This window comes from Lagenorhynchus albirostris, chromosome X (assembly GCF_949774975.1).
Source record: "Lagenorhynchus albirostris chromosome X, mLagAlb1.1, whole genome shotgun sequence".
NCBI classification, from domain to species: Eukaryota; Metazoa; Chordata; class Mammalia; order Artiodactyla; family Delphinidae; genus Lagenorhynchus; species Lagenorhynchus albirostris.
The window spans coordinates 69175994-69248082 of NC_083116.1; the positions used below are offsets into that span (position 1 = coordinate 69175994).

General features: G+C 36.1%; 1 protein-coding gene across 1 annotated transcript; it reads right to left on the reverse strand.

Annotated features, from left to right (window-relative positions):
- Positions 1 to 10019: 10019 nt before the first annotated feature.
- Positions 10020 to 45915, reverse strand: CHIC1 (cysteine rich hydrophobic domain 1). Its single transcript, XM_060138199.1, has 6 exons — positions 45543 to 45915; positions 34727 to 34781; positions 28809 to 28964; positions 11967 to 12023; positions 11652 to 11711; positions 10020 to 10329 (listed from the first exon to the last, which is right to left on the reverse strand). The coding sequence occupies exons 1-6, from the start codon at positions 45827 to 45829 to the stop codon at positions 10279 to 10281; spliced, it is 666 nt and encodes a 221-aa protein (XP_059994182.1). The 5' UTR covers positions 45830 to 45915; the 3' UTR covers positions 10020 to 10278.
- Between the last annotated feature and the right edge of the window lie 26174 nt (positions 45916 to 72089).

Below are 72089 nucleotides of genomic sequence, written 5' to 3' on the forward strand. Positions count from 1 at the left end.
TCAAGTGTCCATTATCACCAGGTAACATCAATGAATGCAGTAGGTGTCAATGGAAAAAAAATGCACAACCTAAAAGTTGAGAATTATGTTTTATTTGGTGGACAAAACTGAGGTCTTAAACCCAGAAGACAGCCTCTTAGAGAGCTCTGAGGGACTGATCTGAAGAGGTAAGGGAGGAGCCAGGATATATAGGAGTTTTGCAATAAAAACCAGGTAGTCAGAACATCAAAAGATTACAGTTAATTAAAGAAAGCTGGACATCTCAATGAATTTAGCTTTTTTTTCTATATGGGTAGACGCAAGAGTCTGGGCTCATTGAAATCATTCTTTTGATAAGCAGTATCCTGCTTTTCTCCATCTTGAATCCCCTCAGGGTGCACAGTTGGGGGTGGCTGCAGTGGTTGCTGGTTTGATGACTGCAACATCCTCTGTTTACTGTTATGGCAGGCAACAGTTTTCAACCGCATAGGTCATTTGTAAGAAAACACTTCCTTTCCACAAAAAAGGCACTCTCTCCATCCCCCATCCCACCAAATATTAAAAAATAATACACGTAGCTATCATAGTCTGTATTTTTCCCATAATTTTGAAAGAGATATGGGTTCAGGAAATATATTGCTTCCTTTCTAACTATACCATAAGACAAACAAAATAACCTGAGTTTCAGGGAGACAAGAGGGAATAGTAATGATATTGGAAAAACAGAAAATAAATGCTCCAACCTCACACAAGTCAGAATGGCCATCATCAAAAAGAATAGATGCTGGGCTTCCCTGGTGGTGCAGTTGTTGAGAGTCTGCCTGCTGATGCAGGGGACACGGGTTTGTGCCCCGGTCCGGGAAGATCCCACTTGCCGCAGAGTGGCTGGGCCCGTTAGCCATGGCTGCTGAGCCTGCGCGTCCGGAGCCTGTGCTCCGCAATGGGAGAGGCCACAACAGTGAGAGGCCCACATACCGCCAAAAAAAAAAAAAAAAAAAGAACAGATGCTGGAGAGGGTGTGGAGAAAAGGGAACCCTCCTACACTGTTGGCAGGAATGTAAATTGGTGCAGCCACTATGGAAAACAGTATGGAGGTTCCCTAAAAAACTAAAAATAGACTTACCATATGATCCATCAATCCCACTTCTGGGGATATATCCAGAGAAAACTCTAATTCGAAAAGAAACATGCACTCCAGTGTTCATTGCAGCACTATTTACAATAGACAAGACATGGAAGAAATTTAAGTGTCCATCAACAGATGAATGGATAAAGATGTGGTATATATATATATATATATATATATATATATATATATATATATAGGAATATTAGCCATAAAAAGAATGAAATAATGCCATTTGCAGCAACATGGATGGACCTAGAGATTATCACACTAAGTGAAGTCAAATATATCACTTATATGTGGAATCTAAAAAAAAACGATATAAATGAACTTACTTATAAAACAGAAAGACTCACAGACATAGAAAACAAACTTATGGTTACCGAAGGGGAAAGCGGGAAAGGGATAAATTAGGAGCTTGGGATTAACAGATACACACACAATATATATAAAATAGAAAAACACCAAGGTCCTACTGTATAGCACAGGGAACTATATTCAATATCTTGTAATAACCTATAATGGAAAAGAATCAGAAAAAGAATATATATATAATAAAATAAAAAGAACATATATATATATATTTATATAAAACGGACTCACTTTGCTTACACCAGAAACTAATACCACATTGTAAATCAACTATACTTTAATTTAAAAAAAAGAAAAAAATAAACCAAAACACAAATTGATAGCATTGCATTGTGTGACTGTACAGAAATTTACTTACCTGGTACCTCTTAATGGCTATATTTTCCAAATGTTCTGTTATTATAATGAGTAATGCTGATGTCAATATTCTTATTACACATGTATTTGCACAAATGTTCTCCACACCCATTTGTTGGCATTGTCTTTGTTGGTGGCATGTGTAAAGATCAATTTTGCTTCAACTCTACGTGGTCAAGTTTATCAATCATTTCCCCCGGCACCCCCCGCTACAAAAAAAGTAAGAAAATGAATGCTCCATCAAAAAGGGGCAGGTTGCTATTCAGCTCTTGCTGATTGTTCACATGTGGAATTTCTCAAGGGAAGCCAGAAATCTGGATTTCTTTTTTTTTTTTTTTTTTTTTTTGTGGTACACAGGCCTCTTACTGTTGTGGCCTCTCCCGTTGCGGAGCACAGGCTCCAGACGCGCAGGCTCAGCGGCCATGGCTCACGGGCCTAGCCGCTCTGCGGCATATGGGATCTTCCTGGACCGGGGCACGAACCCCTGTCCCCTGCATCGGCAGGCGGACTCTCAACCACTGCGCCACCAGGGAAGCCCAGAAATCTTGATTTCTATGTGAAGTCTCTTAAATGCTGGCAACTAATTCAAAATGTGTGAAAAAAAATTCTGCAGGTCAAAAAGACACGTGTGTCTGAGGACTGGTTATAGCTTAGTTTGCAACCTTGATCTAACCCAACCTCTTACCTTGGAGATGATGGATAAAATCAGGCTCACTGAGTGTCCTGATTTTTGCTAGAGGTCACTCAGGTGATAGAACAGTGATTACAACTCAGATTTATGGTAATTACAACTGAAGAATTCTCTATCTCCCAGAGAATTTCCTACATTTAGGTAAGTGAAGCATCCCATAAAGTGGTAAATGTTATTTAATGACAGATTTAAAGGCATGTGGCTTCTGCCCTCAATACTATTAAATGCAATGTAAAAGTATTTCCTACATAGCATATCCTACTCCACATCCAAGAAGTTATCAACGAAAAGTATAGATTTTTATCCATCCACATAGTAAAGTTTCAAAAAATAATTTTTTTTTTTTTGCGGTACATGGGCCTCTCACTGTTGTGGCCTCTCCTGTTGCGGAGCACGGGCTCCGGACGCGCAGGCTCAGTGGCCATGGCTCACGGGCCCAGCCGTTCCGCGGCATGTGGGATCTTCCCGGACCGGGGCATGAACCCGTGTCCCCTGCATCAGCAGGCGGACTCTCAACCACTGCGCCACCAGGGAAGCCCCAAAAAAGAATTTTAAAACAAAACATGAAACCTCTCTGTAGGTTTAAGTGTGTCATCTCTGCTTTAACATTTTAAAATTTATAGTCTTTTTGAAATATTCAGTACAATTACCAAAGATACTGGGAAACTTCATACAGTTTTTCTTATTATGTTACATTTGCTGTTTTGCTAAATTTGCAAAAGTTTGGGATAAGTTTTTTAAAAATCTAATATTATTGCATGTTAATCACCTTGAGTAATAATAACTCAAGTAGAATGTTAACACTTGAGTGTCTTATATAGTCTGCTAACAAGAGTCAAAACTTTTGCCCCAAGTAGCTTCACATTTCAACATTTCTTGCACTAAAACATTATGCTTGGTAAGGTGGAACTCCACTTGTACTTTTATTATTTTTTTTTTTGGCGGTACGCGGGCCTGTCAGTGTTGTGGCCTCTCCCGTTGCGGAGCACAGGCTACGGACGCGCAGGCTCAGCGGCCATGGCCCACGGGCCTAGCCGCTCCGTGGCATGTGGGATCTTCCCGGACCGGGTCACGAACCCGTGTGCCCTGCATCGGCAGGCGGACTCTCAACCACTGTGCCACCAGGGAAGCCCTGTACTTTTATTTTTATAGTTCACAAGTAGGCATGCAGGGTGAACGCAAAGTTGTTTAGAAACAAATTCCTACTTAGCCAAATGCCAAACGCCGGGCACAACAAAGGCCCCCAAAGCCAACAGATAGCATGAATTACTTACAGGGTTAGACATAACACTAGCAAATGTGGGAAGGGGCAATATGCAAAACAAACATTTTAAAAGGAATCCTTAATTACTTTATAATGATGAAAGCAGGAAATGGAAGGAAGAAAGGAAGATGCACCAAAGAACACACAATTCATTAATACAGATTTGCACTTTATTGTAATTTTGCATCCTGAGATAATAAAATTTAATATCTGACAAGTGAACAACGACAGAAGCAGCAGTGAAAGTTTCAGAGAGGCAGGTATCCTTCATTTTGGCACAGCTGTATATAGGTTGAGTTCTTCCAGGGGAGTCACTCCCGAACTCAAGGGAGAAAAATGATTCATTCCACAGGCTATATAACAATACAAGATGCATGAAAGTTCTCGGCTTAAATGGACATATTCATTTTTATCCTTTTCTGGTAAAACTGTCCCAACAGGAATCCTCTGCCAAAAAGTAGAAATCCTAGGCTTTTCAAACAAATATTTCTATCAATGCCCACCTTCTAGCTACCAGGATTTCCTGTTTTTGTAGCTGAGACTCATATTTGTACGTGGCTAGTTCAAGGATGGCAAACTAGCTTGTAGGTTATATAATTTCAAACATTTGTAACTTGTTTCAAAGTCCAGGTATTAAATCAATTTTACACTATTTGCTTACTATAAAAATTAAAAACTTAAGCAAAGACCAAAGCAAACAAAATAAGCAGGAATAAAAGGAACATTTGAGAAATTATTGCCTTGACTCATCATGTTGACTTTATAAACAGAACTACTTTGAGACTCAGATATTGATATTTACTCCAATGCTAGAACATGACATTATAACACTTTCCACATCTGCGATCCTATATGTGTGTGTATGTATGATTTACACATACACACCCAGATAAATTAGCTCAGTTATATCATCCTGAAACAGAAAAAAAATGAAGACAAATTCTAACCTGAAGTTATATAGCCCAAACTAGCCAAAACACACACACACACTCTAGCATTTCATTATTTAGGGACTAGGTAAGCAACCTGTAGAGGTCAAATAATCTTGATTCCTTTATAAAAGTGGCTCCCAACATTTTTACCATAAGGATTCCTTTATTATTCCTTCCCCATATTTTCAAGTATTTTATTTATTAAATTGCATGTAACAATAGGCTTTCTCATTTAAAAAATTAATCAAAAGCATAACCACCATTCACAGTTTCTGATCAGTGTATGACAACCAGTGTTAGAATCAAAGAAATATAAGCAAATGTGTGTAATTCAATGTCTTAGTTGGCTTGTGCAGTAGGAATATTTTGGGTAAATGTATGGTTTCTAGTATAACTTTTTGAAATACTGAAAAAGGTTCAAGAACGACCCCACTGCTATTTTCATCTGCCCCAAGTTGAGAACCATTGGTTTATATCCACATGCTTTTCCTCCCTAAATCAAGTATTAATATAACACAGTTACCCATGTTAACATATAAGGGATTAATAACAAAAATTACAAAAAGAATAGATTAACTGCAATACTCATTCTGTAAGGTGTGACTGAGAAAGAAAACATAACAACATAGACTTAAAGGACTCTATTTAGAAATTACCAAATTATGATGTACAATATATCCTTCAGTCAATTTCAAAAGCACATTAATATATGAAAAAATCCTCAATTCCCCTGTGAGGTAGGTCCAGATTATTGTCCCCACTTCCACAATGAGGACATGAGGTACAGAGGAATTAAGCAGCAGAGCTACGAATTAAACCAGAAGTGACTTGGGTTTGACTTCTATACCACTTTCCTTTCCATCTAATATTACCAATTTGTTCCAACAGATGTTTTTGAGGATATGGAACTAAATAAGACACTGAAGCAGATATTGGATAGGATATGAAACTCTTTTTCACATTAATGTCAAAGTGGGTCCTATCATATCTCCATTGTTGTCACAGCCATAATTCTTGCCCAGGTACCAACTGCATATAGTCAGATTCCATGTAGGTAAAGCCCATAGATCTCATTCCTCAGTTCCTAGGGAAACTGCAATCATTCATATCACTATGGAGGGGCTGAGGTCTAGCAGGCATCAGGTTGAGTCTGTGTGATATGAACACACATCAGCTAGGAGCCAGTTGGCAAATCAAACATTTACTGTGTGCAGGGTACTGAGAGTTTCCACCAAGGGTAGTAGATTTGTGAAAAATCATTCTGAGATCCTGTAAACATTCCCTAAGGATTCCTAGAATCACAGAATGTCAGGTGACCTCTAATTTTCTGTCCAGCTCTAGGTTCAATCCCATGATTTTACAGATGAAGAGACTGACATGTAATGTAAGTGACTTGCCTGGAGCCCATTAGATCATTTCCTCATATAGTATGAATCTGACAAAGTCCACAGAAAATGGAACATATTCTCAGGCTGCCATCATAAACATGAAAAGGCTGGCTCAGAATCAGGAAAGAGAAACTGGGGGCAAGATATGGAGATGTATACATATACATACATATATATGTATCTCCTTATATTCAGTCCACATATTACATCAACAGGTATTATTAATAAAATCTATTCATTTTTCTGTGGAAAATTTTTCAATAGTTCACCATTTAAAGTAACCCAAACAATTTGACAATTGTTGCAAAATGGATTAAAGCAGAATTTTATAGGCATAAGAGGACCTAATTTCAATGAATTTGAGCATCTTATCAAATTAGCAGAAAGTATTTCCACTATGTGAAATTGCTCCAATTAAATGGGTGTATACAATTTCTATATCCCCTCAGGTCAATATAGTCAATTCTAATAAAATACTAGTTAGAGGCTTTATGTTTAAGTAGTGGGGTTTGATTTTTTAAGTGGCAATTTATATGTAAACAAAATAAAATTCTAATGAGTTTTTTAAAGCTCTCTTACATTAAAAAAAATCCCTATTTGTTTGAAGGCTTACAAATGTCATGGAATTTCACTCAAATTATGAAAAAACAAGAAAAAATTTCATTAAGATGGTAGAGTGCTAAACAGTAACACAGTTTGATTAGCTGATCAGACATTAGTGTTTACAGGTCATAATAATATGAATTGCAAGTGTGTTAAATACTTAAGTAGGTTTTGGTAGAGCTTCAAAGACATTGTTTTTCCTGAACCATGTTAAATTGCATGTTTACTAGCATTAGAATTATACTAGTTATGTAAGTGACTGACAGTCCTGTTCTGTAATATTTTCTCACTAATATATCTCATGATTGGGGGAAACCAAGGAAACAAGTTTTAAATAATAAATAGAAGAAATATAATGTACTACCAAAATATTCTTAACACTTAGCTGAAAAGGATGGCTTTAAATATAATGATTTACCAATTCATTCATTCTGCTTCCTTCAGCATAAAATGTTATCTTTATTCAAAGAAGACAAGGCACTTCTCCATCTACTTCTAACATTTAACTACAATGGTCTCTTTCCTAAATTAACATAGCAGGTAGAAGGGAACAAAAAGTAGCTGAAAAATGTTAAAGCTTATTTCATTTTATACACAATTTATGGAGGTGGAGATGCATAATGGAAAGTCAGAGAAGGAACAGTTTTAACTTGTAACCTCAAAGCTTTGTAAGGTACATGTTATTTTCTCTGGAAACATCTACGCAGGTTTCATAAAGAAATATTATGCAACAAAGAAATTCAAAATTAGCTTCTTCAATCTAAAAACAACTGTCACAAAAATACTTTATTAACTTGACATGTTGTATCCTGAGGATGTAAGAAAAAAAGATCAATGGGGGAGAAGTTAATGTCCACAGTGTACTCTGTCATTTTAGCATTCACTGCTGCCAATACCACTGAAACGAAAACAAATCCCTTAAAGGACTCCAAAATACTCAACTGCTAATCAGTCCCCTCCAAAGGAAAAGAGTTTGAAAAAGCAGTCATAGAAGAAAGAAAAAAAGAAAATTGCGTATTTTCTGAGTAGTTCAAGAAAATGAGTTGACCAGCATAATGAACAGTAAGATAATAAATTTAAGAGCTATTAGAGTAGGTTTTATTTTTTTTAAAGATTTTTTTGATGTGGACTATTTTTTAAAATCTTTATTGAATTTGTTACAATATTGCTTCTGTTTTATGTTTTAGTTTTTTGGCTGCGAGGCATGTGGGATCTTAGCTCTGCAACCAGGGATCGAACCCACACCCCCTATATTGAAAGGCGAACTCTTAACCACTGGACCACCAGGGAAGTACCCTACAGGAGGTTCTAAAATTAAGTTTACACATGCTGGTAAATGCTTTTTATGATAAATACTACTGTAACTTGAATTATATACTCTGTCACCTCCAGATGCACTCTATTTCTGTCTCATTATTTGTTTTATGGAAACAATTCACTACTTCCCGCTATTCTTTGAGCAAAACAAGTGTGATTTATACATGGCAGAAAAAGTTACTATGACCATCATATGGCCAAATTCTAAGTTTACAGGAAAAAATGAGATTATAAGGGTTGACACTTAAAAGTAATTATTCTATCAGTGATAATTAGAAATTCTGTACTATGCTAGAAATCAATTTTGGTATTAAACTGTCACAGTTTGAAGCATAAACCTGATGATACTAGCTGGAACATAAACCATAGATACAATTTTTCCCTGACCTTATCTAGAAAACAAGACATTTGGTATGCATTTTCAGAGGTTTCCACTTTGTCTATAAAAATACACCTTCAGTTTTGCAGCAGACAGACAAATGATTTTTGCAGGCACACACAATATATTAAAAGTTAGAGATTCTGGGTATGGGGGTAATAATGGGGTCCTACAGAGGGAGGTGGAAAAGTATTTGCACAAAAAATTACAGTCACATATCAAATAGTATCTTTTTCCCCCCCTCTTCTTTTACTGGTCTAGGACTGTGGATTTCAAATTAGGCACAAATTTTAAAAGTGGCTTTAAAAGGCTTGACCTTGTATGAAGAAATGATTGTTCTCTTTACTGGGATGAATGTTTGCCTTAAAAAGTTAACTAAAAGCAATTAAGACTAAGATGATAAATAAAATATTCAGTCCCAGATACTTTATTTTTAGCACTAAGAATTACAAATAATGCCTATATACAGGCACAAATTTGAAGTTGAATTAATGCAATGTAAAGCTTTCATTATGTTAAAAATTCAAATCTAGAAGAATTGGAGGGTGGTGCTCTCATAATAATGTGAAGAGAAATAGAGAAATATGCACATACCAATGAAAAGGCAACGTGTGGCTAATTTATAAACTAAAATACTTTTGTCTAAATACTTATCTTTCCTCATTAATAATATCCAAATGTTTACAAAGGATCCTCAAAAAGAGGATTAAGAGTATTTAATCAATTATGAATCAGCCACTTTAGGTACAGCTTTTCAATTAGCTCTCTCTCTTTCTCAAAGTAGATTATCATAACTCCAGAAAGGGGTTAGCAGTGGCTTTCATGGGGGGCGGGTCTAGACACCTCCTAAGACGTCTGAAATCTTGAAACATTCCTTAAAGGTCATAATTGTGTGTATTTCCAAATGAAGGAAAGGATACATAAAGGGAAATAAATGAGGAGACTGAGGCTATGAAATGTGTCAGATGTCAAATGAATTCTTTTGGGGGTGGGAGGACAAAATGGGATTTACTGAATTAAATGGAAAAAATAAGGTTCTTGGTTTCAGGTGCAATGCAGATCTCAGACAATGATTTCAATTTTAATCCACTCATTACAAAGGGCAACCCTGCCCACACCTGAAATTTTTAACATACTTATTATGGCTTTGCCATAAAACAGCATGTTAACAGTCTCTACATTCAAAAGGATGCTTGCAAACTTCATTCATATTAAAATCTACGCAGAATCGTTGGCAATACATTAAGAGTTACATTACATTCTGTAAACCATGGCATATCACATTTTACATTACGCAAAGAGACAATATTTACAAGTCTTAAGGAGTTTAAATATTTTATCCACTAACATAAGTGATAATTTAGCAAAGTGCAGGACAAAACCAGTGCTATTAATTACATGTCCTTTAAAAGCAGGTAAGAGTAAAACCATTTCTAGAAGCTACCAAAAGCTTATTTATGTATGTCCAGTAAGGGATTACAGAGCATTAAGTAGCCTAGAAAAATGATGCATATTTAGAAACAGTGAGTATGAAAATTATAAGGCAGCATGCTCAGAACATGTTTTTGTTTTTTAAACACCAGCACTGATGTTTATTTTTAGTGGCAATATATATATATATATACATATATGTATGTGTGTGTGTGTATTTATTTAAAAATTGACAGTGCAAAACACAAGCCTCATTTAACAAAAAAGATGTGCAAAATTTCTTCTTAAACCAACACAAATGAAAGTGTGAGGAGAATATTCTACCATTATAAAGAATAAGTTGAACACAGCAAAGGAGACCATCTTCATTCCAAAATCATCTACAAGGCACTAAGGGTAGGAAATGACAGGTAATACAGAAGTGACTGAATAAAATCCCTCAGTCAGGTCGGAATATGGGATATTTTGGTAAGAATTCTATTAGTATTACCTGTAAAATAAAAATAAACAAGAATATATTGACAAAATAATTTTCATTTACTATAAATTATATATAACCCAGAGAGTTTATAATCATTTTTCACAGGCCTATATTTTGATCCTGTACTATAAAGCAAGTGAAATATAGAAAACAGTTACAAAAGGAACTTACCACAAATTATCATTAGACTGGCAATTAAACTGGAAAACATAATTACTTACTGTAGCTAACAGCTTTTATCACCTGATTTACAGTAACTGTTTAGGTGCAGAAAAGCAAACCCTATTACATTTTAATGTCTTTCCCATCTTCCCTCAATCCCCCCTTTCTTTTTTAGCAAAGTCGAAGGGATTAAAATTTTGTTACGTGGATTAGAAGAAATACCTTTATATATATTACGTCCCTCTATTTTTTCAATTAAAGCAGCTAATATCGGTTGAGTATTACTATCTTTTAGAAGTTTTTTGTAAAAAATAATAAAGTGTTCAAGTGGATTAAAACATTTTAATTTAAAACAGGTTTGGAAATATAATAATAAAAACTTAAGATGTTTATAAATTTATATAAACTTACAATAGTTTATATAAGATTTTACCTATAGAGAATTTTAGATTTGTGGTCATTTGCACATTTTCCCCAAAACTATTCAAAGTAGAGAAAGATACATAATAATCCTTATTTATGAAATAGAAATGGAATGTTTATTATTAAATATATACTATATGTATATAAAAGCTTGTACATGTAAATACTACATGTATTTAAAGCTTGGATAAATTTCATATTCTTTTGAATGTTAATGATGCTGAATTTGTCACTTTGGTTATACGTGGATTTATGCTTTATGACTAAGATTGCATAGCTTTTAGCAAAAAAAAAAAATTAGGATCTATAGTTTCTTCACTGAAAGTTAAATATCAGCTAAGAAAAAAAGCCAGGGAAAGGAATCCAGAATTCAGAAGTCAATTCCTATTTTATGTAAGTTTTGACAAGATTACATTTAGAAATATTTTGTTCAGCAGCAGCTGTGCCCATCACCATATGCGATGGTTTGCATGTATGTTAAAAAGAAGATTAAGGTTATGCAGTGTTTTCATCTGAGCATACTAGTTAAGATTTTTCTAAGATCTAAATAATTGTCAGCTTTCAAGATATTTTATGTTGGCTACAAATCTAAAAAAGGTGAAAGGAAACCTCTATGTTCCAAATGACAAAAGTCCAAGCTGAGGAGAAAAAAGGTAGAAAGAAGATTTGACAAATGATAAATATAGTACAACGTAACATTCAGGATGGAATTCAAAAAATATAATTAAAGGTAACTGCATACTTACATACTCCATCATATTGCTAGTTTCACATTTCCTTTTAGTCAACTTCCAGTGCAAAGCAAGCTAAGAAAGTAAAGTTTGTTAAGAATTTTGATAGCAATTTACACTAATTATTACCTACACATTTGAATAAATCGCCGAACAATAATCCAGGAATAAGATACAAAACATTGCATTTAAAAATACTTTGTAAAGGGTATATATTAAAAATTGAGTATTAGTTCTCTAATCCATGCTTTTGTGGCCTGAAAAATTCCCATTTTTTCAATTTATTAATGGAAGTATGAATGGGACACTTACTTGCTTAAACTTTCTTACCTTGTGATATAATCTGTTATTTTCCCACTCTAACAACTTCTGAATTGATCTTCTGGTCTAAGAGAAAGAATCAAGACTTTGTTACAAGATGAATTGAAGAGCTTTGTAAACTATGTGTATCTATATTCTTCTGCTTACTTGTAAGATCCCATTATTCTCTCCTCTTGTTTTTCTTTTCAAAATGAAATATGTACAAATTACTCTGTGTTGTGAGTCCATTCACTGGACTATTATAAAAACATTACCAGGGGCTTCCCTGGTGGCGCAGTGGTTGAGAGTCCACCTGCTGATCAGGGGACACAGGTTTGTACCCCGGTCTGGGAGGATCCCACATGCTACAGAGCGGCTAGGCCTGTGAGCCATGGCCGCTGAGCCTGTGCATCTGGAGCCTGGGCTCTGCAACGGGAGAGGCTGCGACGGTGAGAGGCCCGCGTACCACAAAAAAACCCCAAAAAACAAAACAAAAAAAACATTACCAGTACTCCTAGTAGTCCATTTATGAACCTAAATCTAGATTTTCATATACCTTTTCACAGGGTTACTTTTTTAATATACATGTAATATGCCAAGCTAATCTGATTACTCATAGAAAATTTTCCTATCAGAGCTCTAAGCACAACACCTGGCAAATAGCAGTCAGTCAATGTCTACAGGTTGAATAAAACAAGCCAACATATATCAGAATTTCCACTGAAAAGAAATATAAAAACAGCCAGTAGGAAAACTTGTATTTAGAGGAAAAACTATAAACAACAGAAGCAGCACTGTAGTAAACAGGAGGACAGAGGACAAGTTTCTCCATCTGGAGTGCATATATTTTGCAAGGAGTAAGAAAAGTTTGCAAAACCTTCAAAAACATTAAAATTAAGGATTGTTAGGCATTTTTGATTTTTAAGAAAGGGTTTATAAGGTTTCTGATAAAAAAGGCTAGTAGGCATTGTTAAATTTTAAAACTACTCGTTAAAATTAAATGATTTACAAACAGACTATATCTGACATGATTTCCAAAGCACCAACATAAGAAACTATTCTAACTGTTCAACCACGTAAGTTAACAATGACAATTGTATTCAGCTCATCTCCAGTGGGCCAGATCAGCAACAATGCCAGTTAAAGTATACTACTGGGCCACTGTACTTGATACAATCTCTCTAAACAAAATCAGATGGGTAACAAATAAGGAAATTGAATGAGTAGTTATAAATCTTTCCACAAAGAAAACCCCAGGCCCGATGGCTTCAATGATGAATTCTACCAAACAGTTAAAGAAGAAATAATACTATGAATATAAATGCAAAATTCTCAACAAAACACTAGCAATCATTATATCATGACCAAGTGGAATTTATCCTAGGAACACAAAAACAAAATGATGTAATACATTATATTAATAGAATAAAGAACAAAACCCACATGATCATCTTCATAAATTTAGAAAAGGCAATGGACAAAATACAGTACTCATTCATGATAAAAATCCTAAAAAAAACCTAGGAATAAAAGGGAACTTCCACAACCTAATAAAGGGCATCTATGAAAAACCTTCAGCTAACATCACACTAAATGGAGAGAGACTAAATATTTTCTTCCTAATATTAGGAACAAGATAAGGATATCTCCTCCCACTACTTTTATTCAACATTGTCCTAGATGTTATAGCCAGGGCAATTAGACAAAATAATAAATAAAAGGCATCCAAATTGGAAAAGGAAAAGTGAAACCATCTCCATTTGCAAACAACATGATCTTATATAGAGAAAATTCTAAGGAATCCACTAAAGCACTACTAGAACTAATAAATAAGTTCAGCAAATTTGCAAGAAACAAGATTGTGGTAGGTAGAATTCTGGCCTCCATGATCTTCACCTCCTGGAATTACACCTGTGAATGTTACATTACATTGCAAAAGGGACATTGCTGATATAATTAAAGTTACTAGTCATTTGGCTTTAAAATAGGGAGATTATTTTAGATTATTTTGGCAGACCCAGTGTAATCTCATAAGCCCTTAAAAGCAGAGAATTTTTTTCTGGCTGATGGAAGAATAGTCAGAGGGGTTTGAAACACAAGAAGTACTCAAACCACCATTGTTGGCTTTAAGATGGAAAGGTCACATAGAAAGTCTAAGGAAGAAATGATTTCTGCCAAAACCTGAATGAGCTTGGGAGTAAATTATTTCCCAGAATCTCCAGAAAGGAATGCAGCCCTGCCAGCACCTTGATTTTGGCCTTGTGAGATCCTAATAAGAGAACACAATTGAGCCAGCCACACTGTACCGAGACTTCTGACTGTGAAATAAAAGGGTGTTGTTTTAAGCCATTAAGTTTGTGGAAATTTGTTACGCTAGATAGAAAAGTAATACAAGGTTCAACATATACAAATAAATTTTATTTCTATGTACAAGCAAGGAACAATCTGAAAATGAAAGTAAAAGATCAATTCCATTCACAATAGATTTTTTCTTTTTATATGTTAATCCCATTCTCCTAATTTATTCCTATTCACACAGATTTAAGAATAAAATATTTAAGAATAACTTTAACAAGAGAAGTATAAGATGTGTAGACTGAAAACTAAAAAACACTGCTAAAGGGAATTCTTGGTGGTCCAGTGGTTAGGACTCTGTGCTTCCACTGCCGGGGGTCCAGGCTTGATCCCTGGTCATTGCTAAAATAAATTAAAGAAGAGGTAAATAAATGGAAAATATCCCATATGTATTCATGAATTATAAGACTCATGTAATAGCATTTACAACATATGGTGATGGGAAAATTGGATATCCAAAAGAAAAATGATAAATTTGGGCTCCTATCTCACACCATACACAAAAACTAACTCAAAATGGATCAAAGACTGAATCATAAGAAATTAAACTTTAAAACAACTAGAAGAAAGCACAGGAGTACACCTCTGTAATCTTGAGTTAGGCAAAGCCCTCTTAGATATGATGTAAGAGGCACAAGCAAGAAAATTTTAAGAGATAAGTTTGACTTAATCAAATTAAAAGTTTTGTGTGTCAAAGATACCATCAAGATAGTAAGAACCCATCCAGAATGCCAATGTGAGGACGTTATGAAAGTCTCTTCCCTGGAGAGACAACTATTAAATTTGTCAGTATTAGTAAGTACAATCATTCAAATGTTCCAGAGATTGATCAAAGGGTTTACAACAGACTGAGAAGTATTCATTCAACAAAATCTATTGAAAATAAGTAAGAACAGTGGGAAGCCTTGGTATTAGAGCTAGGCACTATACTCATATCCACAGCTCTGCCTTGTGGAAGAACTGTTTAAGCAAGCTTGGGAGCTGAGTGTCAGGCAGTTCCCAAATCTCCCAGATACTTAGAGTGGAACGGCTCTTCTGGGTAGTTTTGGCAGATGGTGAAAATAGGCAGATCCCATTTTCCACAGCTCTGTGTTATAGAATGCCTATATCAAGTGGGTGGTGGCAGCAGGGCAGCACCCATTTCCCTACCTACAACTTCTGCAAAATAGGCAGCACAGTTGGTGAAGAGTGCAGCCCCCCTTTTTGGCACACATCCATATCGTGGGAGAGCTGTTATAGTTGGTTTGACAACTGAGTGGCAGTTCTTACCTTTCCAGCTTCCTAGGGCAGATATATTCTCGGTTGATTTGACAGATGGGGAATATTAGCAGACCCCACTCTCCCTGGTTTTAGGTTAAAAAAATATCCACAACTAACATCATACTAAATGGTGAAAGACTGTAAGCTTTTTCCTCTAAGACATGCCCATGCTTGCCACTTCTATTCAACATATTACTGGAAATTCTAGACAGAGCAATTAAGCAAGCAAAGAAATAAAAGGCATCCAAATAAAAAGGAAGAATTATCTCTCTTTGCAGGTGACATTATCTTATGTGCAGAAAACCTTAAAGAATCCACAAAAAATCCTGTTAGAGTTGATGAACAAATTCAGGAACATTTCAGGATATGAAATCAACATGCAAAATTCAGTTGCACTTCTATACAAGAACAGCAAACAATTCAAAAGAGAAATTAAGAAAACAATTACATTTCCAATAGTTTCAAAAAGAATAAAATACTTAATAAATTTAAGCAAGGAGGCAAAAGACTTGTACACATAAAGTTACAAAATGATGCTACAAGAAATTAATGACCTAAATAAATGCAAAGAATCCTGTGTTCATGGACTGGAAGACTTAATATTGTTAAGATGACAATATCATCCAAAATGATCACAGATTCAATGCAATCCTTATCAGAATCCCAGTGACTTTTTCTATAGAAATAGAAAAATCCATCTTAAAATTCATATGGAATCCCAAGAGACTCCTATTAGCCAAAAAAATCTTGAAAATGAGAAACAAATATGAAGGACTCACATTTCCTGATTTCAAAACTTACTAAAAAGCAACAATAACCAAAAAGAATATGGTACTTGCATAAAGACATATAGACCAATGGAATAGAACAGAGAGCCCAGAAATAAACCCTTGAATATCCACAACAGATTTTTTTAAATAAAATATTCTTTTTTAAAAAAAATTTACTTTATTTATTTTTGGCTGGGTTGGGTCTTCGTTGCTGCACGCAGGCTTTCTCTAGTTGTGGAGAGCAGGGGCTACTCTTTGTTGCGGTGTGTGGGCTTCTCATTGCTGTGGCTTCTCTTGTTGCAGAGCACAGGCCCTAGGCACACAGGCTTCAGTAGTTGCAGCACGTGGTCTCAGTAGTTGTGGCTCAGGGGCTCTAGAGCACAGGCTCAGTAGTTGTGGCACACAGGCTTAGTTGCTCCGTGGCATGTGGGATCCTCCCAGACCAGGGCTCGAACCCAGGTCGCCTGCATTGGCAGGCAGACTCCCAACCACTGCACCACCAGGGAAGTCCTCCACGACAGATTTTTGACCAGAGTACCAACCATTCAATGGGGAAAAAGGACTTTTCAATAAATATTGCAAGGAAAACTGGATATCCATATGCAAAAGAATTAAGTTGGATCCTAAATTTACGCCATATGCAAAAATTAACTCAAAATGGATCAAAGAACTAAACATAGGAGTGACGACCATAAAAGTCTTAGAAGAAAACATAGGAGACAGTCTTCATGACACTGGATTTTGCAGTTATTTCTTACATATGACAATGAAAGTCCAGGCAAAAAGGGGAGAATAGTTTAACTGAACTTCATCAAAATTAACATCTTTTATGCATCAAATGACACTGTCAATAGAGTGTGAAGAAAATCTAGAGGATGGCAGAAAATATTTGCAAATCACATATCTGATAAGGAATTAATAACGAGAATATATATAAAACACCCACAACTCAACAATAAATAAACAAACAAGCTAGTTACAAAATGGGCAAAGTAATATACAAATACCCTAACCTAATATACAAAGGGCCAATAAGCAAATGTAAAAATGCTCAACACCACTAGTCATTAGAGAAATACAAATCAAAACCACAATGAGATATCACTTCATACTCATTAGGGTGGTTATTATCAATAAAATGGAAAATAATGAATGTTGGTGAGGATCTAGAGAAACTGGAAACCTTGTGTACAATTTACCAGAGTAGAAATGCAGGAGAGGAAAACTTTGTGGGAACTAGGACTAGGATAGCAATACCTGAACTTAAATTGATGAACTGTTGGAAGCTCAGTGGGACAAGTTTGAGAGTTCAAAATTCCAAAGGGGCCCAGTCTTGGCAGAGACTCCCACACTTTTATGACTTTTATTACCAGAAGCCCTATCAGGTTCTCACAGTGATTTCAGAAAAATCCCCTCATCTTCTGGCAGGAGAAAGGGAAGAAGAGTCATGTTTAAATATGCCCAGAACATTCTGTTCTTCTTAACAAAGCCTGCTCTCAAGAGAAACTATTGTACCAGAGCCTAACCTACTGGGGTATTACCAGAGCCCAACCAATCTTGGAGAAGGGAAATACACAATTCTAGAACCCTCTAGCTTTCCTGTCCCATGTAAAGGGGAAAACAAAACAAAACAAAATTGAGAAGCACTTGTGTAGAGCACAGCCCAGGAACACAGGCTAAATAAAAACCTTAAGCCTAATCACAATACTATAGAACACTTCTAGTCCTCCAGCACCTTGCCACTACATCAATAAGGCTTCTGTATTATAATATGAGGAATACAACTGAAAGAACTGTGCATCTCAGATGATATCTAAGAAGTCTATAGGGAAATCCAAGGAAAATAGGCCAGACAAAATCAAGGACGCCAAGGAACGTTTAGCCTTCAATTTCCAACAGCTACAGCAAACAGTAAACACAGCCAAATGAAAATAAAACCTCACTTTAAAGGCCTATTTACCTCAGTTCCTTTCACTAGTGCATCATGTGTAGTTTTCAAACAAAAATTAGAAGGCATACTAAAAGACAAAAAAAGTTTGAAAAGGCAGAGCAAGAATCAGAACCAGACTCAGAAATGGCAGAGATGTAGAAATGATCAGACTGGGAATATAAATAAACTATGATAAATATACTACTTGCTCTTATGAAAAAAGTGGACAACATGAAAGAATAGATGGATAATGTTAGCAGAGAAATGGAAACTGTAAGAAAAATATCAAAAGGAAATGGTAGAAAGCCAAAATATCATAACAGAAATGAAGAATGCCTTTGATGGGCTCATCAATGACTGGACATGGCTGAGGAAACCATCAATGAAGATTGAAGAAATATCAGTAGAAACTTCCAAAACTAAAAGAAAAAAAAGAAAAAAGAACAGAATATCTAAGAACTATGGGACAATTACAAAAGGGGCAATAGACCCATACTAGAAATATCAGAAGGTAAAGAGAGAAAGGAGCCGAGGAAATATTTAAAGCAATAATGACAACAGAATCCCCCCAAATTAATGAAAGGCATCAAACTCATAGATTGAAAAAGCTCAGAGAATACAAAACTGGATAAATACCCACAAATCTACACTTAGTTATCTCATATTCAAACTGCAGAAGATCAAGGAAAAATCTTGAAAGAAGCCAGAGGGGAAAAATACCTTACATATAAAGGAGCAAGGATAAGAGTTGTATCAGACATCTCCTTAGAAACTATGCAAGCCAAGAAAAGAATGGAATGAAATATTTAAAATGTTAAAAGAAAAGTACTACCAACCCGGAATTCCATCCGTACCCAGCAAAATTGTCCTTCAAAGATGAAGGAGAAATAAAGACTTTCTTAGATGAAAAATTGAGGGAATTTGTCACCCATAGACCCACCTTGCAAGAAATGTTAAAATAAGTTCTTTAGAAAGAAGTAAAATGCTACAGATAAGAAACCTGGATCTATATAAAGGAAGAGTGTTAGAGAAGGAATAAATGAAGGCAAAATAAAATCTTTTATTTCTTCTATTCTCAACTGATCTAATGGGTAACAGTTTGTTAATAAAAATAATGTATTCCATGATTACGGTTTATGGATAAGTAATATGAATGGCAACAATGTTATAAGGAAGGGATGGGGGTAGGAATTATAAATATTCTGTAATAATGTAATTATTCTACCTGGGAAGTGGTATTGTGTTATTTGAAAGTGGACCTGGATTAGTTGTGTATGTATATATATTGCAAACTCTCTTTAGTGGGCAACTACTAAAAATATTAAAAAGTAGGATTATTGATATACTAAGGGAAGATAAAAAATGGTGTCATATAAAAATACTTAATTAGAACCAGAGAAGACAGAAAAAGACTGTAAGATAAAAATAGGAATAAAGAACAAGAGTAATGAATAGAAAACAGTAACAAACATGGTAAATATTAATAAAATTATATCAATAATTACTTTAAACGTCAAAGGTATAAATACATCAATTAAAAAACAGATTGTCAGAATGGATCAAAAAATAAGACAACTACATGCTGTCTACAAGAAACCTACTTTAAATATAAAGACTAAAAGTAAAAGAATGGAGAAAGATATACCATAGTAACATAGTAACAATAATCAAAGGAAATCACTTTAGTAATTTTATTTTTTTATTTTTTATTTTTATTTTTGCAGTACGCGGGCCTCTCACTGTTGTGGCCTCTCCCATTGCAGAGCACAGGCTCCAGAAGTGCAGGCTCAGCAGCCATGGCTCACAGGCCCAGCCACTCTGCGGCATGTGGGATCTTCCCAGACCGGGGCACAAACCCATGTCCCCTTCATCGGCAGGTGGACTCTCAACCACTGCACCACCAGGGAAGCCACACTTTAGTAATTTTAGACAAAGCAGACTTCAGAGTAAGGAAAATTATCAGACATAAAGAGAGGTATTACATAATGATAAAGGGTCAATTTTCCAAGACATAACAATTCTTAATGTATATATGCCTAACAAAAGAGCATCAAACTATGTGAGGCAAAAACTGACAGAACTTCAAGGAGAAATAGAGGAGTTGACTATATAGTTGGCGACCTCAACAGCCCTCTATCAGAAATAGATCAAGTAGGCAGAAAGTTGGTAAAGACACAGATGAACTCAACAGCACCATTGATCTACTGGATATAACTGACATCTACAGACGACTTCATCTTACAACAGCAAATGACAGATTATCCTCAAGTTGATGTGGAACATATACCAAGACAGACCACATTCTGGGTCATAAAACACATCTTAACAAATTTCAAAGAACAGAAATCATACAATGTATGCTCTCAGACCACAATGGAATTAAACCAGAAATCAACAACAGAAAGATAGCTGGAAAATCCCCAAAACACTTGGAGATTAAACAGCACACTTCTATAACACATGACTCAGGAAGAAATCTCAAGAGAAATTTAAAAATATTTTGAACTAAATGTAAATGAAAGCAAAACTTATCAAAATTTGTGGGATACAGTTAAAGCAGTAGCATTGAATGCATAGAGTAGGAAAGAAGAAATACCTTAAATCAATCATATATGCTTGCACTTTAGGTAAAAAAAGAGCAAATTAAATCTAAAGTAAGAAGAAAAGAAATAATAAAAATTAGAGTAGAAATCAATGAAACTGATAATGGGACTTCAATAGAGAAAATCAACAAAATAAATAACTGGTTCTTTGAAAAGTTCAGTAAAATTAATACACCTCTAGTCAGGTTAACTAAGAAAAAAAGAGAGGAGACAAAAATGTTACAAAGTTTCAGAAATGAAATAGGGGTTATCACTACTGATGCTATGGACATTAAAAGGATAATACAGGAATATTATTAACAACTCTATGCCCATGAATTTGATAAGCTAGATGAAAAGGACTGATTATGTGAAAGACACAGTCTACTAAAACCCACACAAGGAGAAATAGACAATCTGGATAGCCTATATCTATTAAAGAAATTGAGTCAATAATTAATAACCTCCCCAAGTAGAAAGTACCATGACCAGATGGGTTCAAACATTTAAGGAAGATATTATACCAGTTCTCTACAATCTATTCCAGAAAACAGAAGCAGAGGGAGTATTTCCTAATTCATTCTATGAGGCCAGTATTACCCTAATACCAGAACCAGACAGAGGTATTATATGAAAAGAAAACTGCAGATCAATATTTTTCGTGAACATAGATGCAAAAACCTGTATAAAACATTAGCAAAGAAATACAACAATGTATATACTACAATAAGTAGGGTTTATCTCAGGTATGCAAATCTGGTTCATCATTCAAAAATCAATTAATATGTAAGCCATCACATCAACAGGCTAAAAAAGAAAAATCACATAATCATACCAATAGATGCAGAAAAAACATCTGACAAAATCCAACACTTATTCATGATAAAAACTCTCGGCAAACTAGGATGGGGGAACTTCTTCAAGTTGATAAAGAACATCTTACAAAAAACCTACAGTTAACATCATACTTGATGGTGAGAAACTCAGTTTCCCACTAAGATCAGGAACAAGGCAAGGATATTCCCTCTCACCATTACTTTTCAACATCATTCTGAAAGCCCTAGATAATGCAATAAGACAAGAAAAAGAAAATAAAAGGTGTATATACCGAGAAAGAAGAAACAAAATTATCTTACTTCATAGATGACATGATTGTCTATGTAGAAAATCCTGAAAAATCAAAAGAACTCCTTGAATTAATAAGCAATTATAGAAAGGTTGCAGGATACAAAGTATATTGGTATATATGATGATAGATTGGTATACATGATGGATACATGTCATTATACATTTGCCAAAACCCATAGAATGTACAACATAAAGAGTGAACTCTAATGTAAACTAAGGACTTCAGTTAATAATAATGTGTCAATATTGGCTCATCAGTTTTAACAATTATACTTCGATAGAGCAAGATGTTAATAATAGGGAAAACTGGGGGTTGACTGAGGGAGATATATGGGAACTCTTTTTTTCTCAATTTTTTTCTGTAAACCTAAAATTGTTCAAAAAATAGGCTATTAATTAAAATATTATAAATAAAAAGTAAAGATGAAATGAAGATACTCTTAGATAAAAACTGAGAGGATCCAGTCCCTGCAGACCTACCATATAAGAAATATTATGGGAAGTTCTTCAGGCTGAAACCAAGGTACGTCAGGTATTATTTTGAGTCCACACACAGGAAATGATACACTGAGAAGCTCAATGAACTCCAAGTAGGATAAACTGAAAGAGACCCATACTGAGAGAAACTATATTCAAACCTTTGAAAGCCAAAAACAAGAAGAAAACTCTTGAAAGCCGCAACAGAGAAGCAACTTGTTATGTACAAAGAGATACTCAATAGGATTAACAGCCAATTTCATATCAGCAACCATAAGGTTCAGAAGCAGTGGGATGACATATTTAAAGTGCTAAAAAGAAAAAAAACCCTGTCATCCAAGATTTCTATACTTGGCGAAACTATCCTTTCAAAAAAAGGAGAAATTAAGACATTCCCAGGTAAGCACTGAGAGAGTTCACTGCTATTAGAATTGCCTGTAAGAAATGCTGAAAAGAGTCCTTCAGGCTGAAATGAAAGAACACTGGACAATAACTCAAGCAACATGATAAAGTAAAGAACACTAGTAAAAGTAACTGCATAAATAAATATAAAAGCCAAAATTGTTCTCTTTTTGTTTTGGAACTTCTATTTTCTTCCTATATAATCTAAAAGACAAATGTATAAAATGATAATTATAAATCTATGTTAATGGACACACAATATATAAGATGTAATTTGTGGTAAAACATATATGGGGAGGCATGTAGATGCACAGGAGCAGAATCTGTATATTACTGAAGTTAAAGTGGTATTATTAATTCAAACTAGTGTGTTACAAGTTTAAGATATTAATTATAATCCCAAGGGTAACAACTAAGAAAATAGCTAAAAATATATACAAAAGAAATGAAAAGGCACATGGTGCACTACAAAAATCAATTAAATATAAAATAGGGAAGTAATGGAGTTGTTTTCCAGCTCCATTATCAGAAATGACAAAAGACAAAATGGCAAAAGTCCTCCCTTATCTGTTACAGACTGAATTATGTTCTCCCAAAATTCATATATTCAAGTGTCACAACCACCAGTACCTGAGAATGTGACCTTATTTGGAGATATGGTTTTTAAAGTGGTAATTAAGCTAAAATGAGATGATCAGAGTATGCCCTAATCCAGTATGACTGGTGTCCTAGTAAGAAGAGATTAGGACACAGACATATATAGAGGGAAGGCCAGGTGAAGACCCAGGGAGAAAAATGGCCATCTACAAGCCAATGGGAGAAACCTCAGAAAAAATACATCAACTTTCCCAACACCTTGACCTCAGACTTACAGCCTCTAGGACTGTGAGAAAATACATTTCTGTTGGCTAAACCACCTAGTCTGTAGTACTTAATTAAGGCAGCCCTGGCAAACTAATATATTATCATCAATCATTTTAAAGGCAAATAGATTAAACTCTCAATTAAAAGGGAGAGATTTGCAGAATGGATTAAAAACACGATCCATTTAAAAACCTAAATGTTAAGACCCGGACACTATAAAACTCTTTAGAGGAAAACATAGGAAGAACACTCTGACATAAATCACAGCAAGACCTTTTCTGACTCACCTCCTACAGTAATGGAAATAAAAACAGAAATAAACAAATGGGACCTAATGAAACTTAAAAGCTTTTGCACAGCAAAGGAAACCATGAACAAGATGAAAAGACAACCCTCAGAATGGGAGAAAATAGTTGCAAACCAATCTATGGACAAAGGATTAATCTCCAAAATATACAAACAGCTCATGCAGTTCAATATCAAAAAACAAACAACCCAATCAAAAAATGGGCAGAAGGGCTTCCCTGGTGGCGCAGAGGTTGAGAGTCCGCCTGCCGATGCAGGGGACACGGGTTCGTGCCCCGGTCCGGGAGGATCCCACGTGCCGCAGAGCGGCTGGGCCCGTGAGCCATGGCCGCTGAGCCTGCGCATCCGGAGCCTCTGCTCCGCAACCGGAGAGGCCACAACAGTGAGAGGCTCGCATACAGCAAAAAAAAAAAAAAAAAAAAAATGGGCAGAAGACCTAAATAGACATTTCTCCAAAGAAGACATACAGATGGCCAAGAGGAATATGAAAAGATGCTCAACATCACTAATTATTAGAGACATGCAAATCAAAACTACAATGAGATATCACCTCACACCAGTCAGAATGGGCATCATCAGAAAATCTACAAACAACAAATGCTGGAGAGGGTGTGGAGAAAAGGGAACCCTCTTACACTCTTGACTGGAATGTAAATTGATACAGCCACTATGGAGAACAGTAGGGAGATCCTTAAAAAACTAAACATAGAATTACCATATGACCCAGCAATCCCACTACTGGGCATATACCCAGAGAAAACCATAATTCAAAAAGACACATGCACTGCAATGCTCACTGCAGCACTATTTACAATAGCCAGGTCATGGAAGCAACCTAAATGTCCATCAACAGAGGAATGGGTAAAGAAGATGTGGTACATGTATACAATGGAATATTACTCAGCCATAAAAAGGAATGAAATTGGGTCATTTGTAGAGATGTGGATGGACTTAGAGAGTGTCATACAGAGTGAAGTAAGTCAGAAAGAGAAAAATGAATACCGTATGCTAACACATATATGTGGAATCTAGAAAAATAGTACAGATGAACCAGTTTGCAAGGCAGAAATACAGACACAGATGTAGAGAACAAACGTATGGACACCAAGATGGGGAAGGGGGGATGGGATGAATTGGGAGATTGGGATTGACATATTTACACTAATATGTATAAAATAGATAACTAATGAGAACCTGCTGTATAGCACAGAGAACTCTATCTACTTCACTTTGCTATACAGTAGAAACTAACACAACGTTGTAAAACAACTACATCCTAATAAAAAAAGAAAAAATATCTTAACATAACATGGTAACACAAAAACAAAAAAAAAACAAAAAAATATGATCCATGAGTCTACATGAGACTCAGTTTAGATTCAAAGACACAAGTAGGTTGAAAGTGAGAGGACAGAAAAAGATTTTCCATGTAAATAGTAACCAGAAAAAGAGCTGGGATAGATGATATCAGACAAAATAGATTTTAAGTAAGAAAAAATGTTACAAGAGAAAAAGATGGACACTATATGTCTTAATATGCTCAGGCTACTATGACAAAAGACCATATTCTAGGTGGCTTCAACAACAGTTCCGGAGTATCGAAGTCTTAGATCAGTGTGTCAGCATGGTTTGTTGGGTTCTGGTGGAAGCCCTTTTCCTCATAGAAGAACAACTTATAGTTGTCTATAAGTTCCTTATAGACAACTTCCTTGTTGCTCACACGGTAGAGAGATAGAGAGCAAGCTCTCTATTTTTTTCTTATAAGGGCACTAATTCCACCATGAGGACCCCACCCTCATGACTTCATCTAAACCTAAGTACCTCCCAAAGGCCAAAATACCAACCACCCCCAAATACCATCATATTAGAGGGGAGGGCTGCAACATATGACTTTTGAGGGAACACAAACATTAATTCCCTAACAATATATATTGATGAAAATATAAATCTTTCAAGAAGAAATGACAATGATAAATATATACACAACTAGCAACAGACCTGCAAAATACATGAAGCAGAAACTGACAAATCTGAAGGGAGAAATAGATATTTCTACAATAATAGGACTTCAATACTCCACTTTCAATAATGGATAGAACAACTTTGCAGAGCAGTAAAGAAAGGCAGGACTTGAACAACACTGTCAACCAACTAGATCTAACAGACATATACAGAACCCTCCACCCCACAACAATATAATACAAATTTATTCTTAAGTATACATGGAGTATTCTCCAGGATAGGCCATATGTTATGCCACTAAACAAGCCTCAATAAATAAAAAAAGATTAAAACCATACAAAGTATCTTCTCCAATAACAATGGAATGAAATTAGAAATCATAAGGAAAACAACATTATGTTCATGTTGTAAGACTGAGATAACAGTCCCTTCCCTCTGAACATCCCTCTCAGTTTAGCAAATGTTATAGCAAAAAAGGTAAATGTTAAAAGTAATATCAAATTTAAGGATGGTGGCAGGATTAGGCCTGAAAATTGACTATAATAACACAGTGGTAAATGTAAGAATGGGTAAACAAAGACCTTCATTTCATATGTCATGTAAGCTTAGAATCCTACCAGAGCCAAGAGAGACTATGAGCAGCTCAGGGCATTCTGGTCTGTATTTCTTTTCTTTCAACTAATTTGCTGGAAAAAAATGTCCATGACGTATACTGGCCAAAAAAAAAAAAAAAAAAAAAAAAGTTCACAAGGCAGACTGTTTACAAAGAAGTTCTTTTCTTGGAAACATTTTACAATCATTCATTTATACAGCAACCTTGTGACACAGGGCAGATTAATCATATTATTTCCATTTTATTTTGTGGATAAACACAGACGTGACTTCTATGAAGCTAGATACCCCGTTAGAAATGGCTAGAGCCATTTTTAAATTGTTGTATTTTATTTTTTATTTCTCCATGTGGACAAAAAAAAGCAGTGATGGGCCTTAAATCTCTTCATCATCACAACCACCATAAAAGTAACTAATATTATCTGGATTTTATAGGTGAGGAAATTGAGGCTCCAGAAAGGACAGTGCTTGTACAAGGTTACCAGCATGTGCTTGGTGCTTCATTGTCTAGTGTGTTAACATAGTATGTACAAAATCAACGGCCATAACTATAAAGTGTACAGAGCAAGGCAGATAATGTAAATGCTGCGTAGTTCTATGGTGAACCAGAGACCACGTGTCCTATTTAAAGGAAGGAGCCACCACTCAGCAAGGGCTAATTGCTGAAAGATAGGCATGTGGGTCCAATACTGTCAGAGCTTTAGATTTTACAAGAGACGCTGGCTGTTTCAAATTTTACTTTAAATATTCTAATTTTTAAATGCTGGCAACTGATTTAAATGTTTAAAAAACAGAGTGGGCTGGATTTAGCCCACAGGACAACTGTTTGCATATCTGTACTAAATAAACTTTTTAAAACTGACAGATTAGTGATCTAAGAATACACTGATGCCTCAATTTCAATATGAATTCCTAACCAAAGTAGTGGGAGATGGGAAGAAATCACAGCATCAGTATTAATTTCATATCAGTAGTGATCATAGTAAAATACATGACTGAATAAATTGTTTCTATTTCAGGCCTTGTGGCGGAGGTATTAATAAAGAGGCAAATACGTAAACAGGTCACCAGAAAAAAAGATCCTGGATAATATTAAAACCAAAAACTCTTCTTAAGTAATTGAAATTGGCTATATTTGTGTGATGAAAAAATCCCATAATTAATTCACATTGAGGCTTTAAAAATAATGAGGATGGGTAGGAGTTATTGATTTGTAACTTTTAAAAGATATGACAATTAAAGAAAGAAATTTATGCTGTCATTTTTTTTAACTTACAGAAAGCCATTTGAGAACATTGTTCAAGCTTTGACAAACAATAAACTAAGCTCTATTTAAAATAAAGCACTGATCTACTGGTAGTGACCAAGAGAATTAATAAAATGTCTAATTTTCCATTCAAAAAGTTATAGGGGTGACAGTATTTTATTATTTGTTTTTTTGAAGTAGACATTAAGGAGGGCAAGAGAAAGATGGAGGGGAAAATGTAATGAGTACTTGTTGGGAATCTTTTTGGTTTATGAAACAACTGCATCACTAATTATACCCCCACAAGGTGCTGTGATGTTGAATATGGTTCAGTAGGCTAATTATTATTTAGAAGTTTAAATGAAATCATCAATGTGGTACAGGGAAAATAACTGTAGGTAAAATGAATTAATTTTCCTCATTGGCTTCAATTAAAAAGTTTAAAAATATCTTCCCACTGGGGGAAAATCATTCTAAAGATCAAAATAAAATTTTAAAGAAGACGAGATAAATGTAGTAGTCTTAAATCCATGACATAACTGGTAATGTCATGTCAGAATGTTATTTTGACATGTTCAAAATTAACAAGGATTTCCCCTACCAACTTTGTAGATTACTCTCACTTCTGCCTTTCTTCAGATCAGAAGAAACTCTCCCATATACCTGTGACTTGGAAATACTTTAAATCATAGCTTCAGGTTTTGTAAAAAGAATAAGTAGCCCAGTCACATTTATATTTACTTAAGTACTCTACTTACTTTGCACTTATTTAAAATAATGATTGAACCCATATTAAGTGATAAAGCGTTGATAAAGGTTGGACAAATGACTTAATCTCTCTGACCCCGAGTTTCTTTATATCTAGAATGAGGACAGCATTGTTATGAGAATTTAATAAATTCTGTAAAGTACTTGGCACACAGCAAGTGTTCAATAAACGTTAGCTCATTATTATTACACAATAAAATGGTTACTCACTCTTTTGTTGAGACAAATAACGGGCCACAGGCTGCAACCCAGTGTGCAACAGCAGCAGAGACAACCACACAGCAGCCATTTCACATTGACTGGGAGAGCCTTTTTCAAACATGCATTCACACGGCCAATGCTGGTCTTAAATTCTTCTGGGGCCACCTACAACAAGGGTGCAATCTTTAACAATCTGTGGGCAGCTTTCTACTATTTGTCTCTAAATCTAAAGAAAATGTTTGTCTTATTACAAGTACTTTAAGGAATTACACGTCTAAATATATTTCCTCCCTATCTTTCCCTCGGTGCTTTGTGACCGCCTGGAGGGGTGGGATAGGGAGGGTGGGAGGGAGGGAGACGCAAGAGGGAAGAGATATGGGAACATATGTATATGTATAACTGATTCACTTTGTTATAAAGCAGAAACTAACACACCACTGTAAAGCAATTATACTCCAATAAAGATGTTAAAAAATAAAATACCAAAAAAATATGTATTACATACTCCTGGATGACATTAGAAAGCAAAACAATATAATTTCATGTTTACAGAACTTATTCTCATGTTCGAAAACAGTCTTTTGAAATTATCAACAATAAAATGACAACAGTAACATTGGTGGTAAAGGATACCTGTTAAGCAGTTTTCTTACAAATATTCTCATTATTAAAGCAATATTATTTATAGTCTCCAGTCACTCAGACTAAAGGTTGAGTAAGACTAGAAGCATAATACAACAATAAAACCTAAATACTACCAGAGTAAATAGAATTAAATTTAGACCTCAGCAATATTTCTGGATTATCTTTAAAAAGGCAACTCTCAAACCTTTTCTCCCTGGCAAATTTGCAAGATAACAATTTTAACACTTGCCATTGTTTGTAGGGAAAAGCTACACTAACAAAAGACAGTGAGGAGTGATCACATTCAAAACACAGTCTTAATATTAGTATAAAATGGACTCATAGCTGCTATAAATTTTAGAAGTTCAGAGATCCTTAAATATACAAATTTAATATTTTTAATTACTACCTCCATTCCTGGAAGTGGCTGCTTGTGCCTCTCTGTAAACAATGACAAAGTCAGTTCAAAGGCAAGAGCATGACAGGCATAATTAGATTTATACAAAAAACTCTGCTTGAAGGTTATACAATTCAAAGGTATACTAAAAATAGTTTGCTTTCAGTGAAATCACATTTCTGGATCACAAAAATGATTCCCTTTCATTTAGAAAGCTGTCACACTGTAAAATCTATGGGAAAAAAATTCTGCCATCTGGTTGTGCAAGCAAAAATTATGAAATTACTAGGAAAAATAAGCTGCTGTAAAATAAAAACCCCACTAGCATGTTTGGTATGAAAAATACAGAGCTTTATAACTCTTCCAAGTAAAACCTGTATTACAGGAATCAATTTATTACATTTTTGTCTTTTAATAAACATGTCTTAGAATCAATACTACAATACATACCTATTAGCAGACGTTAGAAAGATACATGACCACAGAATTCAGTACCATCATGATTTAAACATTAAATAATTATACTAGCTTTATTAGAATTGTTCATGCCACCCAATAATGTTAATCGCTTAACCTATAAATTAGATTTTCTTCCTAATATGTTAACAAGTTGTGAAATTGTAAGGCTCAAAACTGTATTTACAGGAGGAAACTAAACTGATTTCATTCTCCAATATGACCTAAAGACAATCACTGAGTGAAAAGAATTCCAAATAAATGACTAAATATCTGGAGTAAATATGAAAGTAAATTCAGAGAACCATGGCTTATAATTGAAAATAGAAAACACCAACAGGCTAAGCACATTAAGACAACAAGTCAAGATCTAGATTCTAGTCTCTTATTAGTTATAAAAAATCCTAGGTAAGTTCATTTAATTTTTGTGAGTTTTAGTCTCCCATCTATAAAATGAAATAAATAATTTTTCTATTACATACCTCACAGGGAATGGAAATTATACCTTAGAAAGGACCTCCTAACTAGAATGCTTTGAGAAAGGAAGTCAGCGAATCGTATTTGACTAGATTTGGAGAAAGAAAAGCAAAGCTCTTTTTTGCATCGAGTATCACCTGAAGGTTTGTATCAGGTAACTTAATACTCCACAGCTTTGCTACACAGTCTATTATAAACAAAAGGATAAACTGCTACATTTTGAATGCAAATTTAATGCTTTTCAATTCTTAAGAGAAAAGATGTTCTTTGTAAAATCAAGGTACTAAGTTGCTATCTTAAAATTTACCTCTCAAAGAGTGATATTCAACTTTTTTCCTAGTGAGCCACTGAGCAAGCAAATGGAAGTTAAAATAAGGAAAATATATTTATATATTTAGCTGTAATCTGTAATATAACATTATTATCAATTTTCTTTAAACTGTGTATCCAGAAACACTAATACATTTTTTAAATATGGCAAATTTTGATATAAACTCATAAAATTATTAAATCTGTCCATTTACAAATTTAAGTGCTTGTAAGTAGAATTTAAATTTATGTTTAAAAAGTAAAATTTTTATTTAAAACTTTTATTTAAAAGTGTGTAAGCACAGACGAGAAAAAGTAAAGAATGAGGCTAAAGTCAGAAATGAATCAATCCAAAATGTAAAATTTGATTTTTGTTTAAAACACTGTGAATGAAGTAAATTATATGCCAAGGTATATAAAATTTGTTATAAGATTTATCTTTCATTACATGCTTCTGGAAATGAATTAACAAAAGCATTTCTAAAATGTGGCAATTTTCCTTCTTCTCCACCAATACTTTCCACTTTTAACATATAATATTCACAGTTTGTACTCTCTTACTATGGACAAATTAAAAACTAAAACATTCAAGTTACTAAAAGTGAGAATTCAAATTTTTTGAAGTAATAACAGAAACATATTGAAAAGAAAACTTTTACTAGAATTTCAAAGAATAAACTGAAATCTTCATTTTGACTTTAAAAGGAAGCCAGAATTGTCTTTGAAAAAAAAATCTGTATTTGAATAACAGTAAAAGTCATAAAACAGAGATAAAGGCATAGGAAATGAGAATTGGTTAACTCCCGATTTTAAACAATGTGAAAGAAATGTTTAGTTAACTGTGTGGAATCAGAGTTAATAACATTTTACTCATTTACTTCCATATAATTGAGTATTTCTAGTAATGAAGGTTAGATGGAAGCCCTTTACTTTGTAGCTGAATGGCAGGTTGTAAAGAAACATTTAATTCCTTTTGACTTTCTTAGAAAGAAAAAAGAAAGCCACATCATAAAGGTGGGGGAAAGGGTCATAATATTTTATAACAGGATGCAAGAGACTTTGCAAACAGAAGAAAATCTAAGCAAAACCCAGCAGGACTGATTTGCCTCCTTCAATCATGGGGAACACAACCCAATCAATCACTTGTCATACTGGATCGCAATAGTAAAGGTGGATTTTATGGTTTATGGTTCCCAACACTGCACACTAATCTCCCTGTAACACCATTTAATTGTTTCAAGCTGAGGGCCGGAAGCTTTTATTTCTTTTCTGAAGTTTTGTGGTTCTTTCATTTTCTGGTCACCAGAATCTGTATGTATACACCTGTTTGATATGTCCTATCACGACAGGAGGACTTAGCTTCAGTGAAAGGAGGAAACAATCTTTCCTTAACTTAATATAAAAGATTATCTTTTTATTTATATTAAAAGCATTAATACATAAGAAGCACAAAATTAATACTGAGTCACAGAGCTTAACAAAATGGCTTTTGAGGTTTTCAGAATTCACTCCACAATTTTGCTTAGTTTAGGCATAAATGCTATATAGAATTCCACTCATGCTGGAATACTGGTTTTGTAAAATGCAGATTTATTTTTCTATTTTACCTACTGCATTTATTCATTTTGAAATATACTTATACTGCTGCTAAGTCTGGAATTCAAACCTTTTTTTTCTTTTAGATTTTTTCTGAAACATGCAAATTCTTTTTTGCCTCTCAAGACCCCATAGTTATCAGAGATGCATTTTGATAATCCAAAATAACCTATACAAATGAAATAGTGCCTACCGGAGAAAAATAATCTCATTAAAGAGAAAATAAATAAAGAGAAAATAAAATTATCATGTGACTTTGAAAAAAAATCAGACTTTCAGAATTCCTTTTAGTTTTTTTCATCACCAAACACTAAACTAGGAAAAACATCACTGTATCATTTATGCCTCATTCAATTTATGAGAAATTTTGTGCATTTAAATAATGCACACTAGAATAAATATCCAATCATTATGTGTTACGAAAACGGTCACCTGAAAAGAATGGATATCTTTAAGAACAGTTCATATCCAGATCATTTAGGTTGTGTGAATGCATACCAAAGGCAGCTTAATATTCCTACTTCCCTAGTTTAAAAAATGACTATCTTTTATGCTGGTGGAATTTCTAGTTTTAGAAGGCTTGGAAAGAAATGAAGAGGTGTGAAGAAATATTCTGAAGATTCCTCAAGCACATAAAAGTGGCCAATTTCAAAGATGGATAATTCTTACACCTGGGAACTCTATTCTCTGACATATTTTTTGATTATTCATTTTCTAGAGTTACTTGTATTTATAATTCAAACTTTTTTTAACTAAACCAATAATAAAGCTGGATGTAACTGCCCAGACAACACATGCAGCAACATCAAGGGAAACATAAAGAACAAGTTTTCCACTGGAGATGCTTTAATTCACATTCTCTTTAATATTGAATTTGCCATCTTTCCACAGACAAATTACTATTCAAGAGATTTTTTCCCATAGCTATTTTTTCCCTTGGAAAAAACATTTATGATTAATTCATATACACAAATCTAAATCTGAACTGCTGCTTAAATTGGTGAATAATTCTAAATGATCAGGATAGGAAGGTAGAACATACTAGAGAGTGAGGCCAAAATCTCAAACCAAAGGGCTCTTTGTATCCTAAAAAGATAAATGGCCACATATTTTCTAATGTTCACTTACCTAGGGACTATCACCACTTGTTTAGTACTATATGGAATGATTTGACATTATATATCAGGAGAGACAGAAAAGGTCAACAATCAAAGAGAACAAATTATCGATGGGACCAAGAACAAACAATTACTCAGATGAAGAAGGTTAAAGTAGCAAAAGCAATTAAAATTGAAAGCTGGTGAGTAGAGAAAAGTGGAAAAACAATCAGGGTGAAACTGGGATATACTGATGAAGAATTATCAATAACAACCACAAACTTACATTGTGAAGCTAATAAGTACCTGACAATACGTTAGGAGTTTTATATATTCTTTTTGCCTTAGTCAGAGCTTTTTCCTTTGGGTTTAGAAGTTAACATTACTGTTGTAAGAGGATTTTCCAAACAGTTTTGAATCCTAGGAAGTCTTTGAATATTGAGCCTCGATGCTAGAAGATACTACTGGGTGTAGAGGAACCAGGAAACAAAAAGGTAATAACAATTTATTGCAGTGAATCCAATTGTAGAAGCTCAAGCTATCTAAATGACAGAAAAATGTCCAACCAAAAATTTGATTTTTTGATGTATAACAAATCACATCACAGGACACTAAAATTCATAGAGTGATACAAATTTGAACACTGATAACTTCGTTAACTCTAAAATCATTGGAAATTACTGACCTAAATGAAAACAATTACAGCTACCAGTGCTGAGAAAAAAGGCAAAACTGGAAAAACTGAACAGATAAGTAAGTAATGGCTGGCATTAATGGACATGAACAAAATAACTGGTCATATGCTAGTAGTCATGGAGACAGCTTTCAGTCACTAACGACATAGCCTCCAATTACCCTGACCTCTTATTATCAGACTTCATTACAGTGAGTCAAAGCACTTGTCATAACACTAAATAAGTCATAAAACAATGCTTTTAGAATTGAAAAGTTCAATGCAAACTCTCACTTACCTTCCCTGTTAGAACTGAGGGAAATTCAGTATCAAACTTGTTGCTCAAGCCAAACCTTAAAAACAAAGACAGAACAAAATATATTCTACCCAGCATATTTAACTCTTGCCCTTAAAAAAAGTTACAAAGCCATGCATTTTTCTTTTGATGTTGTGACCTAAAAGCACGTCCTAAAAATAATTTGATATTTATAGAAAATACACCTTTGACTATTAATCCAAATTAACAGTAAAAGGAACTTAAGGAGCCAATGTTAAAGTAGGATTCTAACTAGAACCATGATATGAGATTAAAAAATAATAGAGAAACACTGACATACAGCTGGAAATATCACAACTTTTGATTGAAACATCTCTGTTAAAACCCATTTTAATTGATAACTGTTGGAACTGGCTGATGGGTTATATATGGGAGTGGATTATACTATTCTTTCTACTTCTGTGGATATATGAAAATTCCTAATAAAAACTAATGTAACCTTTGGAACTATAGAGCTTGACAACTTATGATCAGTTACTATTCAGATATTCAAAGGTTGATCCTTATGAATGGCTTTTATGTATATGTTCAACCAATTTTGAGAAAACAGATCCCAGCCTCAAAAGCTCTGACTTTTTTCAAGTACACTCACTGAAATCTGTACTAAGTCAAAATGATTTTTTATAAGCCTTCCTTCACCTACTTGGTGATTGATTTTGGTAGGAATAACAAAGGTCACTTCCTGCATGTTAGATGATATATCAGAGTGACTACAATTTTATGTTAGTGTAAGCAAAAAACACTAACATTTAATAAGAACTCCTTTTGAGGTAGACAATAATAGTAACAGTTACCAGTAACTATCTACTTACCATGGGTTAGACACTGTGTTAGGTAAATACATTACCTCTAAAATTCACAACCCTTCAAGAGGGGTATTGTTATCTCTGTTTTACAGAGAAGGAAGCTGACACTCAGAAAAAATTTTTCAAAAAGTAATCAAATGACTTGCCCAAAGTCACATAGTAAGAGGAGGCAACCAAAATTCAAATGCTAATCCCTAAATTCTTTCTGTCCTATATTAAGCTCCTTGAGAACAGAAACTATGGCTTATTTACTTTGCTATCTTCCACTATGCTTCCACTAGCACAATGGAATCTAGTAGGTGCTTAATAAAAGTTTGTTGAATAATAAGCTACTGTATGTCCTGTTTGATTCTACTGATTTATTGCACTTTGGTCTTAGGGTCACTTTAAAGACATCTTAAGAATCCAACGTCCTATTAAAACTCTCTGTGAGAATCACAGTCTCCTTGTATCATTTATGTTAACAGCTCCTCTTCAAGGACACAAGCCAATCCTTGTGCTCTTTTTGTGCAAAAGACTATATTTAGCAGCTAGCAGCAAGGTACATATCTGTACATAAATATATTTTACCTTGCATGTTTAAAATGTATTTTAAAACAACAAATTCTATACTTTAAAAGAGTTGAGAAAATTAATTAGCAATTATAAAAAGAACTTCACTTCATTAAAAAACTTCATTACTTCTCTAGGTGTCAGTACAACACACAACGAGAGCATAACATTTTTATAATAACATTCTCATAACATTCCCCTTAAATCTATACATAGAGGAGTATAACCAAACTTAAAAATAAAATGGTACTCTTGTACATGAATTTTTATGGCAACTTTCATGTGCTGTTTGAGAAACTGATACTCTAGTATTAAATATATATTTGTAATTATGTACTAACTAAGCAATCAGTAACATGACAAATATTTAATAGAGCAAGAAACATATTTCATTCAAATCATATTTAGGTAAATAGTGACCTTATCACTAGTCAAGAAGATGTAATTGAATTCATTATTCCACAGTTAATTCTTATTGCGTAACAAAGAAATATATACAGGTTTCATTTATAGAAAGTAGACATGATACATTTGAAAGCAGAGCTCTATTTCCATTCGTACAGCTTGTCTTCTATTTTTTAAAATTAGGGCTTCCCTGGTGGCACAGTGGTTGGGAGTCCGCCTGCCGATGCAGGAGACACGGGTTCGTGCCCCGGTCCGGGAAGATCCCACATGCCGCAGAGCGGCTGGGCCCGTGAGCCATGGCCGCTGAGCCTGTGCGTCCAGAGCCTGTGCTCTGCAACGGGAGAGGCCACAACAGTGAGAAGCTCGCGTACCGCAAAAAAAAAAAAAAAAAAAAAAATCCAATTTATGTATTTATTTATTTTTGGCCGTGCAGTGCAGCATGTGGGGTTTTAGTTCCCTGACCAGGGATCAAACCTGTGTCCCCTTCAGTGGAAGCACTGAGTCCTAACCACTGGACCACCAAGGAATTCCCCTTTTGCCTTTTAGATACAACGTTAATAATATGTTCCTACCTCCATTAGAGACTGCTGCCATTATAGCTTTTCCCAGTTGCCATTCTTTTACTACATATCAAATACATAGAGAATATAGACAGATGTATTCCTCAAAATGCATGGAATATTTCTATTATTTAAAAAATTTTTAGCTTTGCTATTCTCTTTGCATTTATCACCAGACAAATGAACTTTCGTTGCCACTGTTTCCATTTCCTTAATATTACCCCTTCCTTTCTTAACCTTTTGAATGAACATGCTGGCTTTTTTTTTTTTTTGGCTGTGCCGTGTGGTATGTGGGATCTTAGTTCCCCCACCAGGGATGGAACCCGTGCCCCTGTGTTGGGAGCGTGGAGTCTTAACCACTGGACCACCAGGGAAGTCCCTAACCTTCTGAAATTTCTCTTTTGATGCTGTTACTATACTGAAAATAATCCCTTATTTGGTAAATTTATTTAGAAAGACAAGTTCATCTTATTTAGTGCCAAATTCAATGTCCTCTTCTCAGAACTTTCCCCCCGACTTTGCAGCCTATGATGCTGTTCACCACTCCTTCCTAACGTTCTCCGATTCATTCACTCTCTCCTAACACTCTTGTCTTTTCCCAAAGTTTAGCTGTTAGTCATCTGCTCCTCTTTCTAAAGGAATTACAACAGTTCATCTATTTTTAATAGCCTTGACAATCACTTCTATGCCAAATCTATATCTCTAGTTCTATATTTCCCAACATGCTCTAGTCCCTCATCTCTAATTGCATACTAAAAATTTCCATTTGGAAATAATGCCATTTGTAGCAACATGGATGGCCCTAGAGATTATTATACAAAGTGAAGTAAGTCAGAAAGAGAAAGAGAAATGCCATATGATATCACTTATATGTGGAATCTAAAATATGACACAAATGAATTTATCTATGAAACAGAAACAGACTCACAGACATAGAGAACAGACTTGTGGCTGCCAAGGGGGAGGGTGGGTGAGGGAGGGATGGAGTGGGAGTTTGGGGTTAGCAGATGTAAACTAGCATATATAGAATGGATTAACAACAAGGTCTTACTGTATAGCACAGGGAATTATATTCAATATCCTGTGATAAACCATAATGGAAAAGAATATGGAAAAGAATATGGAAAAGAATATATACATATATATAAATGAATCACTTTGCTGTACAGCAGAAATTAACACAACATTGTAAATAACTATACTTCAATAAAATAAATTAAAAAAAACAACAAAAATAACTATTTCCATTTGGATATCGTGCTACAAAATAATACACCTCAAGTGAACACGTCTAAAATTAAAAGTTACCTTTTATTGGAAACTGGCTCCCCCCTTCCAAATTCCTCATCTCTATCAATGGCACATTGACTCTCTTTAACCTAGACCCTGGTATTTTTTGGACCTTCCCTCTCCTATTTTTTGCACCTTGCTTATATCCAGGTGGTCCCAAGTCCTGTTATTTGTTCCTTTGAAATCATTCTCATATCATTTCCTTCCTTTCCATTGCCACTGCTGTGTTGGCTCGTCTTTGCTCATGTGGTTTCTCTTGCTTCCTCTCCCTAGTTTCAATCCAATGCAGTCCTCAAAACTCAAGTCAACCCCTGCTGCAAGCCTTCATGGATTTCCCTTTCTCTGAACACTCATAGCCAACTTTAATCTGTACTACACAATTCAAAATTTAATAAAATATTTTCTTTTATTCTTCGCTGATCCACACCAATTCCTTAAAGGAGATTTTCCTGTTAGCTTTGTAAACCAAGACCTGTACTTTCTTTTTTCTGTATTCTTCATAGTGCTTAGCCCAGTGCTCAGGTTCTCAAAAACTGCTTGCTAAATTCACATTACAAATTTTCTTCTCTAATATAAAAATGGATTGTATTTTCTAAAATATAAAAAGTATATTAGAAATGGTAAGGAGGGAATACCCTGGCAGTCTAGTGGTTAGCACTCTCTGCTCTCACTGCCAAGGGCCCAAGTTCAATCCCTGGTCGGGGAATGAAGATCCCACAAGCTATGCAGTGTGGACAAAAATTAAAAAAAAAAAAAAGAAATGCTAAGGAAAGTGTCATTTTACTTCTTAAAACACTCCATTATGGCCTACATTTATCTACTTCAAAAGGTATAAAGATAGGCAAACTAGGCCCAATATATTCTCATAATTTGGGCTAAAAGGTAGTAGCAATTCTGTTCCTGCCTACCAGGGATTTCTTTCTTTAACTTCTCCATTAGATATTCAGCACCTAAAATGAGTACTTAAATAATCTTAGGCACAACATTTTACTTAGTAGCTACTAGGAAAATGTTGAAATGGCTCCTGCTAAATGAACACCTCAGCTTTGTTTCATAAGTAAACCATTAAGTTAAGAACTGTGAGTCCACAGAGGTTAGACAAGCTCATCTACCCATTACTGATCAGTGACAGACATGAGTCAAGATGTGGGGTTCTTCAGCATTAGACAAAGGCACTTGGGAACTGCTCACACTGTCATTTTATCGGCTTCATTAAATATAGAGCCTATTATGTGTTTGAAGCTGACACAGCTGGTGGTTCTTAATGATTGTATTTTGTTAAGTGTCTCCAATGCCCCAAATTTTAATTTCTTGGACAATTCTTTGGAGTAAAGGAAACTGAGGTAAAGAAGGATGGGTCCTCTAGTTGCTCTTCCCTCTTTTCTCCCTCCCTATACCCCTTACTGTTTTTAATTCTTTTGAAAATGACTATACATCAGCCTTTGAAAACCTTGCTCAAATTTAAGTTTATGTGTTCAGGTTATTTAAGAAAACACATCAAAGTGTAGTAAAATTCTGCCAACAAAAACCATTTCACTAGAAAACTATGCACTTATAGTAACACTGATTCTGAAGAACCTGCACTGATCTCTATTTACTATAACAAGAAAAAGGAAAGTCTATGCCCTTCAATTAAAAGAGATTTTAAAAAATTAAATTTCTTTTATCTTCCATATGGAAATAATCATGTCTTGCTGCCCTGTAAAATGACAAGTTACCATAGCTTCAGTATTCTCAAAGCCTAAAATCTTATAAAATACTTACCTTATACAAACACAAATTAACAATGCTTCACTGTAATTCCTCAAAGACAGCTGTTTACAGAAAAGGCATTCCATTCACTGATTAGAGAAGTATCAATATTTGTAGTGCTCTCTAACTTTCTGCAGAAATGCACTGTTTGGCAAATTTGGGCATCTTTTTTCAATTCTGTATATAATCACTTCAGCTCTTTTAGATTAATTTTAATGAGAATTTTATATATTTCTGAGAATTGGTAACCTCTTATCTCTACTAACTTCTATACAGCTGTATTATCAAGGGTAAATATCTATATATTTTAAGTAATATAAAGTGTGTGGTAATACCTATAAATAAGAAAAAAAATCTCATGAGATGTAAGATCCAAATATTCATCCTAAAAATATCAAGATGAAAAATGATAGACACTAAGCTACATCACTCAAATGTATAGTATTTCTGAAACAATACTTACAAGAGACATTTCATTATTTCTGTTTCTAAAACCTCAAATCTGTGGGAGTTAATTTAGCCATTTATATATATATTAAAGGCATTCTTGTATCTTTTAATAAAATATTTTAGGTGTGTTATACAATATTTAAATGGTAGTGCCCATCATACTGGCATACTGACACACAGAAGATGGCAGTTACTGTTCTTTGTGCTGGGTATATATACAGCAATGAGTAACACATCAAATATATCTGCCTTAATGACACTTTAAAAAATTTTTAATTTGAAAAAAGATACCCAAATATCCATTTATGATCATCATCATCTCAGATTTGGAATTACAATTATTCTGGTTAGGTCATTCGACTTCTCAAAAAATTATAATTGATTGATAAGACATTAAATGATATCTTGATAAGTAACGAGAAAACCAATGTGTAAAGATGATATAAGCACACAGGGGTATTCTGACACATAAAGTCTTGCTCAACAAACCTTTCAGAGGTAAGGACATGCCATAACCCCCACCCCAAATCTGGTAGTATTGTATCTATGCTCAGAAACACAAATACTCTCCAGAGGATGATTCAACTAACTAGCATTTGTTGAGGGCCTATAATACAGCACACACTATGGTGGGCATATTTTTACTAAAGTGAACCAGTATTTATTCAACTCACTTTTACTGAGTGTCTACTTCAGGGCAGGCACTGTGTTAAGCACTGAGAATTCAGAGGGAACCAGTGATTGTCCTGCCATTTCTGCTTCCAATTTATTCAGGGCAGAGAAGACTTGCAGGAGGTGGTGACTTATGAGGTAAGGGTGGTAGGTACTGGGATTCTAGATGAAGGCCCCAGCTTGAGCAGAGGCAAAGAGATAAACAGCATGCTGTGAATAAGAAAATACAAGCAGTAAAGGGAAATGTCAAAAGATTAGGCTGATAGATAGGCAGGGTCCAGTTCTATATTCCATGTTATAGAGCTTAGACTCGATCATATGGATGAAGGGGAAACCACAGAAGTCTTAAACAGGAAAGTGGTGTCTCCATTGAGCAGCAGGCTGAGGAATAGATTTGGAGGTGACAAGGATGAAGGCAAGATAACTAGTAGGGTGGTGAAAGGGGCTTGAATCAGGGAAGTGGTGGCAGGGAGGAAAAGAAGAAATTTTTAGGTCATACATTACTAATACCCACTGATTGCTTAGCTGTGAGAAAACTGAGTGGGAAAGAGGAACCACTGATGAATAATGGGATAGGAGGAGGTCCATTTAACTGAGTTGGAGAACTCAGAAATAGGAGGAATTTTTTGAGGGGTTGGGATGGGGGTGTGAGGGGATGCGAGAGGGGGAGGATGAGTTTTGTTTTGTGTACGTTGAATTTAAGATGTCAGTGAGCCATTAGGTGAGGAAGTCCAGATAAGAGTCAGAACAGAGTCTGGTATAGAGATACTGATACATATTTGGGAGATATCAGATAATTGAAACCATGAGAGTCAAGATGAGACCATCTAGATAGAGCAGGGAATGAGAATAGTGGGCTGAGAACAAAACCCTGGAGATCACTAGTATTTAAGGAGCAAGAAAGGAAAAGAAACCCATGAATGAGGCAGTTAAGGAATAACCAGAAAAATATAAGGAGAACCAGGAAGAGTGAAATGGCCAAGGAATTCCTAGATTTGTTTGGCTGGCAAAATGTTTTTTTTTTAAATCAGAATATGAATACCTTTAGGCAAAACATATACCTTCCAGTTCAACTAAGGCCCCATCATTACTCATGCTGCACTATCTTCTGTAACCTGTCTCGCCTCTGAAGGCCAGTGTGTTTATGACCCCTGGAGTAAAAGCCTCTGAGAAAGAGGGAGTCATTATATGCAGCAGAGAGGACCAGAAAGATAGGAAATTGAAGATGCCCACTAATTTAGCAACAGGAGGGTCATGGTGATCTTAATGATACCAGTTTGTCTGTGGTCATGGTGGCAGAATCCAGATTACAGAAGGGTGAAGAGGAAATAGATATGGTGAATGTAGCTACTCTTAAGAAATTTGGAGAAAGAAGGAAGAGAGATTAGACAATAGCTAATGGGGAATGTAGGTCTAGGAAGGCTTTTATTTTTAAAGAATTAGAGAGACTGAATATGTTTACAGGCTGAGCCAACAGAGAGGCTGAGTGAGGTAATATATAGAGAGGTGCTGCCTGGGAGGAGGCTGGAAGAGAAGGATATGGAAAGCATAAATGGAGGGGTGAGTTTTGAACAAGCAGAGGGACTCCATGATCTCTGAGGGTGGAGGAAGAGAGCACAGGAATTCAAACCTAATTAAGATACAGTGCAGGTGTTTCAGCAGGAAAGTGACATGATTAAACCGTGTTTTACGAAAATTAGTTTGGCACAAGCATGCAGATGGATTGGGGTGGGGAGAGGTGGCAGACTGTGGCCGCAATTCAAGCAGGAGATGATGGCAACCCAAACTAGAGAGGTGCCAGTAGAAATGGAGAAAATGAATGATCTAATAGACCTTTTAAAAGGCATGATGACATAATTCTGGGACAGACTGGCAAAGGGCAATTCAAGGAGAAGGAAGAGTTAAAAATGACTCAAGGACTTGAAATATTACCCTGGAAGATTGGAATGGCAGTATCAGGGTCAGAAATGGGGAAACTGGAATGCACAGACAATCTGGGGAGGGAAAATAAATTGGGTTTAAGATATACTGAATTTGAGGTGATGGTTCTCAAATTTTAAACTTTGAAAAGAAACAACATCCTCTAAAGAACAGATGACTGCACGAAGAATGAAAAAAATAAGAATGGGAGAGAATAAGAAATATTTCATTCAGATAGGGCAACTAACACTCCCATGCCAGAAAAAAATTAAAGAGGCTGATATTTTAGACGTCTCAGAATTAGATTAACTATTTCCTAAGGATCTTACTTTACCTGTTGTAAGGAAGGTTTTCCTATCATAGAAAGACCAGTTTCTCATTTAACATCAAACACGCTTTCTAGGTCAGAGAATGTGTACAATACAACTAAGTAATTTTCCAAACTATGTACGCTGGTTAGCAATTCAAGTACTGGTTTGCTGCTTTTCAGGTTTTGGCTTCAATTAATACCAGCAGTTACTATGAGCACCATTATTTCACACTCCTTATTCCAGAATTTTTAAGCTGAGAAGGTCATTACACCTATCATAAGGGCCTGGGCATGGCAAGTGTCAGTGCTTTGCTTTTAATTGAAAATAGGTTGTTAAGTACTTCACCATGGTTGTGTGAGGAGTAGAATGGAACCACAAATAAGTTTCAGGGAACCTAAACTCTGTTTTCTTCCCTGTTCCTTGTTTTCTGAATTTTAGGAAAAAAATGAAGGGGAGGAATGCTGGAATATAAAATTATAGACTGGAATAAAAAGCCTTTTTCTGTTTGATCATATGAAATAATCTGCATGAAAGTAACCTTTGGTACCAGAATCATAATTAATTTGAGTAATAAATTGTTTCCCTAGTGATGAAAGGAATGGAAATAAAACAGCGCAGTAAGCTGGCATCTGAACATTGTAGGCTATCTGCAAAATTCTTGGACCAAGAAAAATTGTGTTAAAATTGCCTAACCAAAAGGCAGGTCTAAAAATCTCCCCACACTCTTACACAATTTCGAAATCTTCCTTAATACTTTTCATGCAAAGATCACAAAAGTATATTACAATTAAAATACTCAGCATGTTAAAATTAAAAGCTAACATGACGGGGGGAGGTGGTGCATAATATATGATTTCAGATAATATGAACTCAACTGAAAGAGGGGTAGGTGAGCCATTATCAAAATTACAGGCAGCATGACTTGATAGGAAAAAATAGTCCTATTTTGAAAACTCAGTAAATGATAGCATAATTAAGAGGATGAACATGACACAATATTCAAACTTCCAAGTATTTACTGTCCAAGCACATAAAAACGAGAAAGCACTCTTCAAAGACCAGAGAACCATTAAATTTTTCTTGTGCTTTGACAACTACTACTCTATGAGGTCCCTCCCCCTTTTTATTTTCTCAAATATGATCCAAGATGTCAATTTAAAAAAAAACTCCGTATGAGTTTTCAAAAAATCATTCTCAGCTCCTAGGGGACTAATTTCCATATATATTTAATGTTTGCATATTTAATACTTGGGAATACAAAATCTCCTGCAGGTATGTTAAATTATTTCAGAGCTGAAAGGCTTTAAAAACCATCTACTCCAAACCCCTCATTTTACCAATGGAGAAATCAAGGCCCAGAAATGGGAAGTAACCTGACCAAGGTCACAGGGCCAGTAAGAAGCAGGGCTGGGACTAACATACAAGAGCCCTCACTCTCAATCCATTGCTCTTTCTACGTTTCATAGCTACTTCTCAACCTGAACCTCTAATCGTGTGATATTTAAGAAACGTCAGAATGAGGAGTGATCAAGACACGGAAAGGATTATTGAATTCATTTACAAAGGGATTAGATAGGAAGAAAGGATGGATGAATACATGGATGGGTGGATATTCTATAATGTTATTCACAAAATATATTATGTTTCTGTTTTGAAGAGTCCAAGCCTAGGTCTCGTCACTTGTTACAGCTGTCACCGTGTTCCACCAGACATCAATCTTGGCGGCAAAGAGTCCGCTGGTACATCCTGCAGTTTAAAGACTGTTCATCGCCAGCATACACAGAAGCAAGGAGACTCACCCCTACTCCAATCCCTCTGGCTCCCAACCCCCTAACTTCCCTGTCCTATACTCACTTTTTACCCGGTGTTGGTGCATCACATTTGCTTTCTCCTCACTTCCTTTACACTTGTCTCCCTCAGTTTCCCCATTTAGACCAGGTGTCCTTTCCTAACTATATGCCTCAGTCAGCCCTCCCCCACTCCACAGGCCCCTCGATTGCCTTATTCCTCTGTCGCCAAATCTCAGCCTTTTCAAACCCCATGGCTCCCTCTCGCTTACACAGTGATGTGGCCGGCGCCCCGCACCAATACAGGGTCGGGGGCATATCTCCGCAGATGCTCTTCGCTCACTACCCGAGGCGGGGGCGGCGTATCCTCCACCTGCTCCTCTTCTTCTTCCTCCTCCTCCTCTTCTTCCTCCTCCTCCTCATCTTCCTCGTCATCGTCGGGCCCCGATACCGACGACGACGACGACGGCGACGACGACGACGTTGCCGCTTCTTCTTCCTCCTCCTCCAGTTCCGAGATCGTGTCGAACTCCGCCATGTTGGGCAGCAGGATGCTCATCACGTGACCTTTCGATCACCGCCACCCTCACGCAGAAGAGTTTGAACCTGCTGAGGTGCTGGAAGAGGAGGGGGAACGAAATGCAGAGAAAGATGAGGGGGGTAGGGACAGGATTTAAGGAGATGCGCCTGCGTGGTGGGGTAGACCGGGGGGTGGGGTGGGGGGGCGGAGGGTGTTGGAGGCGGGGGCATGAGGGAGAGAGGAGCAAAATCAGTGTACGCTTGCGCGGCTCCAAGGGAAGGGGGGCGTTAGAGGTGAACTACTGGGAATTGTCGAGGTACGGTATGCGGGTGCTGCTCTTAATACTGCTGTTTGGGCTTCTGCTGCTTGTTTCCCGCGGACGTATCTTCTGGTTTTATTTCCTATTAATTAATAATGGGTATTATTACCCCCTTCCCTCCAGTGCAGGGAAGGGATATTCTATAAAAGTGAGGTTAGAACTTTGCCCCATATATCTTAAGGTATACACCAATCCCTTACGTTTGTTCAGCATTACAGTTTAAAAGACTTTTACAGCAGAACTTTGCCACACCCTGGGAGGCATTTTTATTAACATTTTACTGAAGAGGAAACTTTCTACTACTTCTACTATGCAATACTTATGGAGGACTTACTAAGTGTGAGGGACTGTGCTAAGTGCTCTATGTGCATATCTCATTTAATACTTCACAACCCTATGAGATATGTACCATGATGATCTCATTTTACCGGTGGGAAACCTAGATGCAGAAAGGGTAAATAACTTGCCCAAGGTCATGAAGTTACTAAATGGCAGACCTGGTTTTAAACTTGGGTGGTCTTTTCTAATTCCAGAAGCCCAGCACTCTTAACCAAAGGGCTATACTGCCTGAAGTTGTTTGGAAGGGCTTCGTAGAGTGGTGCCTTTTGGGCATCTTGAAAGATGTTTGAATTTTGGAGTTTTCGGGGGCGGGGGAGGAGGGAAGTGGAGGGAGGACTCCAACCCTAGGAAACATTAATTAACATCATCCATTTTCCAGACACTGGGCTAGACTCTTTCACATACAATATCTCAGTTAACCCTTAAACAATCCTGTGAGGTAAGCATCATCATTATCTATTTTATAGATAGCAAAGCAGTCTCGGGAAGTTTAAGTAATTTATTAAGGTCTCTGGTGACCTTTTGTCCAAGATTTTCCATTTCAAATATTCTATCTTCCCCACACCCACTAAAATGTTACAGAGATCACATATTTTGAGTTTCCAATCCATGTCTCAAACTATTTCATACTTGGCAGCAGCACAAAAATCCATGCCATAATTCAGGGATCATTAAGACAATAAATTCACACAGCTGCTAAGTAATAAAACAAATACTGTAATCCAGGTATTCTAATGTTAGCTTCACTGCTCTTTCTGCTACACTAGCTGCATCACAGTTAGTTGATGAGACAGGAAACAGATATAGCCACACTTGAATTTAGGGTGAGCATTTTATTAACAGTATAGCAGTAAAAACAAAGCATTTAGGATGTATGAGGGAGGAAGAAATTAGATCTGTGAAAGGCACTGATCAAACCATCATCATTATCAAGGAGGTTGCATTATTAAAATGGAAAAAAATTTGTTGTACTCAAAAGCTTGATTATTTAGGAACTTTAAAAGTAAGTTGCAGCACTATCAGTGAGCAACAAAATCTAGTATTTTATAGCAGAGAGAACTTTATCTACTAGCCAGAAATTATAATTAAAGATAGAACCTTAAAGTATTTTATAATAGCCTTCTGGTATGTCTTTTCTTGGGCATTAATAAATAATGTCATGTCATTTATCAGAGCAAAATACCTTAGACTTAAGATCAAATCAATATTCTGCATCAGTTCTTCTCTTTCAAAAAGCAAAAAAGCCATAGGCAATACTAAAAATGTTTCAAATATCTTATATTATCTGTAAAGTTCCACTAAGTCAATCTCTAGAGGGAAGTATTGTGCTATTACTGCTTAAGTGGTAGTTCACTACTCAGGATTAGCCTAGGTAGGGATATTTGAAGGGAGAGTATAAGGAGTGGACTTGTGTTAAGTGTAAATGAGATATTGGAACTATGGTAAAAGTGAAGAAATGATGGTTGTAGGAGATGGGAGGGAAGGAGAGGGAGGGTGAAATTCCATAATCAAAATGGAAAGAGACCCCTGACACTTAGATATCAAAAGGATGAAAGAGTTAAGAGAAGTGCTATGCTTGGAGAAACTCACGAGTATAGTCAAATCTGCTTATCTGTTCTCCTGCATATACAGTGGACTAAAAAGGTATATATGATTCCAAAGGTAATTTGTTTTGCTAAACTATAGGAGAATTTGGAATTGGAAAAGCTGAGAAAAACAAAATTTGTCAGCAACGCAAGAGACAACATGATTTTTAAATGATACTTTAGCAACCATCAAGGATAGTAAAGCTAGGAGTGAATGAAACAGAAAGCACACCATGTAACTTTCCGTCTGACGTGCTAAGCAGGGAATGGAGATAATTCTCCCATATGAGGCAAAAGGTCACAGGTTTAACCATTTGAGGCGGGAAATTTCAACATAAAACAGCCGAAAAGAATTGCAACTTTTTTATTGGAGTATAATAGCTTTACAATGGTGTGTTAGTTTCTGCTTCATAACAAAGTGAATCAGTTATACATATACATATGTTCCCATATCTCTTCCTTCTTGCGTCTCCCTCCCTCCCACCCTCCCTATGCCACCCCTCTAGGTGGTCACAAAGCACCGAGCTGATCTCCCTGTGCTATGCGGCTGCTTCCCACTAGCTATCTATTTTACGTTTGGTAGTGTATATATGTCCATGCCACTCTCTCACTTTGTCACAGCTTACCCCTCCCCCTCCCCATATCCTCAAGTCCATTCTCTAGTAGGTCTGCGTCTTTATTCCCATCTTACCCCTAGGTTCTTCATGACATTTTTTTCTTAGATTCCATATACATGTGTTAGCATATGGTATTTGTCTTTCTCTTCCTGACTTACTTCACTCTGTATGACAGACTCTAGGTCCATCCACCTCACTACAAATAACTCAATTTCGTTTCTTTTTTGGCTGAGTAATATTCCATTGTATATATGTGCCATATCTTCTTTACCCATTCATCTGATGATGGACACTTAGGTTGCTTCCATCTCCTGGCTATTGTAAATAGAGCTGCAATGAACATTTTGGTAAATGACTCTTTTTGAATTATAGTTTTCTCAGGGTATATGCCCAGTAGTGGGATTGCTGGGTCATATGGTAGTTCTATTTGTAGTCTTTTAAGGAACCTCCATACTGTCCTCCATAGTGGCTGTACCAATTCACATTCCCACCAGCAGTGCAAGAGGGTTCCCTTTTCTCCACACCCTTTCCAGCATTTACTGTTTCTAGATTTTTTGATGATGGCCATTCTGACTGGTGTGAGATGATATCTCATTGTAGCTTTGATTTGCATTTCTCTAATGATTAATGATGTTGAGCATTCTTTCATGTGTTTGTTGGCAATCTGTATATCTTCTTTGGAGAAATGTCTACTTAGGTCTTCTGCCCATTTTTGGATTGGGTTGTTTGTTTATTTGTTATTGAGCTGCATGAGCTGCTTGTAAATTTGGAAATTAATCCTTTGTCAGTTGCTTCATTTGCAAATATTTTATCCCATTCTGAGGGTTGTCTTTTGGTCTTGTTTATGGTTTCCTTTGCTTTTCAAAAGCTTTGAAGTTTCATTAGGACCCATTTGTTTGTTTTTATTTCCATTTCTTGAGGAGGTGGGTCAAAAAGGATCTTGCTGTGATTTATGTCATAGAGTGTTCTGCCTATGTTTTCCTCTAAGAGTTTGATAGTTTCTGGCCTTATATTTAGGTCTTTAATCCATTTTGAGCTTATTTTTGTGTATGGTGTTAGGGAGTGATCTAATCTCATACTTTTACATGTACCTGTCCAGCTTTCCCAGCACCATTTATTGAAGAGGCTGTCCTGTCTCCACTGTACATTCCTGCCACCTTTATCAAAGATAAGGTGTCCATATGTGCATGGGTTTATCTCTGGGCTTTCTATCCTGTTCCATTGATCTATGTTTCTGTTTTTGTGCCAGTACCATACAGTCTTGATTACTGTAGCTTTGTAGTATTGTCTGAAGTCAGGGAGCCTGATTCCTCCAGCTCCATTTTTCATTCTCAAGATTGCTTTGGCTATTCGGGGTCTTTTGTGTTTCCATACAAATTGCGAAATTTTTTGTTCTAGTTCTGTGAAAAATGCCAGTGGTAGTTTGATAGGGATTGCATTGAATCTATAGATTGCTTTGGGTAGTAGAGTCATTTTCACAATGTTGATTCTTCCAATCCAAGAACATGGTATATCTCTCCATCTATTTGTATCATCTTTAATTTCTTTCATCAGTGTCTTATAATTTTCTGCATACAGGTCTTTTGTCTCCTTAGGTAGGTTTATTTCTAGATATTTTATTCTTTTTGTTGCAATGGTAAATGGGAGTGTTTTCTTGATTTCATTTTCAGATTTTTCATCATTAGTATATAGGAATGCCAGAGATTTCTGTGCATTAATTTTGTATCCTGCTACTTTACCAAATTCATTGATTACCTCTAGTAGTTTTCTGGTAGCATCTTTAGTATTCTCTATGTATAGTATCATGTCATCTGCAAACAGTGACAGCTTTACTTCTTCTTTTCCAATTTGGATTCCTTTTATTTCCTTTTCTTCTCTGTTTGCTGTGGCTAAAACTTCCAAAACTATGTTGAATAAGAGTGGTGAGAGTGGGCAACCTTGTCTTGTTCCTGATCTTAGTGGAAATGCTTTCAGTTTTTCACCACTGAGGGTGATGTTGGCTGTGGGTTTGTCATATATGGCCTTTATTATGTTGAGGAAAGTTGCCTCTTTGCCTACTTTCTGCAGGGTTTTTAACATAAATGTGTGTTGCATTTTGTCGAAGGCTTTCTCTCCATCTATTGAGATGATCATATGGTTTCTCTCCTTCAATTTGTTAATATGGTGTATCATGTTGATTGATTTGCGTATATTGAAGAATCCTTGCATTCCTGGAATAGACCCCACTTGATCATGGTGTATGATCCTTTTATTGTGCTGTTGGACTCTGTTTGCTAGTATTTTGTTGAGGATTTCTGCATCTATGTTCATCAGTGATGTTGACCTGTAGTTTTCTTTCTTTGTGATGTCCTTGTCTGGTTTTGGTATCAGGGCGATGGTGGCCTCGTAGAATGAGTTTGGGAGTGTTCCTCCCTCTGCTATATTTTGGAAGAGTTTGAGCAGGATAGGTGTTAGCTCTTCTCTAAATGTTTGATAGAATTCACCTGTGAAGCCATCTGGTCCTGGGCTTTTCTTTGTTGGAAGATTTTTAATCACAGTTTCAATTTCAGTGTTTGTGATTGGTCTGTTCATATTTTCTATTTCTTCCTGATTCAGTCTTGGCAGGTTGTGCATTTCTAAGAATTTGTCCATTTCTTCCAGGTTGTCCATTTTATTTGCATAGTGTTGCTTGTAGTAATCTCTCATGAATTTTTTTATTTCTGCAGTGTCAGGTGTTACTTCTCCTTTTTCATTTCTAATTATATTGATTTGAGTCTTATCCCTTCTTTTCTTGATGAGTCTGGCTAATGGTTTATCAATTTTGGGTCCTTCTTTGTCTCTTCTAATAGTCTTTATATTAACGTCTATTTTGTCTGATATGGGAATTGCCACTCCAGCTTTCTTTTGTTTTCCATTTTCATGGAATATCTTTTTCCATCCCCTTACTCTCAGTCTGTATGTGTCCCTAGGTCTGAAGTGGGTCTCTTGTAGACAGCATATATAAGGGTCTTGTTTTTTTGTCCATTCAGCCAGTCTGTGTCTTTTGGTGGGAGCATTCAATCCATTTACATTTAAGGTAATTATCGATATGTATGTTCGTATTCCCATTTTCTTAATTGTTTTGGGTTTGTTATTCTAGGTCTTTTCCTTCTCTTGTGTTTCCTGCCTAGAGAAGATTTTTTAGCATTTGTTGTAAAACTGGTTTGGTGGTGCTGAACTCTCTCAGCTTTTGCTTGTCTGTAAAGGTTTTAATTTCTCCATCAAATCTGAATGAGATCCTTGCTGGGTAGAGTAATCTTGGTTGCAGATTTTTCTCCTTCATCACTTTAAATATGTCCTGCCAGTCCCTTCTGGCTTGCAGAGTTCTGCTGAAAGTTCAGTTGTTAACCTTATGGGGATTCCCTTGTGTGTTATTTGTTGTTTTTCCCTTGCTGCTTTTAATATATTTTCTTTGTATTTAATTTTGACAGTTCGATTAATATGTGTCTTTGCGTGTTTCTCCTTGTATTTATCCTGTATGGGACTCTCTGTGCTTCCTGGACTTGGTTATCTATTTCCTTTCCCATATTAGGGATGTTTTCACCTGTAATCTCTTCAAATATTTTCTTAGTCCCTTTCTTTTTCTCTTCTTCTTCTGGGACTCCTAAGAATTGCAAGTTTTAAAAGACAGCTTGCTTCCTCCCTCCTCCCTCCCTCCCTCCTTCCTTCTTTTCTCCCTCCCTTCCTTCCTTCCTTCCTTCCTTGCTTGCTTGCTTGCTTTCTCTCTATTTAGATATCTATTTATTTAAACATATGATTCAGTGATTATAGTGAATTTACAGTGTTGTGCAGCTATCACCACAACCTAATTTTGGAACATTTCTGTCACATTCAGAAGAAATCACACTCCCATTTTCAGTTATTCACCACTCTTTACCCATAGCCCTAGGAAATAATTAATCTACTTTCTGCCTCTAAGTTTTCTTTTCCGGACCTTTCAAATAAATTAGATTGTACAACATGTGTGCTTTTGTGTCTAGCTTCTTTCGCTTACCATAGTGTTTTTGAGGTTAGCCAGGTTGTGTCTTGTATGAGTACTTCGTTCCTTTTAATTGATGAATAGCATGCCATTGTAAGGATATATCATATTTTGTTTATCCATTCACCAAATGATGACATTTTGGTTGTTTCTACTTTTTAGATATTATGAAAATGCTGCTATGAAAATTCACATACAAGCCCTTGTGTGAACATATATTTTAATTTCTCTAGGTTAGGTACCTATTAGTGGGATTGCTGAGACATGTGGTAAGACTGTGTTGAATTTAAGAGAACTGCCAAACTGTTTTCCAAAGTTTCTCAATCAGTTTACATTCCCACCAGCAATGTATGAGGAGTCCATTTTCTCCACATCCTCTCCAGCATTTGTTATTGTCTATTTTTTTGATTATAGCTATTCTTGTGGGTATGAAGTGCTATTACATTGTAGTTTTACTTTGCATTTCCCTAATGACTAATGATGTTGAGCATCTTTTCATGTGCTTGTTGTCCATGTGCTTGTATACCTTCTTTGATAAAATGTCTATTCAAATCTTTTGCTCCATTTAAAAAATTAAGCTTTATTTTAAGATAATTGGAGATTCATATATAGTTGTAAAAAATAATACAGAGAAGTCCCATTTAGCCCTTTACTCGGTATCCCTGAATGATAACATCTTCCATAACTATAGTACACTATCACAACCATGAAACTGACATTGATACAATCCACCCATCTTAGGTTTCCAGTCATACATGTACTCATTTGTGTATGTGTATTTATTTCTATACAGTTTTATCACAGATGTAGGTTGGTAATAACCACCATAGTCAAGATGGAGAAGAGTTACATCACCACAAGGATCCCTCTTGTTATCCTTTCATTACCACCACCCCCTCCTCACAACCATTAAATTTTCTACCAGCTATAATTGTTATAGTTTCAAGAATATTATGTAAATTTTATCATACAGTATGTAACCTTTGGGGTTTGGCCTTTTTCACTCAGTATACTTCCGAGAATCATCTAGGTTATTGGGTGTATCAATGGTTCATTCCTTTTTATCGCTGTATAATATTCCACAGTACAGATGTACCACAGTTTGTTTAGCTATTCACCTACTGAAAGACATCTGGATTTTGCCCCAGATTTTAACTGTTATAAGTAAAATTGCTATGAACATTTGTGTATGGCTTTTTGCCCTTTTAAGAATTTGGTTATTTGTTTACTTATTATTGAGTTATAAGGTACCTTTTCTATATTCCAGATAAAAGTTATTTATCAGATATATGGTGTACACATATTTTCTCCCAGTCTGTGGCTTGCCTTTTTATGTTGTTAATGGTGTCTTTTGTTAGTTTTTTTTTTAACATCTTTATTGGGGTATAATTGCTTTACAATTGTGTGTTAGTTTCTGCTCTATAACAAAGTGAATCAGTTATACATATACATATGTTCCCATATGTCTTGCGTCTCCCTCCCTCCCACCCTCCCTATCCCACCCCTCCAGACTGTCACAAAGCACCAAGCCAATATCCCTGTGCTATGCAGCTGCTTCCCACTAGCTATCTACCTTACTACGTTTGTAAGTGTGTATATGTCCATGACTCTCTCTCACCCTGTCACAGCTCACCCTTCCCCCTCCCCATATCCTCAAGTCCATTCTCCAGTAGGTCTGCGTCTTTATTCCTGTCTTACCCCTAGGTTCTTCATGACATTTTTTTTCTTAAATTCCATATATATGTGCTAGCATATGGTATTTGTCTTTTTCTTTCTGACTTACTTCACTCTGTATGACAGACTCTAGGTCTATCCATCTCATTACAAATAGCTCAATTTCGTTTCTTTTTAAGGCTGAGTAATATTCCATTGTATATATGTGCCACGTCTTCTTTATCCATTCATCCGATGATGGGCACTTAGGTTGTTTCCATCTCCGGGCTATTGTAAATAGAGCTGCAATGAACATTTTGGCACATGACTCTTTTTGAATTTTGGTTTTCTCAGGGTATATGCCCAGTAGTGGGATTGCTGGGTCATATGGTAGTTCTATTTGTAGTTTTTAAAGGAACCTCCATACTGTTCTCCATAGTGGCTGAACGAATTCACATTCCCACCAGCAGTGCAAGAGTGTTCCCTTTTCTCCACACCCTCTCCAGCATTTATTGTTTCTAGATTTTTTGATGATGGCCGTGCTGACTGGTGTGAGATGATATCTCATTGTAGTTTTGATTTGCATTTCTCTAATGATTAATGATGTTGAGCATTCTTCCTTGTGTTTGTTGGCAGTCTGTATATCTTCTTTGGAGAAACGTCTATTTAGGTCTTCTGCCCATTTTTGGATTGGGTTGTTTGTTTTTTTGTTATTGAGCTGCATGAGCTGCTTGTTAATTTTGGAGATTAATCCTTTGTCAGTTGCTTCATTTGCAAATATTTTCTCCCATTCTGAGGGTTGTCTTTTGGTCTTGTTTATGGTTTCCTTTGCTGTGCAAAGGCTTTGAAGTTTCATTAGGTCCCATTTGTTTATTTTTGTTTTTATTTCCATTACTCTAGGAGGTGGGTCAGAAAGGACCTTGCTGTGATTTATGTCATAGAGTGTTCTGCCTATGTTTTCCTCTAAGAGTTTGATAGTTTCTGGCCTTACATTTAGGTCTTTAATCCCTTTTGAGCTTATATTTGTGTATGGTGTTAGGGAGTGATCTAATCTCATACTTTTACATGTACCTGTCCAGTTTTCCCAGCACCATTTATTGAAGAGGCTGTCCTTTCTCCACTGTACATTCCTGCCACCTTTATCAAAGATAAGGTGTCCATATGTGCGTGGGTTTATCTCTGGGCTTTCTATCCTGTTCCATTGATCTATATTTCTGTTTTTGTGCCAGTACAATACTCTCTTGATTACTGTAGCTTTGTAGTATAGTCTGAAGTCAGGGAGCATGATTCCTCCAGCTCCTTTTTTCATTCTCAAGATTGCTTTGGCTATTCGGGGTCTTTTGTGTTTCCATACAAATTGCGAAATTTTTTGTTCTAGTTCTGTGAAAAATGCCAGTGGTAGTTTGATAGGGATTGCATTGAATTTGTAGATTGCTTTGGGTAGTAGAGTCATTTTCACAATGTTGATTCTTCCAATCCAAGAACATGGTATATCTCTCCATCTATTTGTATCATCTTTAATTTCTTTCATCAGTGTCTTATAATTTTCTGCATACAGGTCTTTTGTCTCCTTAGGTAGGTTTATTCCTAGATATTTTATTCTTTTTGTTGCAATGGTAAATGGGAGTGTTTTCTTGATTTCATTTTCAGATTTTTCATCATTAGTATATAGGAATGCCAGAGATTTCTGTGCATTAATTTTGTATCCTGCTACTTTACCAAATTCATTGATTACCTCTAGTAGTTTTCTGGTAGCATCTTTAGTATTCTCTATGTATAGTATCATGTCATCTGCAAACAGTGACAGCTTTACTTCTTCTTTTCCGATTTGGATTCCTTTTATTTCCTTTTCTTCTCTGTTTGCTGTGGCTAAAACTTCCAAAACTATGTTGAATAAGAGTGGTGAGAGTGGGCAACCTTGTCTTGTTCCTGATCTTAGTGGAAATCCTTTCAGTTTTTCAACATTGAGGGTGATGTTGGCTGTGGGTTTGTCATATATGGCCTTTATTATGTTGAGGAAAGTTCCCTCTATGCCTACTTTCTGCAGGGTTTTTATCATAAATGGGTGTTGAATTTTGTCGAAAGCTTTCTCTGCATCTATTGAGATGATCATGTGGTTTTTCTCCTTCAATTTGTTAATATGGTTTTTCACATTGATAGATTTGCGTATATTGAAGAATCCTTGCATTCCTGGAATAAACCCCACTTGATCATGGTGTATGATCCGTTTAATGTGCTGTTGGATTCTGTTTGCTAGTATTTTGTTGAGGATTTTTGCATCTATGTTCATCAGTGATATTGGCCTGTAGTTTTCTTTCTTTGTGACATCCTTGTCTGGTTTTGGTATCAAGGTGATGGTGGCCTCGTAGAAGGAATTTGGGAGTGTTCCTCCCTCTGCTATATTTTGGAAGAGTTTGAGCAGGATAGGTGTTAGCTCTTCTCTAAATGTTTGATAGAATTCGCCTGTGAAGCCATCTGGTCCTGGGCTTTTCTTTGTTGGAAGATTTTTAATCACAGTTTCAATTTCAGTGCTTGTGATTGGTCTGTTCATATTTTCTATTTCTTCCTGATTCAGTCTTGGCAGGTTGTGCATTTCTAAGAATTTGTCCATTTCTTCCAGGTTGTCCATTTTATTGGCATAGTGTTGCTTGTAGTAATCTCTCCTGATCTTTTGTATTTCTGCAGTGTCAGTTGTTACTTCTCCTTTTTCATTCCTAATTCTATTGATTTGAGTCTTCTCCCTTTTTTTCTTGATGAGTCTGGCTAGTGGTTTATCAATTTTGTTTATCTTCTCAAAGAACCAGCTTTTAGTTTTATTGATCTTTGCTATTGTTTCCTTCATTTCTTTTTCATTTATTTCGGATCAGATTTTTATGATTTCTTTCCTTCTGCTAGCTTTGGGGATTTTTTGTTCTTCTTTCTCTGATTGCTTGAGGTGCAAGGTTAGGTTGTTTATTCGAGACGTTTCCTGCTTCTTAAGGTGGGCTTGTATTGCTATAAACTTCGCCTTTAGAATTGCTTTTGCTGCATCCCATAGGTTTTGGGTCATTGTGTCTCCATTGTCATTTGTTTCTAGGTATATTTTTATTTTCTCTTTGATTTATTCAGTGATCACTTCATTATTAAGTAGTGTATTGTTTAGCCTCCATGTGTTTGTATTTTTTACAGATCTTTTCCTTAATTGATATCTAGTCTCATGGCGTTGTGGTCAGAAAAGATACTTGATACAATTTCAATTTTCTTAAATTTACTAAGGCTTGATTTGTGACCCAAGATATGATCTATCCTGGAGAATGTTCCATGAGCACTTGAGAAAAATGTGTATTCTGTTGTTTTTGGATGGAGTGTCCTATAAATATCAATTAAGTCCATCTTGTTTAATGTATCATTTAAAGCTTGTGTTTCTTTATTTATTTTCATTTTGGATGATCTGTCCATGGGTGAAAGTGGGGTGTTAAAGTCCCCTACTATGAATGTGTTACTGTCGATTTCCCCTTTTATGGCTGTTAGTATTTGCCTTATGTATTGAGGTGCTCCTATGTTGGGTGAATAAATATTTACAATTGTTATATCTTCTTCTTGGATCGATCCCTTGATCATTATGTAGTGTCCTTCTTTGTCTCTTTTAATAGTCCTTATTTTAAAGTCTATTTTGTCTGATATGAGAATTGCTACTCCAGCTTTCTTTTGGTTTCCATTTGCATGGAATATCTTTTTCCTTCCCCTTACTTTCAGTCTGTATGTGTCTCTAGGTCTGAAGTGGGTCACTTGTAGACAGCATATATAAGGGTCTTGTTTTTGTATCCATTCAGCCAATCTGTGTCTTTTGGTGGGAGCATTTAGTCCATTTACATTTAAGGTAATTATCGATATGTATGTTCCTATTCCCATTTTCTAAATTGTTTTGGGTTCGTTATTATAGGTCTTTTCCTTCTCTTGTGTTTCTTGTCTAGAGAAGTTCCTTTAGCATTTGTTGTAAAGCTGGTTTGGTGGTGCTGAACTCTCTCAGCTTTTGCTTGTCTGTAAAGGTTTTAATTTCTCCATCAAATCTGAATGAGATCCTTGCTGAGTAGAGTAGTCTTGGCTGCAGGTTTTTCTCCTTCATCACTTTCAGTATGTCCTGCCACTCCCTTCTGGCTTGTAGGGTTTCTGCTGAGAGATCAGCTGTTAACCTTATGGGGATTCCCTTGTGTTTTATTTGTTGTTTTTCCCTTGCTGCTTTTAATATGCTTTCTTTGTATTTAATTTTTGACAGTTTGATTAATATGTGTCTTGGCATATTTCTTCTTGTATTTATCCTGTATGGGACTCTCTGTGCTTCCTGGACTTGATTAACTATTTTTTCCCATATTAGGGAAGTTTTCAACTATAATCTCTTCAAATATTTTCTCAGTCCCTTTCTTTTTCTCTTCTTCTTCTGGAACTCCTATAATTCGAATGTTGGTGCATTTAATGTTTTCCCAGAGGTCTCTGAGACTGTCCTCAGTTCTTTTCATTCTTTTTTCTTTATTCTGCTCTGCAGTAGTTATTTCCACTATTTTATCTTCCAGGTCACTTATTCGTTCTTCTGCCTCAGTTATTCTGCTATTGATCCCTCCTAGAGTACTTTTAATTTCATTTATTGTGTTGTTCATCGTTGCTTGTTTCATCTTCATTTCTTCTAGGTCCTTGTTAACTGTTTCTTGCATTTTGTCCATTCTATTTCCAAGATTTCGGATCATCCTTACTATCATTATTCTGAATTCTTTTTCAGGTAGACTGCCTATTTCCTCTTCATTTGTTAGGTCTGGTGCATTTTTATCTTGCTCCTTTATCTGCTGTGTGTTTTTCTGTCTTCTCATTTTGTTTATCTTACTGTGTTTGGGGTCTCCTTTTTGCAGGCTGCAGGTTTGTCGTTCCCGCTCTTTTTGATGTCTCTCTCCAGTGGCTAAGGTTGGTTCAGTGGGTTGTGTAGGCTTCCTGGTGGAGGGGACTAGTGCCTGTGTTGTGGTGGATGAGGATGGATCTTGTCTCTCTAGTGGGCAGGTTCACGTGTGGTGGTGTGTTTTGGGGTGTCTGTGGCCTTATTATGATTTTAGGCAGCCTCTCTGCTAATGGGTGGTTTTGTGTTCCTGTTTTGCTAGTTGTTTGGCATAGGTTGTCCAGCACTGTGGCTTGCTGGTCGTTGAATGAAGCTGGGTGCTGGTGTTAAGATGGAGGTCTCTGGGAGATTTTCACCGTTTAATATTATGTGGAGCTGGGAGGTCTCTTGTTGACCAGTGTCCTGAAGTTGGCTCTCCTACCTCAGGGGCAGAGCCCTGACTCCTGGTTGGAGCACCAAGAGCCTTTCATCCACACGGCTGAGAATAAAAGGGAGAAAAAGTAGAGAGAATTAGTAGAAATATGAGGAAAGAAAGAAGGAAAGGAGGGAAGGAAGGAAGGAAGAAAGAAGCAAAGAAAGAAAGAAGGCAAGAAGGAAAGAAAGGAGGGAGGGAGGGAGGGAGGGAGGAAGGAAGGAAGAAAGGAGGGAAAGAAGGAAAAAAGACAGAAAGAAAGAAGATATAGTAAAAATGAAATAAAGTATAATAAAGTTATTGAATTAAAAAATACTTATTTAGAAAAAAAAAAGGGACGGATAGAACCTTAGGACAAATGTTGGAAGCAAAGCTATACAGAGAAAATCTTACACAAAACCATACACATACACCCTCACAAAAAGAGGTAAAGGGGGAAAAATCATAAATCTTGCTCTCAGAGACCACCTCCTCAATTTGGGGTGATTCGTTGTCTAAAGGAGGGAAGGAAAGAAAGAAAGAAAGAAAGAAAGAAAGAAAGAAAGAAAGAAAGAAAGAAAGAAAGAAAGAAAGAAAGACAAAGAAAGAAGGAAGGTAAAGTATAATAAAGTTATTACAATTAAAATTATTAAGAAAAAAATTTTTTAAAAAAAACATGGACGAATAGAACCCTAGGACAAATGGTGGAAGCAGGACTATACTGACAAGATCTCACACAGAAGCATACACATACACATTCACAAAAAGAGGAAAAGGGAAAAAAAATCATAGATCTCGCTCCTAAAGTCCACCTCCTCAATTTGGGATCATTCCTTGTCTATTCAGGTATTCCACAGATGCAGGGTATATCAAGTTGATTGTGGAGCTTTAATCCGCTGCTTCTGAGGCTGCTGGGAGAGATTTCCCTTTCTCTTCTTTGTTCTCACAGCTCACAGGAGCTCAGCTTTGGATTTGGCTCTGCCTCTGCGTGTAGGTCGCTGGAGGGCGTCTGTTTTTTGCTCAGACAGGACGGGGTTAAAGGAGCCGCTGATTCGGGGGCTCTGGTGCACTCAGGCCGGGGCGGGGGGCACGGAGTGCGGGGCGGGCCTGCGGCGGCAGAGGCCAGCGTGACGTTGCTCCAGCCTGAGGCCCACCGTGCGTTCTCCCGGGGAAGTTGTCCCTGGATCCCGGGAACCTGGCAGTGGCGGGCTGCACAGGCTCCGCGGAAGAGGGGTGTGGAGAGTGACCTGTGCTCGCACACAGGCCCCTTGGTGGCGGCAGCAGCCGCCTTAGCGTCTCCCGCCCGTCTCTGGGGTCCGTGCTTTTAGCTGCGGCTCGCGCCCGTCTCTGGGGTCTGCGCTTTTAGCCACAGCTTGCGCCCGTCTCTGGGGTTCCTTTAAGCAGCGCTCTTAAACCCCTCTCCTCGCGCACCAGGAAACAAAGAGGGAAGAAAAAGTCTCTTGCCTCTTCGGCAGGTGCAGACTTTTCCCCCGGACTCCCTCCCGGCTAGCCGTGGTGCACCTACCCCTTCAGGCTATGTTCAAGCCGCCAACCCCAGTCCTCTCCCTGCGCTCCGTCTGAAACTGAAACCGAGCCTCAGCTCGCAGCCCCGCCCGCCCCGGCGGGTGAGCAGACACGCCTCTCGGGCTGGTGAGTGCCGGTCGGCACCGATCCTCTGTGCGGGAATCTCCCCGCTTTGCCCTCCGCCGTTAATGGTGTCTTTTGAACTGAAAAAGTTTTCAATCTGGATGAACTACAGTTAATCAATTTTTCTTTTGTCACTTGTGCCTTTGATGATATATCTAAGAAATTTTTGTCTAACATAATGTCAAAAATTGCTTTTTGTTTACTTCTAAAAGTTTTTTTTAATGTCTGTTATCCATTTTGAGTTCATTTTTGTGTATGGTATGTAGTAAGGGTTTAAATTCATATTTTTGCATGTGGCTATTGAATTGTCCCAGAACCATTTGCTGAAGACTATCTTTTTTCTGTTGAATTACCTTGATACCTTTGTTGAAAATGAATTAGCCATAAATGTATGGGTTTATTCCTGGACGCTTAATTCTATTCAGTTGATCTGTATGTCTGTCTTTATGCCAGTACCACACCATCTTGAATACTATAGTTTTGTAGTAAGTTTTAAAATTGGAGCATGTAAGTCCACCAAATTTGCTCTTTTTCAATACTATTTTGCCCCCCCCCCCGGAGTCGTTCATATTTCCAGAAAAATTTTAGGATCGTCTCATCAATTTCTTCTAGAAAAACCAGCTGGAATTTTGATAGGAATCACATTGAATCTGTATATGAATTTGGGAATATTGCCAACTTAACAATATTGACTCTTTTGATCCATGAACACACCTCTTCATTTATTTAGATCCTTAATTTCCTTCAATAATGTTTTGTAGCTTTCAGTGTAAAAAAATTGTAATTCTTTTGTTAAATTTATTGCTAAATGATTTTGTTCTTTTTGATAGTATTGTGAATGGAATTTAGTTGATTAGTTTATGGTAATACAATTTATTTTTGTATATTGATGTGTAGCCTGTGACCTTACTGAACACATTCACTAGTTCTAATAGATGTGTGTGTGTATCTGTGTGTGTGTGAAAACCTTAGGATTTCTACATATAAATTCATGTAATCTGTAAATAAGCATAGTTTTACCTGTTCCTTTTCTTTTCCTTCCCTTTCTTTCTTCTCTCCTTCTTCTTCTCTTCCTCCTCCTCCTCCTCCTCCTCCTTCTCTCTCTCCTCCCTCCCTTCTTTCCTCCCTCCCTCCCTTTGCTGCCTGATTACATGGCCTTGAATTTACAGTACAATATTGAACAGAAGGGTTGAGAGCAGAATTCCTTGACTTGTTCCCAATCTCAGGAAAAAAATGATTCAGTCTTTCACCATTAAGTATGATGTTAGCTGTAGTTTTATTCTTTTGTAAATGTCCTTATTTAGGTTGAGCAATTTTCCTTCTATTCCTAGATTGTTGAGCTTTGTTTTTTTTTTTTTAATCAGGAATGGGTCTTTGGTTTTTGTCAAATGCCATGTCAATTGAAATGATCATGGAGTTTTTGTTCATTATTCTCTTATATGTTTTATTACATAATATGATTTTCAGTTCAGTTCAGTTTTTTTTTTGCCATGTCTTGTGTCATGTGGAATCTTAGTTCCCTGACCAGGGATTGAACCCGTGCTCCCTGCAGTGGAAGTGCAGAGTCCTAACCACTCGACCAACAGGGAATTCCCTGATTTTCAGTTCTTAAACCAACCTTTCATTCCTGGGATAATTCTCCTTGGTCTTAGTGTATAATCACTTATATATGTGGGTGGATTCAGTTTCTTAATATTTAAGTTTTTGCATTTATATTCATGAGGGATATTGGTCTCTATTTCTTTCCTTGTGATATCGGTTTGGATTTGGTATTATGGTAATGATAGCCTCTTAGAATCATTTGGGGATTTTTCCCTTTTCCTCTATTTTCTGGGAGAATTTGTGAAGAATTTTTATTTTTCTTCTTTAAATGTTTGAAGGAATTCACCAGGCCTAGGCTTTTTTTTATGGGTAGTTTTTAAATACTAATTCAATCTCTTTGTTACAGATCTATTCAGATTTTATATTTCTGCTTAAGTCAGTTTCAGTACGTTTTGTCTTTCTAGGAATTTATCCATTTCATATAAGTTGTCTACTTTGTTGGCCTAAAATTTTCCAGAGCATTCTATTGTAATCCTTTTAATTTCTGTAAGATTAGTAGTGATATCTCCTCATTCATTATGGCTTTAGTAATTTATATGTTCGCTCTCATTTTTCTTGGTCAGTCTAGCTACAGGTTTTTCAATTTTGTTTATCTTTTCACAGAACCAACTGTTGATTTCACTGATTTTAAACTACTTTTTTCTATTATCCATTCCATTGATTTGTGTAGTAATTTTTATTATTTCCTTCTGATTTCTTTGGCTTTAATTTGCTCTTTTATTCTAATTTATTAAGACAGAAACATAGGTGATTGATTTGAGATCCTTCATGTACATTATAGATATTAACTCCTACAAATTTCCTTCTAGGGACTGCTTTAGCTGTATCTGAGAAATTTTTCTGTGTTGTGTTTTTGTTTGCATCCAGCTCAAAATATTTTCTACTTTCCCTGGTGATTTTTATTTGACCCATTTGTTATTATGAAGTGTGTTGTTTCAATTCCATATATTTGAGGATTTCCAAAATTTTTGTCTGTTGTTGATTTCTTTTTTTGTTGTTGTTGATTTCTAATTTAATTCCACTGTTGTTTGAGAACACAAATTGTGTGATATCAGTCCTTTTAAATTTACTGAGACTTGTTTCATGGCTTATCATATCATTTATTTTTGAGAAAGTTCCATGTATATTACGCTCTTGTTGATTGGATTGTTCTAAAAGTGTCAGTTAGGTCTACATTATAGTGCTGTTCATGTCTTCTATATCCTCCTTGAGTTTCTGTCTCATTTTGCTGTTCATTACTTAGAGGTGGGTCACTGAAGTCTCCAAATATTATTGTTAAATTTTCCACTTCTTATTCATTTTTGTTAGGTTTTGCTTCATGTACTATGGGGCTCCTCTGTTAGGTGTAACTATGTTTACATACTCTATTTTAAATTGATCCTTAATAATTATATAATATCCCTTTATATCTCAAGTAAAAATGTTAGTTTATTTTTTGTATTGATATAGAAACTCCAACTCTCTTATTGTTACTGTTTGCATCATACTATGTGCATCATATTGCACATTCTTTTATTTTTCTAATTAACATTTTAATTGAAATATCATTGACATAAAACATTGTGTAAGTTTAAGGTGTACAACATATTGACTTCATAAATTTATATTGCAATAATATTGCCATTGTAACATTAGGTAACACCTCTGTTGTGCCACATAATTATCATTTCTTCTAGGGGGTGGGAACAATTAAGATGTACTTTCTTAGTAAGTTTAATGTTTATAATACAGTTTTGTTGTTTGTAATCACTGTACTGTATATTAGATCGCCAAGATTTACTTATTTACTACTTTCAAGTATGTACACTTAAACAACATCTCTCCAATTCTGACTCCCCAGCCCCTGGTAATCATTATTCCACTCTCTATTCTTTTGAGTTCAGTTTTTTTTTTTAAGATTCCACATTTAAGAGATATCATACAGTATTTGTTTTTCTCTGTTTGACTGATCTCAGGAAAATGTATTCAAGGTCCATCCATGTTGTTGCAAAAGGCAGAATTTCCCTTTTTCTCAAAGCTGAATAGTATTTGTATATGTACACCAAACCTTTATCCATTCAATCACTGATGGACACTTAGGTTGTTTTCATGTCTTTGCTATTTCGAATAATGCTACAAAAAACCTGGGAGTGCATATATCTTTTCAATAACTTGTTTTCATTTCCTTTGAATATATACCCAGAAGTGGGCTTGCTGGATCATATGGTAGTACTAGTTTTAATTTTTTTTCAGAACCTCCATACTGTTCTCCATAGTGGCTGAACCAGTTTACAATCCTACCAACAGTGTACAAGGGTTCCCTTTTCTCCACATTCTCACCAACACTTGTTATCTCTTGCCTTCTTGATAACTGCCATTCTTACAGGTGAGAGGTGATATCTCATTGTGGCTTTGATTTGTATTTCCCTGATCAATAGTAATGTTGAGTACCTTTTCATGTACTTCTTGGCCTGTTGGACATACCTGTTGGATTCTTTAGAAGAATTTCTATGTAGTTCCTCTGCCCATTTTTAATTAGATTGAGTTGTATGAGTTCTTTATAAATTTTGGATATTAACCCCTTATTCAATACATGCTTTGCAAATTTTTTTTCTTATTCCGTATTTTTCATTTTGTTGATTCTTTTATGTGGTGCAAAGTTTTAAAGTTTTTTTCAGCATATTATGCTTTATTATTTCAAGAAAGGTAAAAATGCAACTGAAACACAAAAAAAGATTTGTGCAATGTATGGAGAAGGTTCTGTGACTGGTCAAATGCATCAAAAGTGGTTTGTGGGGACTTCCCTGGTGGTGCAGTGGTTAAGAATCCACCTGCCAATGCAGGGAACACAGGTTCGAGCCCTGGTCCGGGAGGATTCCACATGCTGTGGAGCAACTAAGCCCATGCACCACAACTACTAAGCCTGCGCTAGAGCCCACGAGCCACAACTACTGAGCCTGCATGCCACAACTACTGAAGCTCACATGCCTAGAGCAAGAGAAGAGAAGCCACCGCAATGAGAAGCCTGCGCACTGCAATGAAGAGTAGCTCCTGCTCGACACAAACAGAGAAAGCCTTCCCACAGCAATGAAGAACCAACATAGCCAAAAATTAATTAATTTTTTAAAAAAATATTTATTTATTTTTGGCTGTGTTGGGTCTTCATTTCTGTGCGAGAGCTTTCTCTAGTTGTGGCAAGTGGGGGCCACTCTTCATCGCGGTGCGCGGGCCTCTCACTATCGCGGCCTCTCGTTGCGGAGCACAGGCTCCAGACGCGCAGGCTCAGTAGTTGTGGCTCACGGTCCTGGTTGCTCCACGGCATGTGGGATCTTCCTGGACCGGGGCACGAACCCGTGTCCCCTGCATTGGCAGGCGGACTCTCAACCACTGCGCCACCAGGGAAGCCCAAAATTGTTTCCTCTTGATTCAGTCTGAGCAGGCTGTATGTTTCTAGAAATTTGTCCATTTCTTTTAGATTGTCAAATTTGTTTGCATATAACTTTATTCTTGCATATACAGTATATGCATAGACAGTATTCTCTTATGTTTATTTTGTATCTTTGTGATACCAGTTGGTATTTCTCCTCTTTCTTTTCTTATTTTGGATCCTCTCATTTTTCTTCTTCATGAGCCTGGCTAAAGATTTATCAATTTTGTTTATCTTTTCAATAAACAGCTCTTGGTTTCCTTGATCTTTTCTACTGTTTTTTTAAATCTCTATTTTATTTATTTCCTCTCCAATCTTTATTATTTCCTTCCTTCTGCTAGTTTGGGCATTGTTTGTTCTTCTTTTTCTGGTTCTTTTAGGTGGTAAGTTAGGTTGTTTACTTGAGATTTTTCTTGTTTCTTGAGGTAGGCCTGTATCACTATGAACGTCCCTCTAAGAAATGCTTTTGCTGCATCCCATAGATTTTGGAAAGTTGTGTTTCTATTTTCATTTGTCTCTAGGTATTTTCTGAATTCCTCTTTGATTTCATGATTGCCCCACTGATTTTTCAATAGTATGTTGTTTAGTCTTCATGTGTTTGTTCTTTTCTCATTTTTCTTTCTGTAGTTGATTTCCTGTTTCACGTCATTGTGGTCAGAAAAAATGCCTGACATAATTTTTATCCTCTTAAATTTGTTGTGGCTTGTTTTGTGGTCTAGTATGGGATCTATCCTGGATAAAGTTCCATGTGTAGTTGAAAAGAATGTGTATTCTTCTATTTTTGGATATAATCTCTTGGAGATATCTATTTGTCCAACTGATCTATTGTGTCGTTTAAGACCACGATTGCTTTCTTGATTTTCTGTCAGTGTGATCTGTCTATTGATGTAAGTGGGGTGTTAAAGTCCCCTACTATTATTTTAGTTATATCTACTTGATTTAAACTGATAGTCATTTAAGTTCAAACACACTCCAAAAGGTCTACATTTTTTACTCCCTTTCCCCACATTTTTGTTTTTGATGTCATACTTTATATATTTCTGCTTATTATTTTACTATTTATTGTATTGAGTTGGCCAAAAAGTTCATTCAGTTTTAAGTAAAAATAAAAGACACCTTTTTCATTTTCACTAAGAAATTTATTGAACAATGTATTCACTAACCAAATGAACTTTTTGGCCAACCCAATAGTTTTAGTTGCCTTTACAATTTTTTTTTTTTTGTCTTTTAATCTGTGTGCTGTCTTATTTAAGTGATTTTCATTTCTTACTATATATTTGCTTTTCCTACTGGGATTTTCTCTTTGCTGTAGTTTCTCACTTCTTTTTCATTTAGACAAGACCCTTCAACATATATTTTAGGGTAGATTTAGTACTGATGAATTCTTTTAGTTTTTGCTTGTCTGAGTTTCTTTCTCTTTCCTATTCTAAATGATAATCTTGCTGGGTAAATTATCCTTGATTGCTGATTTTCCCCTTTCAGCACTTTGAATATATCATTCCACTCTCTTCTGACCTGCAAACTTTGTGCAGAGAAATCAACTGATAGCATTATGGGGGCTCCCTTGTATATGACTCTTTGTTTTTCTCTTTCTGCCTTTAGAATTTTCTATTTATTTATTTAATTTTAACTTTTGCTGTTTTGATTATATGTCTTGGTGTGTGTGGGTCTGTTTGTATTCATCTTGCTTGGGACCCTCTGTGCTACCTGTACCTGGAGATCTGTTTACTTCTTTAGGTTTGGGATGTTTTCTGCCATAATTTCTTCAAATACATTTTCAATCCCCTTCTCTCTCTCTTCTCCCTCTGTAACCCCTGTAATGTGACTGTTGACATGTTTAATGTTATCCCATAGATCTTTATGTTACTTTCCTTTTTTTCCATTTGTCTTTCTGTCTGTTGTTTGGATTGGGTGATTTCCATTATTCTATCTTCCAGATCACTTATGCATTCTTCTGTGTCATTTAGTCTGCTATTTATTGCTTTTAGAGTGTTTTTTAAATCTCAGATATTGAATTATCTATTTTTGATTGAGTCTTCTTTATATTTTCTAGTTCCTTATAAAATTGATCTGTGTTTATATCAACTATTTTCCCTATTTTAGTTAGCATTTTTATTACCAATGTTTTGAATTCTTTATTTGGTAGATAAACCTTTCCCAGGTTCTGGATGCCCTAGATCCAGTGCCAAGTTGTGGCATGGGGTGAGCAGTGCTGGGGCGTTTGCTCAGTTCAGGTTAGGCTGCATGTCTAGGTGGCAGCCAGTGAGTCAGACCTCTCTCTGCCCTGCCCGGGGGCAAGCCAATACTCTCGCATTCCTCATGAGTTCAGTGTAGGCTTCTCCATCCCTTCTATCCATTTCAGTGGTTCTCCAAGTAGCTAAGGGGCTTGTCTCTTATGTGTAAGACCCCAGGACTGGGGTGCCCAGACTGTGGCTTGATCTGCTCACTCCCCAGGGAGAGTGTCCACCCTTGTGATATACCTTTTCCTCTGAGTCCCCTCTCTGGGGCACAGGTCCCAACCCAATCGCTCTTCTTCTCTTCCTACCTGATTACGTGTGTATCTTTCTTACAACCTTGGTTGCACAGGAGTCCTTCTGCCAGTTTCCAGTTAGTTTTCTGTGAGTGTTGTTCCACATGTATACATATTTTTGATGTGTTCATGGGGAAATGTGAGCTCCGTGTCCTCTTACTCCACCATCTTGATCTCCCTGGTCTAAAAACCTATTCTGATGTAGAGTTGCAATTTTCTGACTCTGTCTGTATACTTATCACCTTACTACAAGTTTTGTGTACTTTTTGCCTTTTTGTCTCTGATAGAATAGCTCCTTTCAACGTTTCTTATAAGGCAGGTCTAGTGTTGATGAACTCTCTCAGCTTTTGTTGTTCTGGGAATGCCTTTATTTCTCCTTCATATCTCAATGATACCTTTTCTGAATAGAGTATTCTTGGCTGACACGTTTTATCTTTCAGTATTTTGAGAATGTCCTTCCACTCCCTCCTGGCCTGTAAAATTTCTGGTCAGAAATCTGCTGATAGCCCAACAGGGGTTCCTTTGTAGGTTCCCATCTCTTTTTTCTCTGGCTGCTTTTAACATTCTTTCTTTGTTGTGGATTTTGACAGTTTTAATATAATGTGTCTTCAAGAATATATTTATGTGTTGAGACAATTAGGTGTTTTCTTAGCTTCTTGGACTTGTATATTCATTTCCTTTCCCAGGTTTGGGAAGTTCTCAGCTATTATTTCTTTAAATAAACTCTCTGCTCCCTTCTCCTCTTCTTATTCTGGGATACCCATTACCATAATGTTACCCTTCCTCAAAGGGTAGTTCTCATAGGATTTCATTTTTCAAAACGGTCTTAATTCTCTTTCCTCTTCTACCTGTTATCATTTCAAGATTTGTAACTTCGAGCTCACTAATGCTCTCTTCTTTATGGTATGCTCTATTTCCAATGCTTTCTAATGCATTCTTCCTCTCAATTATTGTGTTACTCAGCTCCAGAATATTTGTGTGTTTCTATTTCAACATTTCAATCTCTTTGGTAGGACATTAACTCTATTCATTAATTTTATTCCTGAGATCATCAAATTGCCTTTCTGAATTTTCTTATATCTTGTTGAGTCTCTTCATGACAGCTATTTTAAATTCTCTATCAGTTAGATCACAGTATTCCACGACTTTATCTTTTGTTTCTGGAGAATTGTCATTTTCTTTTTATTATAACTCTTACTGTGGTTCTTCATGGTGCTGATGAGTTAGTTATTCCTTAGCCTGACATTTGAAGTATCAAACACGTTTCTTCATTATGTAAAGCTTTTATTTATTTATGTTAAAACTTGATTCTAATAATTTATCAGGTTAGAAATTAAAGACCTTTCTTTTATTTTCCAGTAGGTGGCAATATAGTACAAGTTTTTGGTTTCTCTTAACCTGCGCTGCCTCTGATTATATTTAATAGTGGGTATTTTCTACCCTGTCAGAGGTGTTGCCAAGCATCCTTGTTATTGCTGCTCATGCCTCCAGGGTTATTGGTGCCTCGCTGTTGCTGGTGTCGTTGCGTGAGGCCATGAGATGACAGGCAGTTCCACTGCTTTCAGTATCTCCTGAGTCACAGACTCTACCATTGCAGGGGGCAACCAGGGTCACAGGTGCCTCTAACCATGTTGGGTGTTGTTGGATTCACAGGTGCCACCTGTGAAGGGCAGAGGGCCAGAATCATGGTCACCTCCCTGCCTGAAGAGATGGGATTACAGGACCTGCTGCTACTGCTGCCTAGTTACTTGTGGATGTGAGTACTGGAGTCATGTGCTCTGCCTCCCCTGCTTCTATGGGGTTCTCTGGGCTCTGGGCTGCTATGGCTGAGGGACAGGATCTCAGGCACCACCTCTACTGTTTCTTCATTTCTGTCTCCTCTATGTATTCTAGTCCATCCACCTTTAGACATACAGATGTGTGGAACTCTTTGGCATCCTGTTGTGTTGGTGGGCAGAGGCACCTTTGTTGAGTTGTGGATGTTTTACTGGCTGTGTATTGGAAGGTGGAGACAAAGAGAGCATCTCACTCTGCCACCATGCTGTTGTCACAGCCTGTTTTATGCATTTCTTATCCATTTTCCCCTCTTTATCTGCTTTCTTTAATTGAGCATTTTTATTTTTCCATTTTATCTCTTTTATTTATTATTTATATTTCTTTGAAAAAAGGTTTTAGCGTTCTACCTTGGGTTTACAATATGCATTTGAAATAATCTAAGTACACCTTTGAATAATATTTCACTGCTTCATGTGTAGTGTGAAGACACTTTAAGAATATATTTCCAGTTCCTCCTTCTCTCCCTTGTACGATTGTTGTCATATATTTCACTTTACGTAATCTATAAGTATCTAATACATTGTTAATATTTTTGCATTATGGTCAGTTATACTTAGAGCAATTAAAAGTAATAAAGTATTTTACCCTCATTTATTCTATTTCCTATGCTTCTACTTCTTTTTGTAGGTGGAAAATTTTGACATATCATATTCCTTCTGCTTGAAAAACTTAAAAAATATATTTTTGTAGTGTAGGTATGTTGGCAATAAATTTCTTCAGTTTTTATTTGTCTAAGAAGTGTTTCTTTTCACTTTTGAAATATTTTTTAAAACTTTATATAGAATTCTGCATTGACAGTTTCTTTCAGTAATTTAAAGATGTCACTCCATTTTCTTCTTGTTTGCAGGATTTCTGATGAGAATTCTGCTGGAATTCTTATGTTCTGTAGGGTTTTTTTTTTTTTTTGGTCTGTTTTTGTTTTTTTGGTCTGGCTGCCTTCAAGATTTTCTCTTGCTTTGTCTTCACTAGTTTGAATATGATATGTTTCTATGGATGTTTTTGTTTGTTTGCTTGGCATTTGTCCTGCTTGGTATTCTCTGAGCTTCTTGGACAGAACATTCTGCCCAATATCGGTATAATATACACTCTTCTAAAATGTGCACATTTTGCAGTAGATCATATGTTAGACCACAAAACAAGTCATCAAATTTAAGATTGAAATCATATCAGGTATCTTTTCCAACCATAATGATTTGAAACCAGAAATCAATAACTGGAGGAAAATTGGAAAATTGGAAAATGTCTATTCAGGTCCTTTACCCATTTAAAAAGTGGGTTATTATTATTGTTGTTATTTTGCTATGGAGTTGAGTTCCTTATACAGTTTACTTTACTCTGTTGATTATTTCCAGTGTTGTGTAGAAGTTTTTAGTTTGATGCAATCTCACTTGTCTATTTTCACTTTTGTTGCCTGTTTTTCTGGGGTCAAATACAAAAATTCATATTTTTCTCTTATGATGTTTTCTAGGAGTTTTACAGTCTTGACTCTTACATTTAAATCTTTAATCCACTTTG

Excerpts from the sequence above, each read along its gene's own strand:
- CHIC1 (XM_060138199.1), bottom strand. The coding sequence starts at position 45,829 with ATGAGCATCCTGCTGCCCAACATGGCGGAGTTCGACACGATCTCGGAA. Across the intron at positions 34,782-45,542 it reads GGCGCCGGCCACATCACTGT|GTTTGGCTTGAGCAACAAGT; the intron begins GTAAGCGAGAGG and ends TTTGTTTTTAAG. Across the intron at positions 28,965-34,726 it reads CCTCAGTTCTAACAGGGAAG|GTGGCCCCAGAAGAATTTAA; the intron begins GTAAGTGAGAGT and ends CCCTTGTTGTAG.